Below are 60,948 nucleotides of genomic sequence, written 5' to 3'. Positions count from 1 at the left end.
TCCACAAACCTCCCGTGTTGAGGCCACCAGCAATCTTGTAGACTTTGGAGATACAGCACCGGAACAGGCCCTTTGGCCCATTGAGTCCGCGCCGACTATCCTACATACCGGGGACAATTTTACAAATTACCAAAGCCAATTAACCTCCGAACATGTGCGTCTTTGGAGTGTGGGAGGAAACCGGAGCTCCCGGAGAAAACCCACGCAGGTCACGGGGGGGGAGGTACAAACTCTGTTCAGACAGTGCCCGTGGTCAGGATCGAACCCGGGTCTCTGGCGCTGTAAGGTCACGGTGCCACAGCGGTAGAGTTGCTGCCTTACAGTGAATACAGCGCTGGAGACCCGGGTTCTCCCACATTCTAAAGACGTAAAGGTTTGCAGCTTAATTGGCTTGGTACATGTAAAAATTGTCCCTGGTGGGTGTAGGATGGTGTTAATGTGCGGGGGTCGCTGGTCGGTGCGGACCCGGTGGGCCGAAGGGCCTGTTTCCGCGCTGTATCTCTTACTGCTGCACCACCGTGCCGCTCCTTTGGTTTTTGTTGGTGTGCGTTATTTTGGTCATAGAATAGAAATAGGTGAAGTCACCCGTTCCTTCTCTCCAGAGATGCTGCCTGTCCCGCTGAGTTACTCTAGCGTAATGTGTCTAATCTCCGGTGTAAACCAGCATCTGCAGTTCCTTCATACACAATTTACCTGCCCTCTCTTTTTTGACCCCCGGGTACAAAGGCCAGGGTTCAGGTAACCTGTGTTAACTGTTGTCTTTAAGAAGGAACTGCAGATGCTGGAAAATCAAAGGTACACAAAAATGCTGGAGAAACTCAACGGGTGCAGCAGCATCTATGGAGCGAAAGAAATGGGCAACGTTTCGGGCCGAAACCCAAGGGTCTCCAGCATTTTTGTGTACCTTTGTTGACTGTTTTTGGTACTAGTGCATGATTTGATCTTTCCGACCCGCCAGTTTCTGTATATTTTGCTACCGAGCGTGTAATATGAACGGCAGGTCTGTAGTAAATGACCTTGCATTTGCACAGATGGAGTCCCATTTGCCACAGTTTTACCCGGCTGGAAGTTCTCTGGTCCATATGCTTGCAGTAATCTCACCATGACGACTGATCATTGCTTTCACCAACTGAGCTGCAGGAGCTCACATTATTTAAGGCTAAGTGGACACAGTTTGCTGCTCAGTATTCGGAGAACATATCGTTCTTTTCCAAGTATACCCTCTTATTCAGAACCATAGGGCGTCACGTCGATAGATCTAATGCCGTGCTGGTTTCCTCTGTTTAGTTGCAGATTATATCAAGAAATTTGCGGACGAGGGGGATTCTCTGCTCAATGATTTTCAACGAAATTGTGAATGCAATAACCAAGTAAGTGCCTTGGTGCGTCATCACGTCCTTGTACGTCAGGGAACTTCCGCACCCTTAGATCCGACACAAAAAAGGTCATAAGTGATAGGAGTAGAATGAGGCCATTCGGCCCATCAAGTCTACTCCACCATTCAATCATGGCTGATCTATCTTCCCTCCTAACCCCATTCTCCTGCCATCTCCCAATAACCTCTGACATTCGTATTAATCAAAAATCTATCCCTGCCTTAAAAATATAGACAATAGGTGCAGGAGTAGGCCATTTGGCCCTTCGAGCCAGCACCGCCATTCAATGTGATCATGGCTGATCATCCCCAATCAGTACCCCGTTCCTGCCTTCTCCCCATATCCCCTAACTACGCTATTTTTAAGAGCCCTGCCTAGCTCTCTTGAAAGCATCCAGAAAACCTGCCTCCACCGCCCTCTGAGGCAGAGAATTCCACAGACTCGCCACTCTCTGTGAGAAAAAGTGTTTCCTCGTCTCCGTTCTAAATGGCTTACTCCTTATTCTTAAACTGTGGCCCCTGGTTCTGGACTCCCCCAACATCGGGAACATGTTTCTTGCCTCTAGCGTGCCCAAACCCTTAACAATCTTATATGTTTCAATGAGATATCCTCTCATCCTTCTAAACTCCAGAGTGTACAAGCCCAGCTGCTCCATATGACAGTCCCGCCATCCCGGGAATTAACCTTCTCATATTGAATGGCGGTGATGGCTTGAAGGGCCGAATGGCCTACTCCTGCACCTATTGTCCAACCAGTCAGCAGAAAGACTACATGATTGCAATCGAGCCATCTACAGTGTACAGACACATTATAATGGAACTAACATGAATAACGTTTAGAGCAAGATAAAGTCTGATTAAAGGTCTCCAATGAAGTGGACAGTAGTTCAGTTGTTTTGTAGGATGATTCAGTTACCTGATAACAGTTGGGAAGAAACTGACCCTGAATCTAGAGGTGTGCGTTTTCACACTTCTATACCTTTTGCCTGAGGGGAGAGGGGAGGAGAGGGGGTGGCCTGAGGGTGAAGTCCCATCCTTGGAAAGGCCAGTGTATTGTAGGCTACGAAACCTGGATTGGAGGAGTTAACCTAACGGGGATCTTGTCTGCTTTGTCATTAGAAGATTGAGCACCTCCAGTGGAAAGGCGAGGACTCAGTGAACATCAGTGAGTTTGCAGCGGCTGTCCTCACCTACAGCAAGGCAGTGGAGACCAGGTACCTGCACCGCCGCTGTTAGCAGTGAACGGCTTTGTTTCCTGTCCAACCCGGTAAATTCATACAGCGGACCTCACCTAGAATGCGCGCAAGAGCCGCCATGTTTCTGCTGCCGACAAAGTTACCAAAAGTTCATTGAACGGTTTTACCTTCTGCTCGCAGTCGCGCACCAGGCAGGCAGTCGGTCCTCCGCTGGTTATCTCCCCCCCCCACCCCCTCACTCTCGGTGGCCACCCGGCTGTATCACCCCCCCTCTCATCACCGTGTTACTGGAGACTCAACCTTCTCCGCCCAGCCTCTGGTTCTGGAGGACAACGGATGTGGCCTGGAGATGTTGTCGAGCTGTAAAGGGCTCCGAGAAGGTTTACGAGGATGTTGCCGGGACCAGAGGGTTTGAGCTATCGGGAGAGGTTGAGCAGGCTGGGACTCTTTTCCTACGAGTGCAGAAAGATGAGGGGCGATCTTGTTGAGGTGTATAAAATAATGAGAGGAAAAGATCGGGCAGAATCTCTTGCCCAGGCTGGGTGAATCAAAGACCAGAGGACATTGGATTAAAGTGAAGGGGAAAGATTTAATAGGAATCTGAGGGGTAACAAAGGTGGTGGGTGTATGGAACAAGCTGCCAGAGGAGGTAGTTGAGGCTGGGACTATCCTAACGTCTAAGAAACAGTTGGACAGGTGCATGGATAGGACAGGTTTGGAGGGGATATGGGCCAAACGTGGGCAGGTGGGACGGTGGGACATATTGGCCGGCAGAAGGGCCTGTTTCCACGCTGTATGACTATGTACCAGCAATACCTGGGGTGCCTCATTTCCCTCTCTCTCCTCTTGCAGCCCGTATAATCATCACTTGTATTGTCGACGGGCCTATTGCTACCTGCAGCTGAATGATCACCGGTGAGTCATGGTGTGCAACTCTCTCCGTGTAGTGTGTGGGCGAACTTAATGCTTCCATTTATTAGGACACACTTTGTCAAGGTTATCCCTGTATTGATGGTGCAGACTGATGCATTGTGACACATCATTGAGCATCATTGCCAGCTGTTCGAGTCATGAACTGCCCAGACTCCAATCCAATTTACATCCAATCTCAGAGTCATCTGGCCATACGTTCTAGGAACAGAATTAGGCCATTCAGCCCATCAAATCTACTCCGCCATTCAATCATGGCTGATCTATCATTCCCTCCGAACCCCATTCTCCTGCCTTCTCGTCATAACCCCTGATACCCGTTCTAATCAAGAATCTGGGTGGGAAGGAACTGCAGATGCTGTTTACACCGAAGGTAGACACAAAATGCTGGAGCAACTCGGCGGGACAGGCAGCATCTCTGGATAGAAGGAATGGGTGACGTTTCGTGTCTGAACAAGGGTCTCTATCTGAAATGCTGAGTTCCTCCAGCATTTTGTGTCTCATTAATAATCTGTCAATCTGCGCCCTTAACCTTCACATTCCTCCTCATCTTCTTTCTAAAGGTACCTCCTTTTATTCGGTGGCTGTGGCCTCTGGTCCTAGACTCTCCCACTAGTGGAAACATCCTCTCCACATCCACTCTATCCAGGCTTTGCACTATTCGGCAAGTTTCAATGAGGTCCCCCTCTTCCTTCTAAACTCCAGCGAGTACAGACCCAGTGCCGTCAATCGCTCATCATATGTTAACCCATTCATTCCCGGGATAAATCTCGTAGTGAAGAAACGCTGTGCTGTTAGAGACGTCTTTGTCAGATTTTATGTTAAACTGAGGCTCCATCTGTCTTTCTAGAACGTTCAGATAAAGATCAGGGAGTGGCTGAGTGGGCAGGGAGGGGCAAGCTGGAAGCTTTGGGGGTACAGGAAAATTTAAGTGAATGGGTGAAGACATGGGAGATGAAAGAGATCACATGATGACATAGATACAAAAACGGTTGGCAGACAGGCAACTGGAGAGTAGGGATGAACGGGTTTTGGGTCGAGACTCGGCAGGCAGTGGTTAGGGCTAAGCAAGGCTCAGTGCTGGGACAATGCAGTCTATTATAGAACATATGATTAATGATATGCAGATGAAGGAATGATAAAGTGACATTAGCCAATTTGCTGTTGACAAAATCTGGGTGGCAGTTTTTGAAGATGTGAAGAGTAAAATGGACATGGGAGAGCCAGTAGATGTAGTGTACCTGGACTTTCAGTAAGCCTTTGATATGGTCCACACACAGGAGTTTAGAGCACATGCTATTGGGAGTAGAGGGCTGACATGGATAGAAAATTGGTTGGCAGACAGGAAACTAAGAGTAGGGATTAACGGGTCCCTTTCAGAACGGCAGGCAGTGACTAGTGGGGTGCCGCAAGGCTTGGTGCTGGGACCGCAGCTATTTACAATATACATTAAAGATTTAGATGAAGGAATTAAAAGTGACATTAGCAAATTTGCTGATGACACAATGCTGGGTGGCAGTGTGAACTGTGAAGAGGATGCTATGAGGATGCAGGGTGACTTGGACAGGTTGGGTGAGTGGGCAGATGAAGTTTAATATGGATAAATGTGAGGTTATATCCACTTTGGTGGCAAGAACGGGAAGGCAGATATAATCTGAATGGTGTCGGGTTAGGAAAAGGGGAAGTACAACAAGACCTGGTGTCCTTGTACATCAGTCATTGAAAGTAAGCATGCAGGTACAGAAAGAAAGCGAATTACACATTGGCCTTCATAACAAGAGGAGTTGAGTATAGCAGCAAAGAGGTCCTTCTGCAGTTTTACAGGGCCCTGGTGAGACCTACCTGGAGTATTGTGTGCAGTTTTGGTCTCCTAATTTGAGGAAGGACATTCTTGCTATTGAGGGAGTGCAGCGTAGGTTCACCAGGTTAATTACCGGGATGGCGGCATCCTTGGTTCCAGAGCCTTGCCATATTATCTCCCGAGCTTCGGCCTTGGGGGCAAATTCGTCCCACCGATCAGCCGCGGAGGTCCCGATGAAGTGGAGATTTTCCGCCTCACCCGGCCTAGGCACCACATTTTCCGGGGGGTGGGGTGGGAAGATTTCAAGTGCGCTCTCGTAATTTTGTCCGGATTAAAGGAGGCGCCAGGCCGCAGCTTGCCGGAAAGTCGTGGTGGTCCCGTAGAGCTGTGATTTCCAGAACCTTCTGCCTGGTTGTAAATGTCACGCCCTACAACAACGAACGGTACTGCCAAAGTGCAACTCTTATCTTCGTCAGCAGAAGATAAAGGACATGTACAAATATCTGGCCGTGTACAGAGTGAGGCTGGGTGCGAGTCGGATCTTCCACTCGAGACTTTACAGTTTTCCTTTCAGGAATGAAACATCTCTTCCACCTCCATGACCTTCTTTTTCTCTTCTGCCAGGTTGGCCATCCTCGACAGCATTCGAGCTGCTGTGCTAAAGCCTGATTACTTTAAGGTCAGTGTCTTCCTTACAGTTGATTATTTTTGCTTGGACTCGTAGAGTGACACAGCGTGGAAACGAGCCCTTCGGCCCAACTTGCCCACACCAACCAACATGTCACATCTACACTAGTCCCCACCTGCTTGCATTTGGCCCATAGCCCTCCAAACCTATCCTATCCATGTCCCTGTCTAATTCTTTCTTAAACATTGCGATAGTACCTGCCTCAACCACATCTAATTCCATACACCTACCACCCTTTGTGTAAATAAAGTAATTACCCCTCAGTTTCCTATTTAATCTTTTCCCCATCACCTTAAACCTATGACCCCTGGTTCTCGATCCCCTGCTCTGGGCAAGAGACTCTGTGTGTTTACCCAATCTATTCCTCTCAGGGTTTTATACACTTCGATAAGATCGCCCCTCATCCTCCTGCGCTGCAAGGAATAGAATCCTAGCCTGCTCAACCTCTCCCTACAGCTCAGACCCTCGAGTCCTGGTTACATAAATCTTCCCTGTACCCTTTCCAACTTGACAACATTGTTCCCAAACCGAGCTGTGATGCGACCTGACCGTGCACTTCCTGGGTTGCATCTGTTGACATTTGTAACAGCCACTGGAGACATGCCGAATTGCTTCAGTCACTTCAGGAAGTAGAGGCGCTGGTGTATCTTCTTGGTTGCTGCGTCAGTGTGGCTGGTCCAGGGCACATCGCTGGCAATATTAACTCCAAGGAACCCGATGCTCTCAACCATTTCCACTCTGGCACCATAGATGCTGATTGGGGCTTGTCCTCCACCATGCTTGTCCTCCACCATGCTTCCTGAAGTCAACAACCATCTCTCTCCTTAATAGAAAACGTCAGGTGTTCCCAATGTACCAGCAGTAGTCCATCTAATTAAAACACTGCCCCGTTGCGAAGTGTGAAACTCCCATTAGGATTTTTCCTTCCCCTCCCCCACCCCCCGTGCCCTTCCCCCTCCCATGGCGGCACAGTGGCGCAGCAGTGCCAGAGACCCGGGTTCCATCCCGGCTACAGGTGCTTGCCTGTACTGAGTTTGTACATTCTCCCCGTGACCTGCGTGGCTTTTCTCCGGGATCTCCGGTTTCCTCCCACACTCCAAAGACGTGCAGGTTTATAGGTTAATTAGCTTGGTATAAATGTAATTTGTCCGTGTGCGTGCGTGGTTGTGCGTGACGGTGGTAGTGTGCGGGGATCGCTGGACATCGCAGACTCGGTGGGCCCAAGGGCCTGTTTATGCGCTGTATCTCTGAACTAAACTAAAGTAAACCTTCTCAGCTTGATGTCTTCTTTTACGCTCTCCAGGGCCATTACTTCTGTGCTAAAGGTCTCTTGTCAGCGGGTTACCCGAGCTATGCCTTGATAGCGAACAGGAGAGGCATCGACCTGTGTCTAGCGGGCGGGAGTGATATCACCGTGTTGCAGGAACAGCAAATTGAGATTCAAGAGGAAATGAAGAAAAAAGGTGATTACATTTTCTCCGAAGAGAGACACAAAAAGCTAAACTCAGCGGGTCAGGCAGCATCTCTGGAGAAAAAGAATAGGTTTGACTTTAGAACAAATGCCTGAACTCTTCTCTGAAGAAGGGTCTCAACCCTATTCCTTCTCTCCATAGATGCTGCCTGACCCGCTGAGTTACACCAGCATTTTGTGCCTATCTTTGTTTTAAATTCGCATCTGCAGTTCCTTCCTGCACATTGCATTCTCTCTGTTTGCCCGAGAATCTTGTCTATCAGTTCCGTGCTGACCTTAAAGCACAGGGTGTGTCGGGGTAGATAGCAAGCATCTGTTCCTTGGTCTTTGCATTGCTCTCTCTTGGGGGAGGAGTGAATGCTGTTGGACTGAGTTGCAGGTTCACAGAGTTAAACTGGACTTCTGTGCAGCCTTCAAAATGTTCCAAAGCCCTCGATCATTAATGCATGGAGAGGTAGCCGTGCATGTGAATTGTGGCTCGGCATGCAGGGTGCATGAGGACGTGGCAACGAGCAGGACCCCCACTGACCCAGTGCAGCCGCAAGTCGCATATACGTAGCGCTTTTCATTTGGTAAATCATCCAGGGGCAGCACGGTGGCGCAGCGGTAGAGTTGCCTCCTGACAGCGCCAGAGACCCAGATTCCACCCTGACTACAGGTGCTGTCCGTTCGGAGTTTGTACATTCGCCTCGTGACCTCGTGGGTTTTCTCCTGGAGCTCCGGTTTCCTCCCACATTCCAAAGATGCAGGTTAATTGGCTTCGGTAAAAACAAAATTGTAAATTGCCCCGAGTGTGGAGGATAGTGTTAGTGTACGGGGTGACCGCTGGTCGGCGCAGACTCAGCGGGCCGAAGGGCCTGTTTCGTGTGGGGTATATCTAAAGCCCCTCAAGTCTACCTTGCAAGAGCCCATCATTGACACCAAGGTAAAGGCAGACTTTAGAACAGGTGCCTGAACACCTCCACCTGGGTGTAAGATTTTAAGAGGCATCGCGATGAGGGAGAGATGGTTTAGTTCAATAGTATTGTCACGTGTGCCGAGGTACAGTGAAAAGCTTTTTTTTATTACGTGCTACCCAGTCAGCGTAAAGACTATACATGATAACAATCAAACAGTCCAGAGTGTATAGATAATTTAGAGTGATGTCAAGTCCAATTGAAGACACTTCATTGCTCTCCAATGAGGTGGATGGGAGGTCAGAACCGCTCGCAGCTCGGTGAGAGGATGGTTCAGTTGCCTGATAGCAGCTGGGAAGAAAGTGTCCCTGAATCTGGAGGCGTGTGTTTTCACACTTGTGTATCTCTTGCCCGATGGGAGAGGGGAGAGGTTACAGGAACTCCCAGCTGACTGACGGTGTTCCATTGTTACAGGTGACTGCGAAACGACACACAAGCAACACAGTACCAGGCAAGTGAACCCGAATCATTCTCCCGTGGTGTATCCTGATAGTGTCGTAGATTGTTACAGCATTGGGAACAAACCCTTCAGCACAGCAAGAGCTGGAGGCTAGCTCAACCATGCTAACCTTTGACAATCAGGGGCTTGCACAGCGACAACATCATCTGTCCACTTCCCTGCTTGACCCGCTGAGTTCCTCCAGCACATTGTGTTTTGTTCTAGGTTCCAGCACCTGCAGTTCCTTGTGTCTATGCTCTGAATCATCCCACATTGGAAGAGGCATTGATGCTGGGTTTCTGCCCAAATTGGTCAGTTGTCTGATGCTGACAGACCATAAGACATGGGAGCAGAAGTAGGCCAATGTATCTGGCGCTGAATGCACATTGGTAGGTTCCAGTTGTGCTGGGGTCTGAATCACCCACATTGCACCTGAGATGGTCAGGTTTGTCTGATGCTGACAGACCATAAGACATGGGAGCAGAAGTAGGCCAATCAGTATTGGTGGCACGGTGGCACAGCGGTAGAGTTGCTGCCTTACAGCACCAGAGATCCAGGTTTGATCCTGATTACGGGTGCTGTCTGTATGGAGTTTGTACGTTCTCCCCGTGACCGCGTGGGTTTTCTCCGGGTTCTCCTTTTCTCTTGCACACTCCAAAGATGTGCGTGTTTGAAGGTTAATTGGCTTTGGCAAAAAAAATTGTAAATTGTCCCTAGTGTGTAGGATATTGTTAGCGTACGGGGTGACCGCTGGTCGGCACTGTGTCGATGGGCCGAAGGGCCTGTTTCCACGCTGTATCTCTAAAGTCTAAAGTAAGGGGACATGACTTGAGAATTAAGGGACTGAAGTTTAGGGGTAACATGAGGGGGAACTTCTTTACTCAGAGAGTGGTGGCTGTGTGGAATGAGCTTCCAGTGAAGGTGGTGGAGGCAGGTTCATTTTTATCATTTAAAAATAAATTGGATAGTTATATGGACGGGAAGGGAATGGAAGGTTATGGTCTGAGCGCAGGTATATGGGACTAGGGGAGAATATGTGTTCGGCACAGACTAGAAGGGTCGAGATGGCCTGCTTCCGTGCTGTAATTGTTATATGGTTATATGGTTAAAGTAAAAATCTAAGCTAGCCTCATTTGCCCACGTTTGACACATATCCCTCTCGACCTTTCGTTTCCATGTACCTGTCCAAGTGTCTTGTAAATGTTATTATAGTACCTGCCTCTACTGCTTCCTCTGGCAGCTCGTTCCATACACCCACCACCTTTTGTGTGGTGGGTATATCACCATAAATCTATACCGTATAGTGCTGTGATTTCCTCACACACACCAAAGACGTGCAGGTTTGTAGGATAATTGGCTTTGGTAAAATTGTAAATTGTCCCCAGTGTGTGTCGGGTGGTGCTAGTGTAATGGGGATCGCTGGTCAGCGCTGACCCGATGGGCCGAAGGGCCTGTGTCCGCGTTGAATCTCTAAAGTCTAAAGGGAGTGATTTTCCGTTTTAATCCGTGGTCCTCCCGACTGCTGCGTCCTGCCTTCTGTGTCTCTTGTCGCTGTCTCTCATTTATACATGTCGGTGGAAGAAGCCCAAATCTTTACTTGTGTTTTCCCATCTGGCCCCACGCAGTAAGGCAGCGACAGTGGTCAGTGGAGCCGACAGCCCTGCGCCTGAGGTGGTGTCTGATACCGACATCGAGTCTGTGGAAGGTGAAATGCCGGCAGGAGACGGAGGAGTGGAGAATTTTCATGTAGGTCCTGAACTGCCCAGGTCTGTGTGTGAGGGTTGTTTATGCAGCTCGCTGCCCTTGGCTAACAAAGGGCCACACGGTGGCCCAGCGGTAGAGTTGCTGCCTCACAGCGAATGCAGTGCCGGAGACCCGGGTTCAATCCCCACTACCGGTGCTGTCTGTACGGAGTTTGTACCGGAATTGTAAATTGCCCCGAGTGTGTTGGATAGTGTTGGTGTACAGGGTGAGCGCAGACTCAGCGGGCCGAAGGGCCTGTTTTGTGTGGAACATCTAAAGTGGGTTTTCTCCGAGATCTTCGGTTTCCACACTCCAAAGATGTACAGGTATGTAGGTAAATTGGCTTGGTAAATGTAAAAACTGTCCCTAGTGTGTTTAGGATAGTGTTAATATGCAGGGATCGCTGGCCAGCGTGGACCCTGTGGGCTGAAGGGCCTGTTTCTGTGCTGTATCTCTAAACTAAAGTAAACTAAAATCCCAGACTCAAAATAAAGACACATGCAACGCTGGCATTATTTCGAGAGGAACCAGAATATAAAAACAGGATGTAATGCCGAGGTTTTATAAAACAGTAGCCAGACTGCATTTGGAGTATTGTGGGCAATTTTTGGGCCTCATATCTGAGGAAGGATGTGCTGCTTTTGGAGAGGGTTCAGAGAGGTTTACGAGAATGATCCCAGGAATGATTGGGTTAATGTACGATGAGCGTTTGACGGCACTGGGCACGTACTCGCTGGAGTTTAGGATGGGGGGGGGGGGCGGACATCATTAAAACTTATCGCATAGTGATAGGCCCAGATAGAGTGGAGATGGAGAGGATATTTCCATTAGTGGGAGAGTCTAGGACCAGAGGCCATAGCCAAAGAATAAAAGGGCATACATTTAGAAAGGAGACGGGTGTCAAAGGTTATGGGGAGAAGGCAGGAGAATGGGGTTAGGAGGGTGAGATAGATCAGCCATGATTCAATGGCGGAGTAGACTTGAGGGGCCAAATGGCCTAATTCTACTCCTATCCCTTATGACCTCTGAGATGAAGAGGAGCTTCTTCAATCGGAAGGTGGTGAATCTTAGTCATATCATTAGTCCTTGACGTTTCCATTCTGGAAATAATGCTCTGACTGTCTACCCTATCTATAATCTTCCATCTTAGATTCCAAATCATTTTATTTTCAGTAGCTAAAGCTCTACACGAGGTAATATGCAACTCTTTGACTTCACTAATGCTCGTGTTTCCCAATATCTCCTCCTTTGGGTTGACATCAGCTTTGCTTTGCTCGAATCTCATGAACGTTGAGGGGGTGGAACTGACCTCGGGTCGAGGGAAAGAGAGCAGCCTTTTTTTTTGTTGTCGAAAATTGAAAGCTTAAGAACACACGTTGTTCGCAGCAGAAGCTGTTTGGTTTCCAGAGAATTTTGCTTCTCGGAGAAGCAGTATTGAACGGGTGTCAGGGGTTATGGGGAGAAGGCAGGAGAATGGGGTTAGGGGGGAGATAGATCAGCCTGATTGAATGGCGGAGTAGACTTGATGAGTACAATTCTGCTCCTAGAACTTGAACGTATAACTATTCCTGTTTCTTTTTTTGCAGGCAGTTTGGGAGGACCTGATGGATGACTTAGCCAAAAAAAAAGGCAAGAACTTTGGTGAGTGAGAGCAGAGATATCTGTTTCCTTCACTGGACCTGTTTTTAACCAATTTCTTATCATGGTAGCTGAATTTATCACCTATAAATGCAAAAATACCTGAAAAAATATAGCTGATAGAAACCAGGCCCAGTTAGAGTTGCTGCATCACAGCGCCAAAGATCCATGTTGACCCATGACCACGGGTGCTGTCTGTACGGAGTTTGCACGTTCTCCCTGTGACCACGTGGGTTTTCCCCGGGTGCTCTGGTTTCCTCCCACATTCCAAAGGCGTGCGGGTTTGTAGGTTAATTGGCCTCAGTAAATGCCCCCTAGTGGGGATGCGAAAGTGGCGATAACACGTGTGAACAGGTGATTGATGGCTGCCATGCGGCCTGTTTAAATGATGGATCTCTAAACCTAACGATAGAATACTTTCTATAGCCCTTCGGCCCACCGAGTCCGCGCCGACCAGCGATCACCCCGTACATCCATGAGTGTTACATAGATAGAGTGGATATATCCAAGATTAGAGGGCATAGCTTTAAGGTGAGAGGGTTAAAGTTAAAAGATGTGCAGGATGGATATTTTTACACAGAAAGTGATGGGTGCCTGCAACATGCTGCCCACGGTGGTGGTCAAGTCAAGTCAAGTCAAGTTTATTTGTCATATACACATACGAGATGTGCAGTGAAATGAAAGTGGCAATGCTCGCGGACTTTTGTGCAAAAGACAAACAACAAAACAACCAAACAAATTATAAACACAATCATAACACACATATTCTTTTACATAATAAATAATGGAAGGAAAAACGTTCAGTAGAGTTAGTCCCTGGTGAGATAGGCGTTTACAGTCCGAATTGCCTCTGGGAAGAAACTCCTTCTCAGCCTCTCCATTCTCACCGCATGGCAACGGAGGCGTTTGCCTGACCGTAGCAGCTGGAACAGTCCGTTGCAGGGGTGGAAGGGGTCTCCCATGATTTTATTTGCTCTGGAGTTGCACCTCCTGTTGTATAGTTCCTGCAGGGGGGCGAGTGAAGTTCCCATAGTGCGTTCGGCCAAACGCACTACTCTCTGCAGAGCCTTCTTGTCCTTGGCAGAGCAATTCCCAAACCAGATGGTAATGTTCCCGGACAATGGTGGAGGCAGATATAATTTATGGGGCTTTAGATGGGCTCGCGGATATGCAGGGAATGGAGGGATCTTGTTCATGTTGTCACCATGTTCGGCACAGACTACATGGACCGAAGGGCCTATTCCTGCATTGTTCTGTGTTCTATTCCAGCCATTGTCCGCTCAATGCGACAACTATTGTTGTGTACAGTCGCATAAACATTGTTTTTTTTGTTCCAGGCGATCTCCGGGAAGAATCTGAAACAAGTATTGAAAGCCAGAAGTCGTCTGCCAGAACTGAAAGGACCAACTCGGTAAACTCCTGAACCATATTCTGTGGTGACCTGGCCCTTTCCAAGAGTCTAGAGTGTTTTATCGTCCTGTGTCCCAGATAGAACAATATACGTTTCGGGTCGAGACCCTTCTTTGGTCTGAAAAAAAAATATATATATATATAAACAAACAATAATAATGCAATGAGACAAAACCAGTGCCCCCAAGTCTACGTAGTTCAGAGCTTACTGGAAGTTGGAGTTAATAGCTTGGTGGCTGGAGGGAAGAAGTTCTTCCTGAACCGGGACGTTATAGTTTTCGAGCTCCTGTACCTATTCCCCAATGGCAGTGGTGAAATGAGTGTGTGGCCAGGGTGGGGTGGGTCTCTGATGATGCTGGATGCCTTTTTGAGGCAGTGACTCATGCAGATCCCTTCGATGGTGAGGAAGTCTGAACCCGTAATGGACCAGGAGATGGTGTTTACCGCTTTTTGCAGTCTTCTTCGCTCCTGGGCATTCCCCTTCCACCTTCTCCAGTGTCAGAGTGGGGAGGGTTTGCGGGGATGTGTGTGTGGCATGCCAACATGTTGTCCTGTTAGTGCGGAAAGGTAAGTTACGGAGTCAGCCGGGCACTAGATGGCGTGACTGCGTGAGAGAGCAACATGGTGAGCTTCCAAGGTGAGTGATCCACAGGATCAGTGATGGAAAGACTTCTGCTTCCAATCATCAGATTCCATCATGGCAACTAAGGAATGTCAATTATTAATACCTCCAGTTTCAGGGACTGTTTCTCCCCAGCTTTTATCTGGCAACTGAACCATCCTACCCTCAACTAGAGAACGGTCCTGACCTTCCATCTAACACATTGGAGACCCTCGGACTATCTTTAATCAGACCTGATGGGACTTTGTCTTGCACTAAACATTATTCCCTTTACCCTGTATCTGTACACTGTGGATGGCTCGATTGTAATCAAGCTGTGCGCGGTCTTTCTGCTGATCGGATACCACGCAACAAAAAAGCTTTCCACTGTACCTCGGTACATGTGACAATAAACTTAATCTAATCTAAGGGGTGGCGCAGCGGTAGAGTTGCTGCCTTACAGCGCCAGAGACCCGGGTTTGATCCTGACTACGGGTGCTGTTTGTACGGAGTTTGTACGTTCTCCCTGTGCTTTTTCCGGGTGCTCCAGTTTCCTCCCACGCTCCAAAGACGTAAATGTTTGTAGGTTAATTGGCTTTGGTAAAAATTGTAAATTGCCCCTAGTGCAGGATAGTGTATGGGGATCGCTGGTTGTGGCGGAAACATCTGCTTCCACGTTGTATCTCTAAACTAAACTATACTGAAGATCTACAGCTATGTTGCAATCTCATTTGTAGTTCAATAATAACTGCTCAACATTGTCTTTCTGTTTCATTTTTTTGTAGTTGGAAGAACTGCCTCCAGATCCCAATGAACAGTAAGTAAAAGCGGAGAAAATTCAACGTGTTAATGAATTGCAACTGATTTCTTGATAGTTTTCACTGTACACTGTGGGTGAGTGATCGCTGGTCGGCGTGGGCTGAGGGGCCTCTATTGTGCTGTATCTCTGAAGTCTAAATTAAATCACTTCACGCCCATTACTAACCCTCACACATCTTTATACTTCAGGTGTGAAGCGAAAAACAATTCCACAAAGAAATCTCGAACAGAACCAAAAAGTGTAGGTGAGTGGATTCTCAACCTTTGTCTGTTTATTTCTGATGTTGATTTCTGCTTTTTCCTGCATCTCCAACCAATAAACTGAAAATCAAGGCACATTTTATATAAGATGGTATTTCCTTATGAGTTTCTAATTGATTGATGAATTTAAAGAAACATCATGGAAATAGGCCCTTTAGCCCACTGAGTCCCCGCTAACCATTGACCACCCGTTCACACTAGTTCTCTGTTATCTCACGTTTGCATCCTTTCCCTACATACTTGGGGCAGTTTTACAGGCCATTAAACCTACGGACTTTGGGATGTGCGGGGTGTCACACTGCACATCCCACGCTGTCACAGGGAGAACATGCAAACTCCACACAGACAGCTCCCAAGGTCTGGATCGAATTCAGGTCGCGAGAGCTATGAGGTACCTGCTGTGCCACCCTGCCACCCATGAATTCAATGGTTTGATAGACCCTCTACACTCTCTGTCGAACTAACAGCTGTCGATGTTTGGATGGCACGGTGGTGCAGCGGTATAGTTTCCACCTTACAGCGCCAGAGACCCCCCCCGGTTCGATCCTGACTACAGGTGCTGTCAGTTCCGGGTTTGTACATTCTCCCCGTGACCGCATGGGTTTCCCCCGGGTGCTCCGATTTCCTCCCACACTCCAAAGACGCACATGTTTGTAGGTTAATTGGCTTCGGTACGAATTGTAAATTGTCCCTAGTGTGGGTAGGATAGTGCGAGTGTACGGGGTGATCGCTGGTCGGCCCAGACGAGGTGAGCCGAGGGGCCTGTTTCCGTGCTGTATCTCGAATCTAGAGAGTCCCAACCCAAAACATCATCTGCCCATTAACACCCAGAGATGCTGCCTGACCTGCTGAGTTCCACCAGCAGTTATATATTTTTTTTTTATCGCTCAGTTTGGTTTTATTAATTTGATACATCCTGGGTCAGCGGGAAAAACTGACATTATTTTAAGCTCTGTGACTCCAAGTGTCAAAACTAGCACCATCAAAATAGAGTGAAGTGTTGGTGTGAGCAGATGGAACACATGTGCAGGAAGGAACTGCAGATGCTGGTTTAAACCGAAGATAGACACTATAGTCCTTAGATCGTCAAACGCTATTTCCCTTTTATAGTTTCGTGACTGCACAATTAGTACCTTCTGCATAATCTATGGAGTGAAGGAATAGGAGACGACCCGAAACGTCACCTATTTCCTTTGCTCCATAGATGCTGCCTCACCCGCTGAGTTTCTCCAGCATTTTTGTCTACCTTCGATTTTACCAGCATCTGCAGTTCCTTCTTAAACCTTCCACTTCATCAGTACCTTTAGCTTCCAGTACTTTAACTAGTTGATCTTCAGTTCACTATTCTCTCTTCCTCTGAATAATCAATTTATATTTGCCACCGTACAATCTCAGAAATTAAAATTAATATTGGTATCTTTGTAGATATCACTTCGCGGACACTCCTGGTCCCATTGAGATTCTTTCTTTTCATTTATTCATTAGTTCATGGGGATGTGGATGCCATTGGCAAGACAGATACCTTGTTAACCACAAAAAGCTGGAGTAACTCAGCGGGCGGGACAGGCAGCATCTCTGGAGAGAAGGAATGGGTGACGTTTGGGTCGAGACCCTTCTTCAGCCTGTAGACGGGTCTCGACCTATTCCTTCTCTCCAGAGATATTTGCCTGTCCTGCTGAGTTACTCCAGCACTTCATGTCTATCCTCAGATAGAACCCAATCAGTCTCGTTATTTTCGACACCTGGAGACAGAGGCTGGAGTTGAACATCCGACAACTCCGCAAGAGGCCATTTACCCACTGCTGCTTGTCCCAGCCACTGGCCACTCCCCTGTCCTCCCCCCTGTAGTTCTGTTCTTGTGAGTTTCCACCCAATTCACTTCTGAATGTTACCAGACGAATAAAAATACACTTTCCATCGTCGTCCTTCTAGTTCTGATGATTGGCATCTGAAACCCACATTTATTCTCCCTCTACTGTGAGAATAGTTTCTCTGTATCCGTCAGAGACCTTCAGAAATCTAAACACAAAATTAGTTTCAAAATTAGTTCCAATACCCATTCTCAAGGAAGGCCATTGAAAAAAGGAGATCTAGACAAGATTAAACTAAACAAAAATTGGTGAATTGAGATTGGAATTGTTCTTGAAAAATCCAGTGTGTGTGTGTGTGTGTGTGTTTGTATGCGTGTGTCTCTGAGTCTGTGTGTGCATGTATAAGTGTGTCTGCGTGTGTGTGTCTCTGTGTTTGTGTGTGTCTGTGTCTCTGCTTGTTTGTCTGTTTCTCTGTGCTTGTGTCTCAGTCTCAGTGTGTGTGTGTGTGCATGTGTTGCTGTGCGTCTGCCTGTGTGAGACTTTGTTTCTATGAGTGTATATGTGAGAGTGCGTGCATGAGTATGCCTCTATCTCTGTGGGTGTGTGTGTGTGTGTGTATCTCTCTGCATGTTTCCCTGTGCTGTGTGTGTGTGTGTGTATCTCTCTGCATGTATCCCTGTGCTGTGTGTGTGTGTATCTCTGCATGTTTCCCTGTGCTGTGTGTGTGTGTGTGTGTATCTCTCTGCATGTATCCCTGTGCTGTGTGTGTGTGTATCTCTGCATGTATCCCTGTGCTGTGTCTCTGTGCCTGTGTCCCTGTGCGCGCGCGCGCCTGAGTGTGACAGCCAGGCATCAAACGCTGTTGTCCCTGACGTTTGCCTGTGTTGCCTGCCTCCAGATAAGATTGTCTTTGACCCGTCCAAGTGCCGCCTGTGGCGGGCGGTCCATTCGGAGCAGGAGCTGATCACGCACGGAGTGGAGGACATCTCCTTCTTGCTGTACCGCCTGAAGCTGAAGAGGTTTCTGTCGGAGGGGGACCAGGAGGAGGTGGAGAAGCACAGCACTGGGCCGTCCAAGCTCGACGCACTCCTGCAGATTGTGTTGAAAAAGAATTCCAACCTGGAGATCCGCAAGTTCACGTCCGTGCTGGTTGCCATCGACGGGATCAAGCCAGAGCTTTCTAAGTGGGTCCAGAACCTGGAGGAGATGGGTACGTTCGACCTCAGCCTGCTGACTGTATGCAATAAATCATTTGGTCTTAGAATTATAGAACGCAGAACAGTACGGGCGGTCACGGTGGTGCAGCGGTAGAATTGCTGCCTTACAGCGAATGCAGCGCCGTAGACCCGGGTACGATCCCAACTACGGGCTCTGTCTGTACAGAATTTGTACGTTCTCCCCGTGACCTGCGTGGGTTTTCTCCGAGATCTTCAGTTTCCAAAGACGTACAGGTTTGTAGGTTAATTAGCTTGGTAAATGTAACAAATGTCCCTCGTGGGTGTAGGATAGTGTTGATGTGCGGGGATCGCTGGCCGGCGCGGACCAGGTGGGCCGAAGGGCCTGTTTCTGCTCTGTATCTTTAAATTATGCTAAACTAAAGGCACAAAAAGCTGGAGTAACAGCGGGTTATAAGGTCATAAAGTGATAGGAGCAGGATTAGGCCATTCGGCCCATCAAGTCGACTCCACCATTCAATCATGGCCTGATCTATCTCCCCTTCCTAACCCCATTCTCCTGCCTTCTCCCCATAACCTCTGATGGATGAAGTATGGGGTCACCCATACTTTTTTCACTTATGCCTTCTCTCTTTAAATTTTGTTGTACATGGTTCAGTTACAATGACAATAAAGAAACTATTCTATTCAGAGATGCTGCCTGACCTGCTGAGTTACTCTGGCCTTTTGTGTCTGTCTATCTCCAGCGGAAAGACTATATACGTGATTATAATCCAGCCATCCACAGCATACAGACATTTGATAAAGGGAATAACGTTGAACGCAAGGCATAGTCCGATGAAAGATAGTCTGAGGATCTCCAATAAATGCAAGGTAGACAAAAATGCTGGAGAAACACAGCGGGTGAGGCAGCATCTATGGAGCGAAGGAATAGGTGACGTTTCGGGTCAGACCGATGTGGGGTGGTGGGGGGGGCGCGGGAAGAAGAAAGGAAGAGGCGGAGACAGTGGGAGAGCTGGGGAGGGGAGGGGAAGGAGGGAGAAAGCAGGGACTACCTGAAATTGGAGAAGTCAATGTTCATACCAAAGGTAAACAAAAATGCTGGAGAAACTCAGCGGGTGCAGCAGCATCTATGGAGTGAAGGAAATAGGCGACGTTTTGGGCCGAAACCCTTCATTCATACGGCAGAGGTTTAAACTACCCAAGCGAAATATGAGGCGCTGCTCCTCCAATTTGCAGTGGGACGTCCGTCTACTCCGATAAATGCTAATTGTGTTTTTTTTTTCTTGCTGTGAAGGGAACAGCTGTGCGGACAGTTTCTTGTACCTGTACCTGGAGGTGTTGGCTGAGCCACTGAGTGGCCTCCCATTGAGGGACCTTATTTACAGCCTGCAGACCCGCAACATCCTGACGGACGTGGAGAACGACTTGCTGATGAAGACCTCCCCCCAGCACCGGGGGCAGCGGCTGCTGGAGGTCATCGTCTACATGAAGTCTGCCGCTGAGAAGGCAGAGTTTGTCTTCCTGCTGGAGGAGGAGCGGAGCTCGTTTCCCACGCTGAGGAGATGCCTGGATGAGCTCCAGCAGGAGTTTGAGAAGCTGCGTAAGTTGGGGGGGCGGGGGCTGCCGCAGGGTAACGTCGTTCGTCCTCGCTGCCGGCCCAGCTGCCGCAGACCTGGGTTCGATCCCGGCTACGGGTGCTGTCTGTACGGAGTTTGCACGTTCTCCCCGTGACCCGCGTGGGTTTTCTCCGGGCGCTCCAGTTTCCCCCACCCCACACTCCAAAGACATCCAGGTTTGTAGGTTAATCTTCTAGCGTATGGCGTGCACAGCCTAACGTTGTAGATCAAGGGTGGACATCCAGGTCAGGGCAGCATCAGTTACTGGGTGGATGGCTGGGAGGCAATAGACAAGAGGTGCAGGAGTAGGCCATTCGGCCTTTCGAGCCAGCACCGCCATTCAATGTGATCATGGCTGATCATCCCCAATCAGTACCCCGTTCCTGCCTTCTCCCCATATCCCATGACTCCGCTATTTTTAAGAGCCCTATCTAGCTCTCTCTTGAAAGCTATCTCTATTCCTCCTATGACACACACACACGTCCTCTCATGACTATTCCTCCATCAGACACACACCAACCTTCCTTCCATTGACTCCATTTATACCTCACGCTGCCTCGGCAAGGCCAGCAGCACAATCAAGGACCAGTCTCACCCCCCCGTCACTCCCTCTTCTCCTCTCTCCCATCGGGCAAGAGGAATAGAAGTGTGAAAACGCACACCTCCAGATTCGGGGACAGTTTCTTCCCAGCTGTTACCAGGCAACTGAACCATCCTATCACAACTGGAGAGTACTCCGAGCTCCCATCCACTTCATTGGAGACCCTCAGACTATCTGAAGAACAAAAGAAAGTCCCCTAAACTATCAAAGAAGTGTGGCAGAAAGATATAGCAATAAGAAAAAAGAAAAAGAAAGGTGGAGATATACCTTGCCCCTCGTCCCGGCCCCGCTGCCCACCTCACCCAACCCGGCATCGGATTTAAATTCAAATATGTGTTGCACCATTGTAAGAATTCAGTAAAGGGTGTCCATGTCTTAAGAAATTGACCTGGTTTTTCCGCCAAATCTCTGTTTTCCAAATGTAGTATCTCGGATATGTTTGTGATCCACATCTTCACTGTAGAGACCGTTGTCTGTTTCTAAAATTTAAGTATACGTTTTTTCGCCGTTATCAGGCCATAGTTAAGGAAATGTCCTTGAAATATCGTTAGGCGTCTGACATACCTAGTGTGATCAGTTTTATGTTGGGATCCAATTTAGCTTAGCTTCCTGCATATGATGACTATCTTATTCACGGCGGCTCTCCTTTCACCCGCAGGTTGCGGATATATCCCGCGTTTCAAGAGGTACGTCCCGGTGAAGAGGCTGCGCAAACGCGAGGACCTGCCGGCGGAAGAGCAGAACTCCTACTGCAACTTCTTCCGCCTGATGTACCTCATCATCCTGGAGGGGACGCGGATGGCTCAGAAGGTGTTTGCCGAGCGGGTGTCCCCGGCCGACCTGCGGGTGGAGATCGGCAAGCTGAAGAAGTCGGAGCTGCACCGCAACTTCCGCGAGTTCCAGACCACCTTCGCCTCGCACTCGGACTGGGGGCTGCTGTACCCGCCCAGGGCCGCCCGCCTGGACTTCCAGAAGTACGACGTCACGCTCCTGGTCTTCCTGATGACGCACGTGCGGGCATTCCCGCAGCCCCGGCGCGGCTGGTGCACGGAGCCTCCCCCCGACGACCACTCCAAGTCGGCCAGCATGCTCCGCCTGCTCTACCTGCGCCGGCGGCTGGTGCTCCGGGACGGTTACCTCGGCGTGCCCGAGGACGAGTTCCTGGACATCTGGAACCAGGCCAAGCAGTGCCTCTGCCGCCTCGGCAAGGAACCGGAGGAGATTGAGGACATCATGTTCACGCCTGGCTACCTGCTGTGGAGGGACCACAAGCAGATCGCAGAACTCATGGGGAAGCAATGTGTCGAGTTGACTGGACAGTATATGATGGCCATGAAAGCCCATCTACGTAAGGTCCCATCCCAATCCCTTGGGCCATCCGGCTGCAGATGCGCAGGGCAGGTTTCTTTCACACCAGAGGGTGGTGGGTGACTGCAGGGTGCTGCAAGGGGCGGTGCGGTGGTGGTGGTAGTGCAGGTAGATACAAGAGTGGCAGTTGTACAGAGCCCTAGTGAGACCACACCTGGAGTATTGTGTAGGGGAGTGGGCAGATGCATGGCAGATGAAGTTTAACGTGGATAAATGTGAGGTTATCCACTTTGGTATCAAAAACAGGAAGGCAGATTACTATCTAAATGGCGTCAAGTTGGGAAAAGGGGAAGTACAACGGGAGCTGGGGGTCCTTGTTCATCAGTCTATGAAAGTAAGCATGCAGGCAGTGAAGAATGCAAATGGCATGTTGGCCTTTATAGCACGAGGAATCGAGTATAGGAGCAAAGAGGTCCTTCTGCAGTTGTACAGGGCCCTAGTGAGACCACACCTGAAGTATTGTGTGCAGTTTTGGTCCCCTAATTTGAGTAAGGACATTCTTGCTATTGAGGGAGTGCAGCGTAGGTTTACAAGGTTAATTCCCGGGATGGCGGTACTGTCGTAGGCTGAGAGAATGGGAGCAGCTGGGCTTGTACACTCTGGAGTTTAGAAGGATGAGAGGATATCTCATTGAAACATATAACATTGTTAAGGGTTTGGACACGCTGGAGGCAGGAAACATGTTCCCGATGTTGGGGGAGTCCAGAACCAGGGGCCACACAGTTCAAGAATAAGGAGTAAGCCATTTAGAACGGAGACGAGGAAACACTTTTTCTCACAGAGAGTGGTGAGTCTGTGGAATTCTCTGCCTCAGAGGGCGGTGGAGGCCGGTTCTCTGGATCCTTTCAAGAGAGAGATAGATAGGGCTCTTAAAAATAGCGGAGACAGGGGATATGGGGGAGAAGGTAGGAACGGGGTACTGATTGGGGATGATCAGCCATGATCACATTGAAGGGTCGAATGCTCCAGCCGCTGCTCCCTGTGCCATTTATAGCTGCTTTGATTTGATTGCAGCTTCACTTCTCCTCCTTATAGTTGCAGAGGCCAAGAGCAAGGAGGTGGTGAAGACGGGGGAAACGGAGGCCGCTCCAGCAGGGAAAGTGACTCCGCCACATCCGCTGGGAACGGCCACTGTCGACAGGAGGAAAGGGAAGGAGGCGGCGGAGAGAGAGACGGAAACTGGCAGAGAGAGAGAGAGCGCGCCAGGCCACGGCGCCGCGGAAAAGGTAGAACGGAGACGATAGACTTTGTGTCCCTGTGTTTGTTGTTATCCCAGCTCATCAGATGTTAAATCACAGACCCACACCACCCTGGCCATGCTCTCGCTCCACTCCTATCATGGGGACGAAGGTACAGGAACGTGAAAACTGTGACCTCCAGAGTCAAGATTAGCTTCTTCCCAACATCAACCATCAGGCTCTTGAACTCTGCACAACACTGACCTGAGATCTCTCGACTGTCTGTTGCGTCATTGAGTCATACAGCATGGAAATCGGCCCTTTAGCCCACCTTGACCACACCAACCAACATGCCCCATCTATACTAGCCCCACCTGACCACATTTGGCCCATATCCCTCTAAACCTGTCCTGTCCATGTACCTGTCCAAATGTTTTTTACAGAATGTTGGGTGTGGGATTTATCCCTTGCTCAAAAGGCAAAGTGCGGGAATAACTCAGCGGGTCAGGCAGCATCTGTGGAGGGGATGAACAGACGACGTTTCAAGTCGGGACCCGACCCGCTGAGTTCCTCCAGCACTCGGTGTTTTGCTCAGTATCTCAGCATCTGCAGTTCCTTGTTGCCTGAAGTCCCTCGGCAGCAATGGGCGCATCTCTCCCACGCGGGGTGGCTGGTTGATCTCTGACCCTTCACACTCAACCTCACTCCCGCAGGAACCCTCAGTTGCGTTTCCAGCAGCAGCGAAAGGCGAGGAGGTGTCACGGCCGACTGAGTCGCAGTGTACGGTAAGGTGCTCGGGGGCCGCGGGAAGCTGCTGGGGGGCCGCGGGAAGCTGCTGGGGGGCTGCGGGAAGGTGCTGTTGGGGGTCTGCGGGAAGCTGTTGGGGGACTGTGGGAAGGTGCGGGGGGGGTCCGTGGGAAGCTGCTGGGGGACTGCGGGAAGCTGCTGGGGGTCCGCGGGAAGCTGCTGGGGGTCTGCGGGAAGGTGCGGGGGGGCTGCGGGAAGCTGCTGGGGGGACTGCGGGAAGCTGCTGGGGGTCCTGCGGGAAGCTGCTGGGGGTCTGCGGGAAGCTGCTGGGGGGCTGCGGGAATCTGCGGGAAGCTGCTGGGGGGCTGCGGGAAGCTGCTCAGGGTCTCTCATCTGTGCTGGGAGGGGGCAGATCTTATCCTCACTCTGACAAAACCCATGGAGATATATTTCATTTTAAACTAAAAGATCCACTTTATTGAAGTCCTTTGACTGTACACTTTAGAGATACAGCGGGGAAACAGGCCATTCGGCCCACTGAGTCCGCACTGACCAACGGTCACTTGCACTATAATACACACTAGGGACAATTTACAATTTTCCTTCAGCGAAGAAGGGTCTCGACCCGAATCGCCACCGATTCCTTCTCTCCAGAGATGCTGTCTGACCCAGTTACTCCAGTTTTTTGTGCCTATCTTCTTCCCTCCCCTGGGATAACAAGGGGTTCAGCTCCTGGAGATCGGACAAGGATCTGGGTTTCAGCAAGAAGACATTCCCATTGCTAGAATAACGTCTCGTGCCCTCTAACAGTGTGGAATTGAAGGTATTAGCCCGACAGCGCCAGAGATCCGGGTCTGATACTCTCTATGGGTGCTGTCTGTACATTTCCCCTTCCATCTCTAATCTCTTGCAGAGAATGTACTGGCTAGATGTAGATCGCTCAAAAAATCATTTTAAATTGCAGAACGATCCCCAGAAAAACAGCCGGAAGAAAAAGAAGAAAAAGACCAAAGGAAAAAAGGTAGATTGAATCATTTACTGATACTTCATTGTTGCTTATACCATATGCACAGTTGGTTTTGTATACAGTCTGGTAAAAGCATACTGCGCCCTTCACCAGTACACAAAGTCACAAAGAGTTCATCGAGTGTCGCCCAGTCACTCCCGCCCTCCGAGCGTGTGAACTTTGCCGCTGCTTGTCCTGCAAACTGCTTTCCCCTTTGCATTCTCACAGCGTCATACAGTGCGGAAACAGGCCCTTCAGCCCAACCTGCCCACACACGACCAACATGCCCCATCTACACTAGTCCCTCCTGCCTGCCCGCCCTTGGTCCATATCCCTCCAAACCTGTCCTATCCATGTACCTTCTTAAACGTTGGGATATTCCCTGCCTCAGCTACGTCCTTTGGCTGCTCGTTCCATGCACCCACCACCCTATTCATAAAATAGGTCTCCCTCGGATTCCCAAAGAGAGGGGTCAATAGACAATAGGTGCAGGAGTAGGCCATTCGGCCCTTCGAGCCAACACCGCCATTCAATGTGATCATGGCTGATCATCCAATAGTCAATAGTCAATCAATAGTCAATTTAATTGTCATTTGGACCCCTGGAGGTCCAAACGAAATGCCGTTTCTGCAGCCATACATTACAAACAAATAGACCCCAGACACAACATAATTTACATTTAACATAAACATCCATCACATCGCTGTGATGGAAGGCCAAAAAAAAAAACTATCTCTCCACTGCACTCCCACCCCCCCCCCCCCCCCCCCCCCCCCCCCCCCCCCGATGTCAGAGTCAAAGTCTCAAATCATCCCCAATCAGTACCCCGTTCCTGCCTTCTCCCCAAATCCCCTGACTCCGCTATCTTCAAGAACCTGCATCCACCGCCCTCTAAGGCAGAGATTTCCACAGACTCACCACTCTCTGTGAGAAAAAGTGTTTCCTCGTCTCCGTTCGAAATTACTTGCCCCTTATTCGTCCCTGGTTCTGGACTCTCCCAACATCGGGAACATGTTTCCTGCCTCTAGCGTGTCCAAACCCTTAACAATCTTGTGTTTCTATAAGATCCGAGAGAGAGGGGGGGAGAGAGAGAGAGAGAGAGGGGAGAGAGAGAGAGGGGGGGAGAGAGAGAGAGAGAGAGAGAGAGGGGGGGACATAGAGAGAGAGAGAGAGAGGGGGGGGATGAGGAAGAGGGGGGGAGAGAGAGAGACGCAGACAGACACACACGGCCTTGTAAAATCACAGAGAGAGAGAGAGAGGGGGGGGTCAGAGAGAGAGGGGGGTCAGAGAGAGAGAGAGAGAGAGGGGTCACTGCCTCCAGCGCTCATTACACATGGATTGTTCTCCCTCGCCTTGTGTTGCAGAAGTCGGCAGCTCCGTTGGAGAACGTGAGTGAGAGGGATGTGGAGAGCACGGCGGACGAGGACAGGTACGCACGTGGAGGACAAGCGCCACACCCGGCCGTGTCTGGTGTTGGTGTTAGTTACTTGCACCGACACAGATCGTGACGTATCCAGCCGCGCGCAAGCACAACAGAAATACACCAGAGGGCACAATGTTCTGGTACAACTGCAAGTCTGCCACCGATTTCCCCACGCCTCTTATAAGCCGGACATTACAGGAGTGCACTTGACATCCCACCCCCCCCCCCCCCGAAAAAATGCAACGCCTAGTCCAGGTGCGGCGGCCAATCTCAACCTCATTGGGACGTGCGGCTAATTGGAGGGTCGAATTTGCCCCCCCCCCCTGCAGACTCTCTCCGTCTGTCTGTCGCTTTCCCTCTCTGTCTCTCTGTCTCTCTGTTTCTCTGTCTCTCTGTCCCTCTTTCTCTCTTTCTCTCTGTCTCTCTGTCTCTCTGTGTCTCTCTCTCTGTCTCTGTGTCTCTGTGTCTCTGTGTCTCTGTCTCTCTGTCTCTTGTCTCTGTGTCTCTGTGTCTCTGTCTCTGTCTCTCTGTCTCTCTGTCTCTCTCTCTGTCCCTCTGTCCCTCTGTCCCTCTGTCCCTCTGTCCCTCTGTCCCTCTGTCCCTCTGTCCCTCTGTCCCTCTGTCCCTCTGTGTCTCTCTCTGTGTCTCTGTCTCTCTGCAAACACTGACTGCAGTTTGTTCTGTGACAGGGATGAGGATGTTGTGCAGGCATCGCACTCGGACCAGCGAGGCAAGACCGAGGTAGGTCACCCCCCCCGACTTCTGGAGGTCCCCGTGGCTGAGCTCCCTGTTGTAGATAAACCCAGACCCAGCCACGAATCAGTTGCGATTCCCACCCAACTAGCGTTACGGGATTCTGGCAGGACGGATACGATACGATAGAAAGCTTTATTTATCCCAGGCGGGAAATTGATCTGCCAACAGTCATAAAACAAAATAAAACAAGAAACAGGAAATTAAAGTGACGGGGTGGGACAAGGGGGTTCAGTCCGTCTACCCCATGACATAAGGGGGAGGATTTGTAGTTTGATAGCAACAGGGAAGAAGGTCACGAGGCAGATGACCTTTGCTCAGAGGGTCACGTGGTTGCCTGAGAGATGAGGGGCCAGTGTGTGCGACGCTGGGGATGAGGGGTTACAGTAATGGGGCCAAGAGGCAGAGCTTGGAGGAACAGCCGTTGGAGGGTGGGACGGGTAAGAAGGGCCGAGTGGCCCACTAGGACAGTCATTGAAATACCAGGCGAGATTTGGCCATTTGGCCCGTTGTATCTGTGGTGGTTGCTCGCAGATGGAGTCTTCTTGGGGCAGCACCTGTAGTGGTGGAATCTGGGGTATTGGCAGGAATGCAGAGAGTGAAGGGTGACGAGGAACATGAATGGGAGGGCAGGATGTGACATGCAGGATTGCTGCGAGCCAACATGGGCTCAATGGGCCTAATGGTGTGAAGCAAATTGGGATGAGTGGAGGCGGGTCCTTGATGGTTTGCGGGGCTAAAGGCGTGTATCCGCGGAGCCCATATCCGCGAGGTGTATCCGCACTGTCAGGCACCCGTATCTGACGCATGTCACGCGGTATCCACGCCCGTATCTGTGTGTCCGCACATTCGAACCGCGGTGCCTGTATCATCCACTCACTGTATCCGTGTGATGCCCATATCCATGGTGCCCGCGTCTGCACCCATATCTGCATGCTGTATCCGCGGTGCCCGTATCTGCAGTGCTGTATCTGCGTGCTGTATCTGCGGTGCCCGCGTCTGCACCCGTATCTGCGTGCTGTATCTGCGGTGCCCGTATCCTAGTGATGCCCGTATCGGCGCGGCGCAGTGACTTGTGCCGGAGTCGGCGCTCCCTCACGGTGACGATGTTCGCGGTTAGATTGCAGAGCTGGAGGCGGCCGTGCAGAAGTGGCAGCTGCTGTGCGAGGAGAAGAGCGGCCAGAACGAGCAGCTGGTGAAGCGGCAGACCAAGGCTGTGGAGAGCGGCAAGGTGAGTAGCAGAGAGGGTGGGGGCAGCACCGGGCCCAGCAGGCCGGTCATTATACGGTGAAAAACCACGTTCTGTTTCCATGCTGTATCTCTAATCTAAACTCAACTAGCCAGCAAGGAACTGCAGGTGCTGGTTTTTACCGAAGAGAAACACAAAGTGCCGGAGTACCTCGGCTGGACAGGACTGGCAGCACCTCTGGAGAAAAGGAATAGGTGATGTTTCGGGTTTGGATCAGAACATTTTGGCTCTGAGGAGGGGTTCCCGATCCAAAACATCACCTCTTCCCTTTTCTCCGGAATTGCTGCCTGACCCACTGAGTTACTCCAGCAGTTTGTGTCTGTCTAGCTGTGGTGTATTCAACATTTCCCTGATCATCATCTGCTTTGATCTGTTCGTTTCACACCTTGCCCTTCCATATCTCTAGATTCCCTCTCCCCTGGCCCTCAGTCTGAAGAAGGGTCTCGACCCGAAACGTCACCCATTCCCTCCCTCCAGAGATGCTGCCTGTCCCGCTGAGTTACTCCAGCATTTTGTGTCTATCTTTAGTGTAAACCAGCATCTGCAGTTCCTTCCTGCACATCACATGACTGCCACCCGGTGGTGGATTGAAGATCAGCAGTGTTGAATGGGCTTGGACATGATCTTGTTGGGCCTTGATGGGCCCTCTTCAGCCTGTTGTTGAGTATGGCTGGTGGGGTCCAACATGGGGGTCGAGGTGGGGACTGCATCAACTTTATTCCCCAGAACGCAGGAGGCTGAGGGGAATCAAGAACCATAGGTTTAAGGGGAGGGGGGAAATATTTAATGGGAATCTGAGGGGCAACCTTTCCACTCACAAGGTGTAAGGAACGAGCTGCCGGAAGAGGTAGTTGAGGCAGGGACTATCACAGCATTTGGACAGGTACAGGAATAGGAACGTATTGGAGGGATATGGGCCAAACATGGGCAAATGGGATCATTCAAGGGCGGCACGGTGGCGCAGCAGTAGAGTTACTGCCTGACAACAGCCGAGACCCTGGTTCGATCCTGACAACAGGAGCTGTCTGTACAGAGTCCGTAAGTTCTCCCCCTGACTGCGTGGGTTTTCTCCGGGATCTCCGGTTTCCTCCCACGCTCTAAAGACGTACAGGTTTGTCGGTTAATTGGCTTGGTATAAATCTAAATTGTCCCTAGTGTGTGTGTGTGTGTGTGTGTAGGACAGTGTTAGTGTGCGGGGGGGTCGCTGGTCGATGCGGTCTCGGTGGGCCGAAGGGCCTGTTTCGGCATTGTATCTCTCAACTAAACTAAAACTAAGATGGAGCATCACGGTCGGCATGGGTGAGAGGGGCCGAAGGGCCTGTTTCTGTGACGTTTGCCTGTGATACATACATCGATCTGAGGTGTTGTAGTCTTAGAGTGGTACAGTGTGGAAACAGGCCCTTCGGCCCAACTTGCCCACACCGGCCAACATGTCCCAGCTACACTGGACACACCTGCCTGCGCTTGGTCCATATCCCTCCAAACCTGCCCTATCCATGTACCTGTCTAACTGCTTCTTAAACATTGGGATAGTCCCGGCCTCGACTACCTCCTCCGGCAGCTCGTTCCATACCTCCACCACCCTCTGTGTTTCTGCTCCCTTCTGCAGCAACAAGCAGCGGAGTTACAGAAGCTGAAGCAGGAGACGGAGAGCGAGCGGAAAGTGCAGCAAGGCGACAAGCAGCTTCTTCAGAACCAGATCAAGAGCCTGCAGGAGACCCTACTGGGCACAGAGGAGCTGCTGAAAACGTGAGCTGAGGCTTTAGCCCGAGTCCATTGACATTTAGACATACATACAGCACGGAAACACCGGGTCCGCGCCGACCAGCGGTCCCCATACATTAACACTATCCTGTACGTCTTTGGAGTGTGGGAGGAAATCGAAGATCTCGGAGAAAACCCACGTAGGTCGCGGGAGGGAACGTGCAAACTCCGTACAGACAGCACCCGTGGTCACGATCGAACCGGTTCTCCAGCGATGCACTCGCTGTAAAGCAGCAACTCTACCGCTGCGCCACCGTGACCGCACGGAGATCAAACGTGACCTTTCTTTATGAGAAGAAACTTCTTTAGTCAGAGGGTGGTGAATCTGTGGAATTCGTTGCCACAGAGGGCTGTGGAGGCCAAGTCACTGGATATTTTTAAGGCAGAGATAAATAGATTCTTGATCAGTACTGGTGTCGGGGGTTATGCGGAGAAGGCAGGAGAATGGGGTTTAGAGGGAAAGATAGATCAGTCATGATTGAATGGCGGAGTAGACTTGATGGGCCGAATGGCCTAATTTTACTCCTGCCACTTATGGCATGTAGATCCTGCTTACCGTCAAGAGGCTGATATCTCCCTCCTAATCCCATTTTCCTGCCTTCTCCCCATAACCCTTGACACCTGTTCTAATCAAGAATTTGTCTATTTCTGCCTTAAAAACATCCACTGACTTGGCCTCCACAACCCTCTGTGGCAATGAGTTCCACAGAATAACTAGTCTCTAACTAAAGATGTTCCTCCTCACCGCCCTTTAATTCTGAGGCTGTGCCCTCTGGTCCTAGACTCTTCCACCAGGGGAAACATCCTCTCCATATCCACTCTATCGATGTAAGTTTCAATGAGGTCCCCCCTCGAGCTTCTAGACGTGGCCTCCACAGCTGCCTGTGGCAATGAGTTCCACGGTTGGTTGGTGTGATGATCTTGGTGTTTGGGTGACGGAGCTCGGGGGAGGGGGGAGTTGGACAGACTGTAACTGCGATCGCTCTGTGCAGGTCGGAGAAGCAGATCAAGGCACAAGTGCAAGAACTGGAGGAGCAGAAGAGTCGCTCTCAGCAGGACCAGTGAGTAGCAGATACAAAGCTGTCTCAATGAAACATAGTTACCTAGCCTGGTAACAGGCCCTTCAGCCCAACTTGTCCATGCCGACCAACATGCCCCATCTACACTAGTCCCACCTACCTGCGTTTGGCCCATATCCCTCTAAACCCGTCCTATCCATGTATCTGTTTAAACGTTGTGATTGTCCCTGCCTCAACTACCTCCTCTGGCAGCTCGTTGCACACACCCACCGCCCTCTGTGTAAGGGACTGGACATGCAGCGTGACAAAGTGGGGATCCTTCTTAAGGCTGAGTGTTTCACAGGGAACAGTGGGCGCAGGAGAAGATCCGACTGGAGCGGCAATCGGCAAAGAGCAAGGACGAGTTCATCGAGGCCATGAGGCGGGCCATGTCCGCAGAGGTACCGCGCTAACTCACCCACCGCACGGCTCGCAGTGTTTATTCACGCACACACACGCACGTGCACACACACGTGCGCACACACACACATGCACATGCACGCACGTACACACACACACACACACACACACACACACATATACACACACCCCCCCCGCTGGAGACTCTCCATGGGTCAGGCAGCAGCACACCCCCCCGGGGGGGGAGAGAGACAGTGAGGGAGGGGGGGAGAGGGGGGGGGGAGAAAGGGAGGGGGGGAGAGAGTGGGGGGATGAGAGAGAGTGGGGGGAGGGGGAAGGAGAGTGGGGGATAGGGAGAGAGAGTGGGATGGGAAGAGGGGAGGGAGTGATCGGGAGGGAGAGGGGGAGATCAACCTCAACCTTAAAAATACCCATTGACATTTGTCCTCCACAGCCGTCTGTGGCAATGACTTCCAGCTCTTCACCCCAGTTTGTGCCCTCAGGTGCAGGTGCTGGAATGCAGGCGGGACAAAGGCACAGCGTTCCTGGAGCAGGCGGCCAAGGAAGGCGAGGTCAAGCTGTCTGGGCTGAGGCAGAGCCTAGTGAGGTGAGCAGGGCAGGCAGGCGCTGGTCCAGCCGGAGGTGACACCTTGGACTTTATACATATACAGCGCAGGATCCTTGTGCAAAAACCGTTGCCGATCCCGTTGATGAGACCTATTTTAATCTATCCAAGACCAAAAGATACCGTTTATTGAAGACTTTGAATTTACACTTTTAGAGACACGTAGCAGAAACAGACCCTTCGGCCCATCGAGTCCGCGCCGACCAGCGATCACACCGCACACTAGCACTATCCCACACACACTAGGGCTATTTACAATTTTTACTGAAGCCTATTAACCTACAAACCTGTACGTCCTTGTGGGAGAAAACCGGAGCACTCGGAGAAATCCCACGTGGTCACGGGGAGAACGTACAAACTCCGTACGTGTGGTCAGGATCAAACCCGGGTCTCTGGTGCTGTCACAGCACCTGCCTTAACTGTGTGTTTTTGTGTGTGGGTGTCCATGTATATGTGCATGTGTGTACAGTATGTGTGTGTGTGAGCGTGTATGTGCATGTTTGTGGTGTGTGTGTGCACGTGCGCGCATGTGCTGGTTTGTGGTGTGTGTGGGCGTGTATATGTGTGTGCGAGTGTCTGGGTCCGTGCATATGTGCGTGTGTGTACAGTGTGTATGCGTGTGTATATGTGTGTGCCTGTGTGCGCATGTCTGTGTACGTGTATATGTATATATGTGTGTGTCTGTGCACGTGTGTGTTTGTGTACGTGCGCGTGTATGTGTGCATGTGTTTATGCGTGTGTATATGTGTGTGCGCGTGTCTGTTTACGTGTATATGTGTGCGTGTGTATATGTGTGTGTGTTTGTCCGCGTGTGTGTTTGTGTATGTGTGTGCACGCGTGTATGTGTGCGTGTGCGTGTTCTTTAGTACGGGCTCCACTGTGGTGAAGGTGAGGGAGTGAGTGAGTTGCCACAAACCCGTGTGTTTGCCTGTCCCACAGCGGGCCTGCGCCGCAGATAGATGTGAAAGCTGCCGTGCTGGCGTATGAAATGGTGGTCACCGACATCCGCTCAAAAATACACCAAACTGTGGTGAGCGTTTCACTAACATTGATTCCCTTCTTAAATCATTGTCTTTTGTAGCTGTCTCCTTCCAGATACTTGCTTGGTTACTGTTTAATCCTTCTGGTTCTATCAGCTTGGGGAAATGGAATTCAATTCATATTTGAAATCAAAGTGTATTTTTGCTGCTTAATGGATATCGCATCAAGCGCAGAGTTTGTGGGCTTGATACTTTATATTTATTATTGTCACGTGTAGCGAGGTACAGTGAAAAGCTTTGGTTTACTTTCGAATCAAATCAGGTAATACTCTGATTAACACAGTCAAGTCGAGCACTGGTACAAAGGGTAGAATGAAGGGAAAGATATCACAGTGAAGATTAAAGCTTCTCAGCCTGGTAATATTTTCTCAGCTAGAAATAACGACTTAATCGATAATGTTTTATGTGTCATTCTTAACTGTCACCGTATGCCATGTTGTCACTTGCGGGCGGAGCACCAAGGCAAATTCCTTGTATGTGACTATACTTGGCCAATAAACTCATTCATTCATTCATTCAAAAAAAAAGACGCAAAGTGCTGGAGTAACTCAGCGGGTCAGGCAGCATCTCTGGAGAACGTGAATCGATGATGTTTCAGGTCAAGACACACCTTCAGTCATTTCGAGTAATTTCAGAAGTTATAGGAGCAGAATTAGACCTTTGATATTCGGACTTTTCCTAATCTTTTGTCAATTAAACTCTCATTCCAAACTTCTCCCATTCTGTCAATCCAGAATCCATCATCTAATCCTTTATATTTTTAGGCAGAGATCTATAAAGAATTTATTTGAAGGCAAGATCAAGTCCTTACGATCGCTTGCCAATTGAAGTCTATGCTAGTAATCATTTGTGTCGGGCAGCATCTCTGGAGGAAAGGAATAGCTGATGTTTCCGGTTGAAACCCTTCTTCAGACTGAGTTACTCCAGCATTTTTTGTCTATCTTCGGTGTAAAACCGCATCTGCAGTTCCTTCTTACCATCTCTGTGTCTGCAAGGATTGTGCATCCCAGTGCTGGGACCTCATGGTTCTGGAAACATAGCGATTTCCTGAGTGGAACTCAAAGTGCTGGAGTAACTCAGCGGGACAGGTAGCAACTGTGGAGGGAAGGGCCGGGCGATGTTTCAGATCTCGACTCTTCTTCACACTGACGACCGGTTTCTTTCCTGCTCTCTGTTTTATAGAGTGCCTTCAATGAACAGATGGAGCTGATACGGAGCGGAGCGAAGCTTAGTAACATGCCGCAGGTTCCTGTCCTGCTTCCTCCGTCACAGTCCGACTTCATGGTAAGGTAGCCAGCGCCAAACATGGATGCACTTCTGTAAACGCCAAACGTGTGAAACGTATCTTCACCAGCGAGGAAACGGATGTTTGAAATGCTAATGCTGTTTGTATTTACACACACGTGTACACACACACACACGTGCACACACACGTGTACATACACACACACGTGCGCACACACACGTACACACACATGTACACACACACACGCGCACACACACACATGTACACACACACGTGTACACACACACACACCCATGTACGCACACACACACGTGTACACACACATGCGCGCGCGCACACACACGTGCACACACACACACGCAGACACACACACCCGTGCAGATGCACACACACACACATACATTATTATATTACCATATATATTAGACATACTATAAAAACTAAACTAAATATTGTGTATAGGGTGTATCTATACATATATATAATATATCTATATTATGCTATATATACTAGACATATAAACATAATAAACTAAATGAAATATTGTGTACCATGTGTGTATATACATATAATATACAATATATATATTATTACTGATTATACTAGATGTAGTGTAATAGTGTAAATATTGTGCATAATGTGTGTGTGCGCTAAAATTGTTTATTTGCAGTGTATAGTTCACACACTATTTAGTTTGGTTTATTGTCACGTGTACCGAGGTACAGTGAAAGGCTTTTGTCGTGAGCTATCCAGACAGCAGAGAGACAATACATGATTACAATCAAACGCTCCGCAGTGTACAGTTACAGGATAAAGGGAATAACAAGGTAAAGTCATATTAAAGATAGTCTAAGGGTCTCCAAGGAGGTAGATGGCAAGTCAGGACCGCTCTTTAGTTGCTGGTAGGATGGTTCAGTTGCCTGATAACAGCTGGGAAGAAACTGTCTCTGAATCTGAAGGTGTGCGTTTTCACACTTCTGTACCCCTTGCCCGATGGGAGAGGGGAGAAGAGGGAGTGAATGGGGTGAGACTGGTCCTTGATTGTGGTGGGGGCCTTGCCGAGGCTGCGGGAAGTGTAGATGGGGTCGATGGAAGGGAGGTTGGTTTGTGAGTTGGTCTGGGCTGCGTCCACAACTCTCTGCAGTTTCTTGTCGTCTTGAACGGAGCCGTTCCCAAATCATACCATGATGCTTATCGCTAAAATGCTGTCTGCGGTGCATCTGTAGAAGTTGGTGAGAGTTGTTGGGGACAGGCTGGACTACCTAAGCGGCAGGTGCATTGTACCTTTGCCAGACGAATGAGGTTTTTTTTTCTCAGGAACATCGTTAACAGCTTATTTCTTCTTCAGCTTATTTACATGTCCAAACAAAAGGAGCTTCTGGCATCGAATGGATTCCCAGCGAATAACAACAGCCAGGCAACACCGTCCACTGTGCCGACATTTACCCTGGGAATGGTCCCATTGAACAATCAAATTGGAATCACGCAGGTAGGCTACACCACGGATCGAAGCATTTTGATCTTTTATAGACCATAGACAATAGGTGCAGGCGTAGGCCATTCGGCCCTTGGAGCCAGCACCGCCATTCAATGTGATCATGGCTGATCTTTTAAGGCAGAGATAGATAGATTCTTGTGTTTAAGAAGGAACTGCAGATGCTGGAAAATCGAAGGTAGACAAAAGTGCTGGAGAAACTCAGCGGGTGCAGCAGCATCTATGGAGCGAAGGAAATAGGCAACGTTTCGGGCCAAAACCCTTCTTTATAGATTCTTGATCAGTGTGGGTGTCGGGTTATGGGGAGAAGGCAGGAGAATGGGGTTTGAGAGAGAAAGATAGATCAGCCATGATTGAATGGCAGAGTAGACTTGATGGGCCGAGTGGTCTAATTCTGCTCCAATGACTAATGAAAGGGTGTTGGCGCCCTCCTGCCACTGGCTTGACTGGGACATGTTGGAGGGTCAGACTAACATGGGGTGTGTCCATGTTGCCCAGACCTGCCTCTCCATTCACCACTGCTCTATGTGAACTGTTGCAGAGATCGATGTCACCCCAGCCATCGTCACTTGGTCTGGTAAACCCCGGCCCAGGAGGGGCCTCCAATCAAAACCACCTCGAACGCCTTCTGGAGAAACTGACTGAGTTGTTCCCACAGCACAACAGGTAAAGTCCAGGACGTACGCTCTTGTCACGAGGGCCACCATCACACTCGTACTAAATGATGAACAAACCCGATTGTGAGAACCCGTAATCTTGAAATGACAGATCCAGCTTTGTAAAACCCCGAGTTAGTTGAGGGGAGGGCCAGTTCCTGCGCTGCCCCCAATGTGAGACAATTTTGTGGGCATCACGGTGGCCCAGCGGTAGAGTTGCTGCCTTACAGCGCTTGCAGCACCGGAGACCCAGGTTCGATCCCCACTACGGGCGCTGTCTGTACGGGATTTGTACGTTCACCCCGTGACCTGCGTTTGCTTTTCTCCCAGATCTTCGGTTTCCTCCCACACTCCAAAGACGTACAGGTTTGTAGGTTAACTGGCTTGGTGTAAATGTAAATTGTCCCTCGTGTGTGTGTGTGTAGGAGAGTGTTAATATGCGGGGATCGCTGGTCGGCACAGACCCGGTGGGCCGAAGGGCCTGTTTCCGCGCTGTATCTCCAAACTATGGGTGCAGAGGCCATTTGGCATTTAAATATTCAATCGGGTTTCCCCTCAACCTCCGACTCTCCAGGATAAAGGATCCGATTTTGTCCAACCTATCCTCTAGCTAATCCCCTCTAATCCAGTTAGCCTTCTGGCAAACTTGGTCTGCAATCACCAAAGCCTCCACATCCTTCCTGTGGTCTGATCAAAGTCCTATAAAGCTGCAACATGCCTTTAGTTGACTATTTCGATTAGTTTAATTTAAAGATACAGTGCGGAAACAGGCCCTTCGGCCCACCAAGTCCGTGCCAACCAGCGATCCCCGCACACTACACACACTGGGGACAATTTACAATTACACCAGGCCAACTAAACTACAAACCTGTACATCTTTGGGGAGTGTGGGGGAAAACCGAAGGTCTCAGATAAAACCCACGCAGGTCACGGGGAGAACGTACAAACTCCGTACAGACAGCGCCCGTGGTCGGGATCGAACCGGGATCTCTGGCGCTGTGAGGCAGCAACTCTACTGCTGTGCCACCCTAACATTTGTCCTGACTGCCTGACATTTATACCCGGTATCCTGACCTGTGAAAGCAGGCATGTACCGTAACCGTCAATGGCCGTTCTACCTGCTGGTGTTGCTTCTGTTGGCGTTGGACTTTGCTGGGTTGAACACACACGAGTTGTCAGCCTGTGTTGTCTAACCTCCCGCGCTGCCCCTGCAGGGACATGATGATCGTCTTTCTCCGGCATGTCCGCATGATGAACAACAACTCGCTGTCGGGACTGTCCTTTGAACAAATCATCAGCCAGGTCTCAGTCCTCATCAAGACCCAACAGCCGCACCTTGTGGTAAGTGTAAGGTCAATATCATTATCAATCAATATCAGTTTTATTCGTCGCCTGCACATACAATGCAAGTGAAATGAATTTGCCAGCAGTGATACAATGAAAAAAAACCACACAAACACAATAAACATTTAACACAAACATCCACCACAGCATTCATCACTGTGGTGGAAGGCACAACATTTTCCCGCTCCTCCTCCATTTTCCCACTCCTCCTCCATGGTCCAACTCCCTTTCTCAGTCTTGTGACTGGAGAGAATTAAGAGGGAGGTTGCCATGGTGACTTTCGTTTTTAGAGATACAGCACGGAAACAGGCCCTTCGGCCCACCGGGTCCGCGCCGACCAGCGATTTCCCCCGCACACTAACACCATCCTACACACACACACACACACACACACACACACACACACACACACACACACACACACACACACACACACACACACACACACACACACACACACACACACACACACACACACACACACACACACACACACACACACACACTAGGGACAATTTAAATATTTTTACCAAGCCAATTAACCTACAAGCCTGTGCGTCTTTGGAGAGTGGGAGGAAACCGGAGATCCCGGAGAAAACCCACGCGGTCCCATGGAGAACATACAAACCCCATGCCTGACACATCTCCTTTTTACATTCCCCCTCTCGCCTTAACTATGGCTGCTCGATCTCAATCCTCCCCAATAACTTCCCCGATATTGATGACTGGCCTATAATTTCCTGGGCAATCTTTCTTTCCTTTAATCAAAGGAACAACATTGGCCACTGTCCAGTCCTCTAGGACCTTGCCTGTCTAGAGAGGATACGGGGAGAGGCACGGTGGCCCAGCGGTAGAGTTGCTGCCTTACAGCGCCGGAGACCCGGGTTTGATCCCGACTGAGGGTGCTGTCTGCGCGGAGTTTGTACGTTCTCCCCGTGACCTGCGTTGGTTTACCCCGGGAGCTCCTGTTTCCACCCACGCTCCAAAGACGTACAGGCTTACAGCACCCGTAGCCGGGATCAAACCTGTGTCTTCGGCGCTGTAGGCAGCAGCCCTGCCACGGCGCCACCGGGTTTTAACGCAGAGTTTTGACTCTCAAAATTCCTCCCTCTCGCCCTGCCGATGCTCCGCCCACTGCCGTACCTCCATGTCCCACACGGTTAAAAATTGTGTGTTTCTTGTTTTGCCCACAGAATGTAAATCTGGACTTTGCCAACCTGCCGACCAACCCAGCCACGTCAATGGGCACCTGGAGGTCCATCCCACGAGATCCACACGTGAGTCTCCCGGGATCAATGGCCGGTTTAATGCGTCGGGGTGGAGTGGGCACTGAACCGGGAGGTCGGGCATCCTTGCTTGGCCTGTGGGCTCCTGCAACTGAGCAGAAGAGAGAGGACGTGTTGCAGGCCAGCAAGACAAATCCACCCAATGCCTTGGACCAGTGACGGCAAGCGCTGACTCCATCAAATGAGGACCAGTTTCAGTTTAGTTTTTGTCACCTGAGGTGTAAAGTGTTACTTGAGGAGGTTTCACATTGGTGCAGACAAGAGGTGTAGGAAGGAACTGCAGGTGCTGGCTTACACTGAAGAAAGACACAAAATGCCGGAGTAACTCAGTGGGTCTAGAATGGGAAGTTATATTCTTTATTTTTTTTTTTTTTTTTTTTGTATTTTTTTTTGTTTTTATTTTATTAAGACACAAAATGCTGGAGTAACTCAGTGGGTCTATCACTGAGGAATTATCCATGGGAAGTTATTCTAACCTCGTAATCCTTGCTGTCCCACTTTCTCCATCCCTGAAGAAGGGTTTCGGCCCGAAACGTTGCCTATTTCCTTCGCTCCATAGATGCTGCTGCACCCGCTGAGTTACTCCAGCACTTTTGTCTACCTTCCCCATCCCTCCCCCATCTTAGTTCTCCAACCAGTCTGACTGCCCTACTGATTAAATGTTACCTTTATATGCCTCGTTGTCACCTTCCCCCCCAGCTAACAATGATCTATTCTACATTTTCCCTGAACTTTGTCTCCTTTGATCTCTCGTTTTCACACCTTCCCCTTCCATATCGATGCCTCCCTCTCCCGACTCTCAGTCTGAAGGGTCTCGACACGAAACGTCACCCATTCCTTCTATCCAGAGATGCTGCCTGTCCCGCTGAGTTACTCCAGCATTTTGTGTCTATCAGCATGATCCAGCCTGGTGTTTGATGTTGTACGTTGGTCTCTGGGTGCCTGGTTAACGCTATCTTTGCTTCCCAGAAGGAGGAGGAAGATCCTTGTGTCATTTGCCAGGAAGAATTGACCAGCAGTCGCCTTTTTGTGATGAAATGCGGGCACAAATATCACCGAGAGGTAAGCTATTACGTTGCACTTCCCATTGAGCATAGCGCAGTGGCGCAGCGCCAGATAACCGGGTTCGATCCTGACCACGGGCGCTGTCTGTACGGAGTTTATACGTTCCCCCCGTGACCACGTTGGTTTCCTCCGGTTTCCTCCCACACTCCAAAGACACACAAGTCTGTAGGCTAATTGGCTTCAGTAAAAATTGTCACTAGTGTGTAGGATAGTGTAGTGTGCGGGGTGATTGCTGGTCGGTGTGAACAGGCCCTTCGGCCCACCGAGTCCGAGCCGACCAGCGATCAATGCACACTAATACTATCCCACACGGACTTGGGCAAACAGAACTTTATTGTCATGTGTCTGATAGGAAATTGAAATTCTTGCTTTGCTTCAGCACAACAGAACATAGTCGGCATGAATACAGAACAGATCAGCGTGTCCATATAGCATTGTATAAATATATGTACACATGAATAAATAAACTGATAAAGTGCAAATAAACAGATAATGGGCTATTAATGTTCAGAGTTTTGTCCGAGCCGAGTTTAATAGCCTGATGCTGTGGGTTCAAGTGACAATTGTACAAAGAATAAGAATGTAAGATGATAGACCACGCTGAGTCAGTGGACAAGAGTCGCCACGTTTGTAGCACCTTCCTGTGGTGGCCTCTGGGCTGGTGCTCACCTCTTGGCCAACCCGTTGGGGCGGAAGTCCGCACAGCGTTCCACGCCTGTCCTCACCCTCGTTCTCACTGCTGCTCTCCGCCTTTCTTTGTGATTGCAGTGCATCTCCTTGTGGCTCAAGGATCAGAAGACGTGCCCCAGTTGCACCCTCAGCTTCGCCACCTCCTTCGCACAGTCCTAACGGCGCAGGAGGAACTCACCCACCCACCCACACTTGCCCGCGGACTGACCGACCGACCGACCCACCCGGGGGCTCCAATTCACGGGGCCTTTGTTCACTGTGAATGCGACGGGACGCCGCGGTGTCGTGAAGGTGCAGGGCGCGATGGGCGTGAAGCTCCCGCCTTCTGTTGGATTCAACGGGACCTCTGACTCGTCCCGATCAAAGGAGATTCTACTTACTGAGAGATTTATTTTGTGAAGGGCATGCTGATTCTTTGACCATCCAAAACTGAAGCATATTTTAATATGGAGGATGGGAGGTAATCATTTTCAGTTTAATAATTAAAGGTTGTCGAAGGTTGCTGTTGGTTGTGTGTTATATTCTACCGATCGTGGGTCTGGAGCTGCTTTGTTTAAGATTCAAGAGAGTTTATTGTCATGTGTCCCTGATAGGACAATTAAATTCTTGCTTTGCTTCAGCACAACAGAACATAGTAGGCATTGACTATTAATAACTTCAAGAAGATGAGGCGGCAATTTTTATATGTTCAGAGCAGAGGTAGGCCATCAAGTCTACTCTGTCATTCAATCATGGCTGATCTATCTTTCCCTCTCAAGCCCATTCTCCTGCCTTCTCCCCATAACCCCTGTACTAATCAAGAATCTGTCAATCTCTGCCTTAAAAATACCCAATGACATGGCCTCCACAGCCGCCTGTGGCAATGAATTCCAGATTCACCATCCTCTGCTTTGGAAGTACCAGATTCCCATTCTCCTGCCTTAACCCCAGACACCAAAATGCCCCTGTCCCACTTAGGAAACCTGAACGGAAACCTTTGGAGACTTTGCGCCCCACCCAAAAGGTTTCCGTGCGGTTCCTGGAGGTTGCAGGTGGTTGCCGGAGGTTGCAGGTAGTGGAAGCAGGTAGGGAGACTGACAAAAACCTCCGGGAACCGCACGGAAACCTTGGGTGGGGCGCAAAGTCTCCGTTTCCGTTCAGGTTTCCTAAGTGGGACATATACTAATCAACTTACTTGAGTAACAATTGTAACAACTTTACAATTTACTTAACAAACCTGCTTCCAGTTTCCCCGAATGTTTCCTTGCTCAGACTGTGAGCGGGGACGAGAGTTTGACACTTTTCTCCTCTCTCCCAGTTCAATCTCGCAAGTTCACAAGTCGTGGGAGTGATATCAGGCCATTCGGCCCATCGAGTCCACTCCACCATTCAATCACGACTAACCATTTTTGCTTAAGAAGGAACTGCAGTTGCTGGAAAGGTGGACAAAAGTGCTGGAGAAACTCAGTGGGGGCCGAGCACCCGCTGAGTTTCTCCAGCACTTTTGTCAATCATGACTAATCTCTGCTTCCTTATCCCATTTTGTTTCCAAAATGTTCTTTTTGTTTTTCTCCTTCTTTCTTTGGAACCCTATTGTTGTTCACTAACAAGTGAAGTCACTATATTTCCATTAATTCAACTCATTTATAAGAGACAGAAATGAATTCACACAGGAGTAATTTGGCATATTTACATATTTTATTACAAAGGCTGCTTAATTCATTTCACACCTGGTTACACTGCCACATTGATATTTAATCCTGCTCAGTTGATGGATGTAAAAGGTACTTTGGTTATTATCCTTGCTTGCTGGATCTAGAATATTAATACTAGCACACAATAAATTACTTGGCTTGTCAAACGGACAATCCCAGAGTGGACAACGTTGCTACAAGTTGGCATCCATTAGTACAAACTGGACAGAGAATCAATTTTTAAAGAGGAGAGGATTGATCTGTGATTGATAACTTTACACATTTAAGAGCCCTGTTTGTGGATGACCCTGCCAACTCCACAAAAACAGCAAAAGTTTAGGTATATATTACTTAAGGAAAGTGGGAGGTCAACCACGTTTAGAAGCCGTGCACTTAATACCTCAGCACATTGAAGTCAGTGCATTATTTTCATGTGTAAATCAACATTGATAGTTAATTAAAACATTGATGTGTGTGCTAATCAAACATCTGCTCTATTGGGACTTTGTGGGCAGGGGTTTGTACTTGAGCAAGTATTCAGGTGGGCACGGCCTCCACGGTTAGTGTTCAGGTGGGACTAGTGTAGCTGGGACATGTTGGTCGTTGTGGGCAAGTTGGGCTGAACGGGCCTGTTTCCAAACTGTATCACTCTATGACTATAAATCCAACTCAATACTCCAAGGGCAGTGGGATAGGATTTAATAAAAGGTTGATGGTGGATTCATTAGGGGGGGATACAGTATAAAGTCGTCATCATCAAGACTGTTGAACAGAAAAATAACGGGTCACCTGGAACAATCTATGAAAGTCGTGGGACATTGATCATGAGAGATGGGAGATCATTATAAAGACTTAATCTAAACTTGCATTACAGCCATTAACAAAAAAAATGAATCAACAGATATGAAAGAGTTGGAGTTATGGAATTCCATGAAAGTGAAAGATGAAGCAGGCAGTGCTACATTTACCAGAACCTTTGACTTTTATTGAAAAAGAGGAATATTAAGAAGGAAGGTGTGGAAGAAATTAGAAGCCATGATAATATGAAGTATAGTATAGGGGGGAAAGACAGCAAAGGAGAGTATGAGACAATAAAATAAATGTAGAGGATATAACAGCACCTGCAGAACCGGTATATACCAGCATCCGCAGTTCCTTTCAACACTCAATGTAGAACCAGTTTCACTGCCAAGAAACAAGGTGGGATAGAATACAGGTGGGTGTAGTCTGAGGTGGTTATCTATCAATGTGCATGTAGTCAGTGTGTGTGTGTGAGTGTGTGCGTGTGCGTGTGTGTAGAGAGAGAATACATTGACAGTTTCAACAAGAGTATGTCAGCTAACTAGGGAGCAAGAAAATTAAAAAAAAACAGCTGCTGTACATGGGATTTTAATAAGTTGTAATGAAAGAGCACGTGAGGATCGTAACCTGGTGAATATTACTAAGCAGGGTCTTGTATCTGAACAAAGCAATCTACATAGAAGTAAGAACCAAGTGGGCAAGAGAGACAGTGAATGCAAGGCTCTGGGGAGTGTTACAGAGCAGAGAGACCCGGGGTAGAGGTGGAGAGTTCCCCCAGAAGTGACGACACAAGTCGGTCGTGGTGAAGGTGTATGGTATGCTTGCCTTCATCAGTATAGGAGTTGGGACGTCATATTACAGTTGTACAAATTGTTGGTTAGGTTTGGAGTACTGAGTTACTCCAGCTTTTTGTGGTTAATAAAGTATGCCTTGCCAGTGGTGTCCACATCCCACAAACTAATGAATAAATGAAAAGAAAGAATGTCCATATCAATGGCACCAAAATCCAACACCAGGAGTTCGAAAAGTGATATCCACAATGATACCAATATAAATTTTAATTTCTGAGATTGTAAGGGAACAAATAGAAACCTATTATTCAGAGGAAGAGAGAATAGTGAACTAAAGATCAGCTAGTTAAGTACTAGAAGTGAAAGGTACTGATTACGCAGAAGGTGTTGTTGTGCAGTGTCAAAAAACTATAAAAGGGAAATAGTGTTTGACAATCTAAGACCTTTTCAGTTAACATTTTAATTCACAGGTTTGATAAAGGGGAGATAGAGGATGTCGTTTAGATATTCAAAGGGTATTTTGGCAAGATGCGACACAAGGTTCCTTTAGAGATTAAGACTGATACAGTTGGGAGTAACACAACAGGAATGAAGGGTCAAGTCTCATGCTGGGAATCTGCCAGAGAGAGGATGAGCATTCACGCACATTAGAACCACAATCCCAATCCAATTAAAATCTTAATGTAAACATAACTAATTTAGTAAGCTTCCTCCCATTATTCACCTGGATGATCACACACGTCACCTCCGGCTGTAGGACATAAATAGAAGCCATGGACAATGTTTACCTCTTGTTCTTGAACAGTAGGAAGAAGCAGGCAATCAGGTTAGTGTAAACACCTGGGGTATCGGAGCAATGATATCAATGCTGGAGAAACTCAGCGGGCGAGGCAGCATCTATGGAGCGAAGGAATAGGTGACGTTTCGGGTCGAGACCCGGAAGGGTCTCGACACGAAACGTCGCCTATTCCTTCGAGAAGAAGGGTCTCGACCCGAAACGTCGCCTATTCCTTCGCTCCATAGACGCTGCCTCACCAGCCGAGTTTCTCCAGCATTATTGTCTACCTTTGATTTTTATTCCCAGCATCTGAAGTTCTTCCTTAAACAATGATATCAATGGCGTCTGCTTGGGAAGATCATAGAGACATTGGGATGGGGACAGAGAGAATAGAAGTGCAGAGAAATCCAAGAGTTTCTACGAGGAAAAACAAAAAAACAGAATACTTTAAAGTAGCGAGGAACTGGACAATGTCCATGGGCAGATGACGCTGGGATCCTCGCAGATAAATTATTTTGTCGAAACTGCAAGTGAACTTGGTGAAGCTATGGGTAAGTTATAATGGAGTATGCCAATCACAACTGGACCACCATCTACAGTTGCCTTCATCAGTATAGGAGTTGGGACGTCATATTACAGTTGTAAAAATTGTTGGCTAGGTTTGGAGTAGTGAGTTACTCCAGATTTTTGTGGTTAATAAGGTATGTCTTTCCAGTGGTGTCCACATCCCATGAACTAATGAATAAATGAAAATAAAGAATGTCCATATCAATGGAGTATGCCAATCACAACTGGACCACCATCTACAGTTCCGATCTCCTTTATCCATGGAATGATGAACACATCCAACAGCAAACGTACCGAAGGTTCAGTCCATCGATTCCCAGGATGAAGGGGGATTGTCCTGGGACGTCCAGTTCTCTGGAGTTTACATGAACAACACAACTGAAAGCTAATACTAGATCTGGAGAGGATAGAGTGAGAGGATGACTAGGGGCAAGAGAGGTTACAAACTCAGCATACAAGAGGATGCCGATTTCGGGAGAGGGTGGTGAATCTTTAGAATTCATCACCTGTAAGGGCAGTCTTTCTTCAGTCACCAGGGATAGTGGAATTCTCTGCCTCAGAGGGCGGTGGAGGCAGGTTCTCTGGATGCTTTCAAGGGAGAGCCAGATAGGGCTCTTAAAAATAGCGGAGTCAGGGGATATGGGGAGAAGGCAGGAACGGGGTACTGATCGGGGATGATCAGCCATGATCACATTGAATGGCAGTGCTGGCTCGAAGGGCCGAATGGCCTACTCCTGCATCTATGGTTTGTTGGCAAGAGAACAACATATTTTGGACACAGGGAGAAAAGGGGGGAAGAGTGGGAAAGATTGGAGCAGAGGTAGATTATATCCATCCTGATCATTTTGAATGGTGGAGCAGGCAACAAGGACCATGGGATCACCATTGTTGTTCATTGTACCCTGACTGGGAGAGAAAGCACGAGTGATCACACAGACAAATCTAAAGCACCATTTATATCAAACTCCAGTCCCAATCCAATTGTGATCACAGTGTAAACAGTCTTCATTTTCAGGCAGTGTCCTTCCATTATTCACTTGGGTCACCCACGTGACGCATCTTGCTGGAGGACATCAGTAGAAGCCACGGATAACGTCTAGGTTTTTTGTTGAGCGCGAGGAGGAACCAGGTGCGATTGACGAGAGTTATTCCAATTCATGACGAATGTTGACGGGGGAACAGAAGAGCTGAAGACACAAACCCCAGCAGTAGAGAACATCTGTGGTATCACATGGATAATAGCTCACCAGCTGACGCCAAATAGATTCTGTGCAACACACAACTGATAGTCACTAGGCCGTATCATTTCAGGTGTAGAAAAGAACTGCAGATGGTGATTTCAATCCCAGGATGGCGGGACTGTCATATGCATGGAGAATGGAGCGGCTGGGCTTGTACACTCTGCAGTTTAGAAGGATGAGAGGGATTCTTAGTCAAACATATAAGATTGTTAAGGGTTTGGACACACTAGAGGCAGGAAACATGTTCCCGATGTTGGGGGAGTCCAGAACCAGGGGCCACAGTTTAAGAATAAGGAGTAAGCCATTTAGAAGTGAGACGAGGAAACACTTTTTCTCACAGAGAGTGGTGAGTCGGTGGAATTCTCTGCCTCAGAGGGCGGTGGAGGCAGGTTCTCTGGATACTTTCAAGAGAGAGCTAGATAGGGCTCTTAAAGATAGCGGAGTAGGGGGACATGGGGAGAAGGCAGGAACGAGATAGTGATTGGGGATGATCAGCCATGATCACATTGAATGGTAGTGCTGGATCGAAGGGCTGAATGGCCTACTCATGCACCAATTGCCCAGTGTCTATTGGGACAATTTTACAACTGATCACCCATTCACACTAGTTCTGTGTTTAGCATGCATTCCCTGCACACGGGAGGCAGAGGCCAATTAGCCTACAAATCCGTACATCTTTGTCTTTTAGTTATGTAAAGAAGCAGGGCCAAGGTCTACACTGATTCTTATGGGAGAATCCTATAGGAATGCTGGCTCGAAGGGCCAAATGGCCTGCTCCTGCACCTATTGTCTATTGAGATGGAACTTGGGGAAAGTGGGAATTTAGTGGTGGGACCTGCAGCCTACAGACTGAGAGTAACAGTGTGCGCAGAAGTACACTCACTACTGAGCTTTTACCAACATGATCAAAGCAGAAGGCTCTCCACTGCAGGAACGCGCCTCAGTCAGTCCTCCTTCTTGGGCACGGGGCCCATCTTGGTGCGGATGTTCCTCAGCAGGAAGAAGGCCACGGTGGTGACAGCGCACGTCACCTCAGCGATCCAGAAGGCCATGTCCCAGCTGTATTTCTTCGCGATGGTGCTGAACGGGAGTCCAGCCAGAAACCCCCCCACTGTGGGACACAGAGAGAGGAGTGGGTCATCAGCGTCGGAAACGTAACGAAGTGAGGTTTCAGCTCAAGTGTAAAGTCACTTTGACTTGCTGGTCCTACCCTGTTGAATGGACATGCCCAAAGGTAGACACAAAAAAACCAGAGTAACTCAGCGGGTCAGACAGCATCTCTGGGGAAAAGGAATGGGTGACATTTCGGGTCAAGACCCTTCTTCTGAAAAATCACCCATTCCTTCTCTCCAGAGATTCACACTGGTTGTTGTCTGGAAGAAGCTGCCAGAGGAGGTAGTTGAGGCTGGGACTATCCCAACGTTTAAGAAACAGTTGGACAGGCACATGGGTAGGACAGGTTTGGAGGGATATGGACCAAGCGCAGGCAGGTGGGACTAGGGTAGCTGGGACAATGTTGGCGAGTTGGGCTGAAGGGCCTGTTTCCACACTGTATTCCTCTATGACTATGAGAAGATACTGCCTGAATTACTCCAGCTTTTTGTGTCTAATTTCAGTTTCCACCAGCATCTGCAGTTCCTCCCTACACGAAAGGACACGGCAACTGAGCGGAACAAATAACAAGAACCGTCCACTGGTGTCATTAGAGATTATTAAAGTGAACTCCACAGGACAAACCTCTTGCACCTTACACCCATTAATATGTTTTATCAACAGCCTGACTACTGACAAACCACTAAATGAGCTTCAATTAGCATGCTAAATGCCAGCTTGCAAATTCCTTTTGGTGATAAACTGGTGGACATTGTGTGCTTTGGTCTCCTGCCCATTGGTAGCTTTGATCAGCCAAGCCAAGCCCAGCCGCGAGCCAGCAGAGGGAGGGCGAGATCACAGGTATTCTCAGTCAGGACTCGAACACTGCGGGCTTGTACACTGGCGGGCAAAGACCCTCTAGCGAGCAAGATGGGCCACTCGACGAAAAAGACGTAGTACGGTCATGGGCAGATTCATGGGTAATTTTCGGCCCCATTTCCGTAACCGGCTTCCGTCTCCGCACCAAAGATCCCGTAGCGGAGCAAAGATACTAGTGCGGAGATGGAAGCCGGTTACGGAAACATCCTCGTAAAAATAAAGTTATTTGGTAAAGATCTTCTCATTTTCAGAATTTAAATCTATTAACACAAACTGTTCCCCCGCAACGTTGATTACACTGCGGGTCGGGTCGGGTCGGGTCGGGTCGGGTCGGGTTACGGAAATGGATGAAAAAAAGGCCCACGTTCCGCTCCGTTGCGTACTACACGTCAGCCCATTGCATTTAGCAGGAGTGGTCTATCTTACTCCGCTATAGGATCTTTGGTGGTGGGCGGACACGTGTTGGCAATGTTCTTGTCCAGAGTGTTGTGAGTCAGCCGAGTAGCTTTCACCCCAACTGACTGACCATTAAATGGGCGGCAGGAGCAATAAATAAATGTATTCTAGAAAGCTCCCAATTGAGTGGGGATTTCCCCACAGCTTTGCGTAATCCTTGAATCTGGACCTGGTGGGGTTGGGTGGGGGTGGGGGGGGGCTGCCGAGAACAAAGACACAGAGGGGGATCCAGTGGGGGGGGGCACTGTATACCTCAGGATTCCTCCAACCATTTTGTTAGTCACAATTGGAATTTCCCTCCCTCTGGATGCCCCCCCCCCCCCCCCCCCCCCCCCCCCCCCCCCCCCCCGCAAGACCTCTAGACTGCTCCATCAGGACAGCATAAAACTCCAAACTCTACACCCAGGCAGTAATATGATTACGGGGCAGCATTGGCTGCATTAAAAACTCCTCAAAATAGCCACAGTTTCAATCGGTCTTCCCTCTGTCCTCACCGTTTGCCATGAGAGCCACAATGGCGTGAGACGTGCCGGACAGGTTGGAAGGCGCAGACTCATTCGCTATCACTCCAAACAGTGCAATGGGCCCATAGGAACAGAACCCAAACATGGCTCCCAAGGAGAGAATCCATAACTAGGGGGGAAAAAAAACAACAAAGGGTGGGAAAGAAAAGCTGACTTTATGAACAACACCCACATATATAGAATTTGACATTAAGATTTAGCTGTTACCAGACAGCTCAGCGTTTAGTTCCTTCCTATAAATGCCCTGGAGGGACTGGTGAGGAACTACTGTGGTCCAAGTCTTGTAAGTGTTAAGGGCATTTCCCACTTTCCCGGGTTATTTACGAATTCCCCCGAGTTTTCAAACCCGCAGAATGTTCGTTGCGAGTCCGTAGGAGTCCGTGGATATATCGTAGCGGCTCGTAATGTCAGCCGTAGGTACTCGGGGCATCAGGTAAGTTAGGACGTTTATACCAGCCCGATGAAAAATGTCCACGAGTAAAAAAACAGCCCCGAGTACCTACGGCTGGCATTACGAACCGCTACGATATATCCACGGACTCCTACGAACATTCTGCGAGTTTGAAAACTCGGGAGAATTCGTGAATAACTCGGGAAAGTGGGACCGGCCCTTTACAATGGCATTTGGCTGGTTGTATCAAGACTTTGTACCAATGACCATGGTGGAACAGATGACAATCCAAGTCACAAGGAGGTGATGGTGATATCTTTGTTCTAGACTTGGCAGTAACTGGACTATTGGTTTAGTTTTTCGGTTTTTTTTGGTGTTAGAGGTACAGCACGGAAACAGGCCCTTTGGAACTCTGCCGAACAGCGATCCTCACACACTAACACTATCCTGCACTCACTAAGGGACTGTTTACAATTTTACCAAGTCAATTAACTTACAAACCTGTACGTCTTTCTAGTGTGGGAGGAAACCAGAGCTCCCGGAGAAAACCCACGTCAGTCACGGGGAGAAGGTACAACCTCCATACAGACAGCACCCGTAGTCAGGATTGAACCCATGTCTCTGGTGCTGTAAGGCAGCAACTCTACAGCTGCACCACCCGTGATGCCCACTGTAACATCCAAGAGTAAACAGCAGCACCGCCTACCAGCTGCAACCATGCAGTCTGTATTGCAATATGCCCCTTCTAGAAGAGATGGCTGATAGGTCAACAGCTAATCTTGTATAATCTTGCAACAGGTGAAAGAATGCAGCTCATTAACATGGCCACTGCACTGGAAACACAACAGGACTGTTTCGGGAACCTCACAATGTAACCTTGTGTTCTTTATGGTACTTTAGCAACTAGCAGTCGGATGACTCAGAGTTTTAGTGGCATTAAGAAGGTTATAAAAAAGTATCAGGTCAGAGTCTCATTTCCTTTGATAAGCCTTAAACATATTGAGGGGGAAAGCTAATGATCATAGAGACATTTTCACACCAGTAATTGGACCAGATCCTGCAAATTATGTATTTAAAACACACTTTATCCGTGCGAGTTATTTGGGGCGAGTGCTGTACATTATTTTAAGCTCACAGCTTCTCAAAAGTTAAACTTTGCATGTTTTTAAAGGAATTTTTCTTTGTGAGAGGTTTGCACAAATATTAAAATAAGACGTTTGCAAGGGTTCAGAAGAAGGAAGCATAGAACAATAAAGGGAAGGCAAGGTGGGGGAAAGGGGGAAAGAAGGGAAGATAGAGAGAGACCTCGTCTTCAGTAAGATTAGTGACATAAGTCAGAGGCAGGAAGATTAATGTCCAGAGTTCAGTCTCCTGATGAAACAAAAGAGGGAGAAAGTCAGAACCATGCATTGAAAGAATAGATAGTAACTTTCATTCAGGAGAAACCCTGCGCTCCTCAAGGGGCTGTCCCACTTATGCAAGTTTTTTCAGCAACTTGTCAGCACCCTTCATAGTTGCAGCAGATTGCCAAAATTTTTTCAAAAATGTTGAAAACCCAGCGGCGACTAGAAAAAGGTACGACTCTTTGGACACCCAGTCCACTCCCTCTTCTCCCATCAAGCGAAAGGTATAGAAGTGTGAAAATGCACAGCTCCTGATTCAGGGACAGTTTCTCCCCAGCTGTTATTAGGCAACTGAGCCATCTTAGCACGACTAGAAAGCAGTCCTGAACTACTATCTATCTCATTGGTGACCCTCGGACTATCTGATCTTGCTTTATCTTGCACTAAACATTATTCCCTTATCGTGCATCTGTGAATGGCTCGATTGTAATCAAGCATAGTCTTTCCGCTGACTGGTTAGCACGCAACAAAAGCTTTTCACTGTACCTCGGTACATATGACACACTAAAACTGAAATGACATCTCCACACTGCTGTGCATCAGGGAGTCTACAAAACCCTTTGACACTAGGGGAGAAACAAGACACTCACAGCCACTAGTACTTGGTAGAGGTGGGAGCATTAGCAACAGAGTTTAGTTTAGAGATGCAGCATGGAAACAGGCCCACTCGGCCCATCGAGTCCGTGCCGACCAGCATTCCCCATATATTAACACAGACCAAATAACTACACACCAGGGACAAAGCCAAATAACCTACAAACCTGTACCTAGAGAGAGATGGAGGAAGTGGGGGAAACAAAAACAGTGGCATAGTTACCTTGGCAGACTCTGTTGTTACCGTGACTCTAAAGAGGTACATCGATACGGCCATTCCTCCCATCATGGATAGTAACAGTTGATGTCGAGGGTTGCCGTGACTGCGAAGTCCATGCTGCAAGAAATAGACAGGTAACTTTAATGCATGCTTTGTACAAAATGAGCAATGACACTCTTAAAAACTCTCTGCCCCAGAGGGCGGTGGAGGCAGGTTATCTGGATGCTTTCAAGAGAGAGCTAGATAGGGCTCTTAAAAATAGCGGAGTCAGGGGATGTGGGGAGAAGGCAGGAACGGGGTACCGATTGGGGATGATCAGCCATGATCACATTGAATGGCGGTGCTGGCGCGAAGGGCCGAATGGCCTACTCCTGCACCTATTGTCTATTGTCTATTTCAGGAAGTCTTGAAGCATTTAAGTGTTCGACAGCTAATTTGAATGCACCAAGTTCCCAGAGCAATGTGATACAAACCAAATAATTTAATGTTGAATGAAAGATAAATGGTGGCATGGAGACCAGGGAGAAAGACTCTACCACTCTTTGTGTTATGCCAAGGATTCCCATGATGAAGTGGTAGATTATATTATACAGCTGCTGTGTAATGTGAACAATCTAACCTGTCCAACAGTGCTTTTTTGCATTGCTGGGATTTCTAGTTTCCAGCTCTCCAAAGGCAATCTCTCCACCCCCCATTCTGTACCTCTCTCCCCCAGGCTAAACGGTCCAGAAACTCAGACTTGAATTTCTTCAGTCAGAGGGTGGTGAATCTGTGGAATTCATTGCCACATAAGGCTGTGGAGACCAAGTGAATGGATAATCTTAAGGCAAAGATAGATAGATAGATAGATTCTTGTTTAAGAAAGAACCGCAGATGCTGGGGAAAAAAAGAAAGGTAGACAAAAATGCTGGTGAAACGCAGCGGGTGAGGCAGCATCTATGGAGCGAAGGAATAGGTGACGTTTCGGGTTGAGACCCTTTTTCAGACTGAGAGTCAGGGGAGAGGGATACTAGAGTTTCGAAAAGGTACAAAGAATAAAGGAATGTAAAGAACAAATCAAAGCCAGCAACGATGATCAAGGAAACGTAGAGCCCACAATGGTCCATTGTTGATTTGGGGGGAAAAAAAGTGGATACAAACAGTGAAACTAAGCAGGGCGGAAGTGAAACTAGTGGGATGACTCGGAGCGGCACGGTGGTGCAGCAGTAAAGTTGTTGCCTTATAGCACGTGCAGCGTCAGAGATCTGGGTTCGATCCCGACTACGGGTGCTGTCTGTGTGGAGTTTCTACATTCTCCCCATGAATGCGTGGGTTTTCCGGTTTGCTCCCACACTCCAAAGACATCCAGGTATGTAGGTAAATTGGCTTGGTGTAAAGTGTAAAATTGTCCCTAGTGTGCGTAGGATAGTGTTGGTGTGCGGGGATCGCTGGTCGGTGCAGGCGCGGTGGGCCGAAGGGCCTGTTTCTGCAAAATATCTCTAGGCTAAACATACCCGAGCGACAGCTCTGTCAGACAGGTATCCAGCAGTAATACTGCCCAGCAGACCACCAACTTCCAGTGCACTCATGAACGAGCTCCCTGCAAGAACAAAGGGGATACAAGGTTTGCCCAAAGATCAGGAAGTTCCAGCGTTTATTCCTATGTCGTCAGAATGTCCTCGTTGAACCTGAAGGACAAGTGGGGCCGCACAATTGGCACAAGACTTGGATAGAATGCGAGATGGTCAAGTTTGAACCCTCGCTTTCCCCGGATGTCAAATACCAACTCTAGGTCTAGGTTTGCCACTTCCTCAGGGTGGAGCCAACAATAGCTGCCTCACCAGCAGATCCCTGCACACTGAAGGACCTGTCCCACTTTCACAACTTAATTCACGACTTCTGCCGAGTTTGCCCTTGACTCATACTCGCAGCATGGTCGTCACGAGGTCGTAGGAGGTCGTAGGTAGGTCGTGATGCTAGTCGTAGGTACTCGTGGCATCAAGTATGTCAGGGCGTCTTTTCAACAAGATGAAAAATGTCCACGAGTAAAAAAAGGTTGTGAATTAGGTGGTGAAAGTGTGACAGGCCCTTTACACACTTGGGACAATTTACATCTACACCAAGCCAATTAACCTACAAACCTGTACGTCTTTGGAGTGTGGGAGGAAACAGAAGATCTCAGAGAGAAAACCCACGCAGGTCACGGGGAGAACGTCCAAACTCTGTACAGACGGCACCCGTAGTCGGGATCGAACCTGGGTCCCTGGTGCTGTAAGGCAGCAACTCTACGCCAGACGTGTTGGAAGGATCTGAGCCACTATTTGAACAGCACTCTCCTGGCCAATATTCCACCCACAAACCAGGAAGAGGTGGTGGCTTGATCACATATTATGGGATGAACTTTTGCAAAATATTTACTTGCATAATTAACAAACGCTCTTCAATATCCATCACTGATTTGAAAACAATCTGCGGTGTGAAATCGACAGCTTTCTGCGTACAAATGGAGATTTTTGGGGGTTTTTTTCCGCTGTGTTTCCCACAACACAACAGTATTCACACTGCCTGAACATTTCACCAGTCCAGGCTACCCTACAAGGGAGGTGAACGATACGAATAAGAACACAATTACCATGTTTCGGAGACAATATTGTCAGATAATTTAAACCTCTTTACCTATAATTGCAGTTTGTCCCTTCTCTTGGATGAGGAAGAGCTGACCCCAATCTGTACAGCAGGTTTTTGCACCAAACACCACCAGGTAGCCAATGTTCAGCACCCATAGATATGGGGTCAGTAACAGCTCCTTCAAGGTGCTCTCATGTCCAGTTGACCCTGTGCACAGGTTATGGATATGGAAGAGGAAATGTTAATTCGACACCAAAACACCAACAAGCCATGGCTATGCTTTCAATATGTTATAGTTCGTAACATTTGCTTTTCAGAGAAAACATAGAAACATAGAAAATAGGTGCAGGAGTAGGCCATTCGGCCCTTCGAGCCAGCACCGCCATTCAATATGATCATGGCTGATCATCCAAAATCAGTACCCCCTTCCTGCTTTTTCCCCCATATCCCTTGAATCTGTTAGCCCTAAGAGCAAAATCTAGCTCTCTCTTGAAGACATCCAGTGAACTGGCCTCCACTGTCATCTGTGGCGGAGAATTCCACAAAGATACTTCTCGATCTCACAGATATTTATGCGTAGGAAGGGACTGGAGATGGTGGTTTAAACTGTAGAAAGAAACAAAAAGCTGGAGTAACAACAGGTCTGTGGGACAGGCAGCATCTCCTGTCTACCTGTCCTGACTGCCTGTCCCGCTGAGTTACTCCAGCTTTTTGTGTCTATCTTCACATATATTTATGTGTAGGAAAGAACTGCAGATGCTGGTTTAAATCGAAGCTAGACACAAAATGCTGGAGTAACTCAGCGGTAGAGTTGCTGCCTGACAGCGAATACAGCGCCGGAGACCCGGGTTCAATACCGACTATGGGTGCTGTCTGTACGGAGTTTGTACATACTCCCCGTGACCTGCGTAGGTTTTCTCCGAGATCTTATTTGTGTAAATTGTCCCCAGTGTGTAGGATAGTGTTAATTTGCGGTGTGGTTTCAGTGGGCCGAAGGGCCAGTTTCTGCACTGTATCTCTAAACTAAACTAAAGTCTACTCCGCCATTCAATCACGGCTGATCTATCTCTCCCTCCTAATCCCATTCTCCTGTAAGTTGAATAGAACCAGAGGCATGGAAGAACTACCTTTCCTGTCTCCTTTCTTCGCGCCCGGTTCGATGTTGGGTAGTCCCACATCCATCGGCTCGTTGACGATGAAGAACAGGCAGAGGAAGGCAACCCCAATGGCGATGGAGCCGGACAGGGAGAGGGTAACCCGCCAACTGTAGCTCAGAGCCATGGTGGTGGCGATCAGTGGGCCCAGGCTGCCCGCCAAGTTCATACTGGTGGACAACACAGCCCACCATGTTCCAAACTGCGCTGGTTCAAACCACTGTGGGGAAACAAGCAGAGAGGGCAACATGTACATTGAACAGCAGCTGTTAAACTGAGCACAGGTCACGGTGGCGCAGCGGTAGAGTTGCTGCCTTACAGCGAATGCAGCACCGGAGACCCAGGTTCGATCCTGACTACGGGTGCTGTTTGTACGGAGTTTGTACGTTCTCCCCGTGATCTGCGTGGGTTTTCTCCGAGATCTTTGATTTCCTTCCACACTCCAAAGACGTACAGGTTTGTAGGTTAATTGGCCTGGTGTATGTAAAAATTGTCCCTAGTGGGTGTAGGATAGTGTTAATGTGCGGGGATCGCTGGTCGGCGCGGGCTTAGTAGGCTGAAGGGCCTGTTTCCGCGCTGTATCTCTAAACTAAAAGGTATCACAACCCTAATCATTTTGGTCAGACGAAGTTTCACCTTATTTCCATCCTTCCCATTCCAAGGCTTCCGTCAGCTTATTCTGATTGAGATGTGCGTGTGATCAGCCGAGACTAAGCAGAAGTCTCCTGCCCAAAATCTAAGCTCCATCAAGCAATTGACTCAAGAAATAATTCTGAATGTTAACAAATCCAATTAGAGTCATAGAGTGTTGAAGCGTGGAAACAGGCTCTTCAGCCAACATATCCCAGCTACACTAGTCCCACCTGCCTGCGTTTGGCCCATATCCTTCCAAACCTGTCCTATCCATGCACCTGACTAATTGCTTCTAAAACATTGCAATAGTCCCTGCCTCAACTGCCTCCTCTGGCAGCTCGTTCCATACACCCACCACCCTTCCAATTAATAATTTAAAATTTACAATTTAATAGTATTTTACCTGTAAAATTTAATGTGCAAGTTACTTACAGAGTAACTTCAGATACAATGTGTTAAAGAAGGAACTGTAGATGCTGGAAAATCGAAGGTACACAAAAATGCTGGAGAAACTCAGCGGGTGCAGCAGCATCTATGGAGCGAAGGAGATAGGCAACGTTTCGGGCCGAAACGTTGCCTATCTCCTTCGCTCCATAGATGCTGCTGCACCCGCTGAGTTTCTCCAGCATTTTTGCGTAACTTCAGATACAATAATGGCATTTAAAAGTTTGCTGGGTGGGCACCTAGATCTCAGGGAATGTTTGACACAGATATTGTGGGCCAAATGTACTGTTCTATGTTATTAAATATGACATAAAGTTTACATAATTCACAAATAAATTACTGATCTATCGTCTGAACACACCCAATTCCCTTGGACTTTGGACAAGAACCTCTCTGGCAACAGCAAAGATGAGTAAGTATCAAAACAAAATTATCCTTCAAAATCAACATAAGCTGGATCATTAAATATGAGGGGACAATTAAGAGTTGTTCTGTAGCCAGATTCAGTCGATGATGTACTATTTGATGAAACGGAATAGGTGATGTTTCGGGTGGAGACCCTTCTTCAGACTGAAGAAAGATCTCGATCCGAAACGTCACCTCTTCCTTTTCTCCAGAGATGCTGCCTGACCCGCAGAGTTGCTCCAGAATTTTGTGTCTGTGTTCGGCTTAAACCAGCACCTGCAGTTCCTCCCTACATATGTACTATTTGATGTTGCTAACGTCAGCCGTGCCTCAATGGAAAGTAGACACCATGACACACAAGGTGGCACCTGTGCTTAGACTTTAGAACATAACCTATGCGGATTCTCCCAGAACAGTGTCGAGGGACTCCTGCACAATGGAGATGTCATCCCTCAGAGGAATCCTTAATCAACGGCCCCCATTTGGTCTCATATGTTCCAAAGATCTTGTGTTGTTTCGAATAAAACCTCATAGAATATTTCACAAGGGGAAATGGTGAAGTGTCGCCAACATCCTGGCCAATATTATTCTTCAAATATTATTTCTACAACAAAGTCACAAGCAACATTTGCAACGCAGCATATCTACAGTTCCTTGTGGCCACAATCATGCTGGTTATAGAAGGAAATTTTATCTTGAACAAATGTGCCGTCTGTACCTTCTGCCTGCATCAAGTGGTGTGGAAGTACGTAAGTGTTTAAGAAGGAACTGCAGATGCTGGAAAATCAAAGGTACACAAAGAAATGCTGGAGAAACTCAGCGAGTGCAGCAGCATCTATGGAGCGAAGGAAATACGCAACGTTTCGGGCCAAAACCCTTCTTCAGACTGATGGGGGGGGTGGGGCGGGGAGAAGAAAGGAAAAAGGAGGAGGAGGAGCCCGAGGGCTGAGGGAGAGATAGGAAGGGGAGGAGACAACAAGGGCTAACAAAATTGGGAGAATTCAATGTTCATGCCCTTCATTGGTGAAACATCGTGAAAGGGTTGTGGGGATACAAGACATCAACTATTCTTTCTCCCTTCACGCGGAAGTTTGGTTTAGTTTAGGATGCAGAGCAGGAACAGACCCTTTGGCTCACCGAGTGAGCGCTGATCAGCGATCACTAGCACTATCCTACACACAAGGGGCAATTTACACTCTTTCATTTTAACCAAAGCCAATTAGCCTACAAACCCGTACGTCTTTGGAACGTGGGAGGAAGGCGGGGAGCACCCAGAGAAAAAGCCTACGTGGTCACGGGGAGAACGTACAAACTCAGTCCAGACAGCGCCCTGGTCAGGATCAAGCCCGGGTCTCTGGCGCTGTAAGGCAGCAACTCTACCGCTGCACCATACCATTTATGTTGTAATAATGATGGAAGCATTTTGTTTTAAAATATATCATTGCAAATGGCATTAAATTCAGGCGGAGTTTTGGCATAACTGCAGCAATTCATGCTGGAGAGGCAGTTCCATACACCACAAGTCGACTCGCAAGTAATGCCTTCAGTTGAAACTTTCCAGTCAGGCGCAGCCTTATGTAACTGGGACGGTCGCATGAGTTATACCAATCCGTAAATAAGTCGGACATTCGCAGCGTGCGGTGTAAAGGGCACATAATGTCTCTCCGAGGGCTGCAGAATGTGCAACTCACAGCCCCTCTCCAGAAATAGCCCTGCATCAAATGTCACACTCTGCACTGTAACCCCGAACTGTGAAGGTCACCTTGTAGAATGTAACATTGGTGCCAACATTAAATAAGGAGACTTGACTCAGCTTAATATTCGTGGTGAATCTAGTCGCCACTAAATAAGCTTTGCAAGGTGACAATAATTCAAATTATTTCTTCCCACATCCTAAAGACGTTTTAATTCAAAATTGCCTTGAGTGAGTGGGTGGGTGACTGGTTGAATTGACGGTGGTGAAGGTTCTGAAATATGCTTCGAGTGTGTAGGATAGTGCTAGTGTATGGGAATCGCTGGTCAGCGTGGACTCGGTGTTTCTGCACTATCTGTCTGTATCTATCTGTAAACTAAACTAAACTGGGGGACAGGTAGCATCTCATAGAAACATAGAAACATAGAAATTAGGTGCAGGAGTAGGCCATTCGGCCCTTCGAGCCTGCACCGCCATTCAATATGATCATGGCTGATCATCCAACTCAGTATCCCGTACCTTCCTTCAGAGAGTTCCAGAGATTCACCACTCTCTGGGCCAGAGATGCTGCTTCTCCCGCTGAGTTACTTCAGCACTTTGTGTCTACTTTCGATTTAAACCAGCGTCTGCAGTTCTTTCCTACACAACTAAACCTGACTGTCCATGTTCTCCAGGGAAGCTGCCCGACCCGCTGAGCTTCTCCAGCGAGGTGTACATTTGGAGCTTTGGTGTTTAATGGGATTTGGGTACCTTGCGTAGGATCTTCCCACAGGGCGGCCACCCAAAGCCTTGGGCCAGTCCATTAAAGAACCAGAGTGCGGTAAAAGCAGTGACGGTGGAACTCCAGGAGAAGACGATGTTGATCACTCCAACCAGGAAGAGTCCGGTGCAGAAGAGCAGCCGGGCACTGATCTGATCGGAGAGCACGCCGCTGATAAACTTGCTGATGGCGTACGCTAGCGACTGACTGCTGGTTATCATACCTGAGGGAATAATTCATATCGAGGTTAGTTTGCAGCCTTGAACCCCCTAGTTAATGTCCGATTCTCCAATCTTAAAGCACAGTTCCGACAGCTGATATTGTGCCCATGTGCCGTGTCCAGGATAAACAGCCACTGCCAACTCCACCTCCCATTTTCTACTTCAAAGGTTACAGGAGCAGAATTAGGCCATGCAGCCCTTCAATACACCACCATTCAATCATGGTTGATCTATCTTTTCCTCTCAACCCCATTCTCCTGCCTTTTCCCCATAGCCCAGGACACCGTAACTCATCTAGAATCTGTCAATCTCCACCTTGAAATATCTATAGAAAAGAGATGAGGAGGAATTTCTTTAGTCAGAGGGTGATGAATCGAAGGAATTAATTGCCCCAGATGGCAGTGGAGGCCATGTCAATGGATATTTTTAAGGCAGAGATTGGTAGAATCTTGATTAGTATGGGTGCCAGGGGTTATGGGGAAAAGGCAGGAGAATGGGGTTGTGAGGGAAAGATAGATCAGCCATGATTGAATGACGGAGTAGACTTGATGGGCTGAATGGCCTGATTCTGCTCCCAGGACCTATGAATTTATGACCAGTGGTCAATAACTAGGAGATTAGTATTGCATCTCAGACTAATTCCTCCCCCCCCCCAAACCGGGGTCTCTTGGCATTGCTCCACCCACTGGGACCATGCTTCCTCAGACACAGCTGAGCTGAGACTACAACAGAGT

General features: G+C 48.7%; 2 protein-coding genes across 6 annotated transcripts in view; one reads left to right on the top strand and one right to left on the bottom strand.

The window, feature by feature from the left end:
- Positions 1-1,000: 1,000 nt before the first annotated feature.
- LOC129712303 (E3 ubiquitin-protein ligase DZIP3-like) lies at positions 1,001-41,388 on the top strand. Of its 2 annotated transcripts, none has more exons than XM_055660613.1 (32): positions 1,001-1,370; positions 2,495-2,589; positions 3,424-3,486; positions 5,927-5,981; positions 7,294-7,453; positions 8,832-8,868; positions 10,482-10,602; positions 12,186-12,240; positions 13,575-13,648; positions 15,034-15,065; positions 15,257-15,312; positions 18,038-18,349; positions 19,612-19,917; positions 21,193-21,882; positions 22,938-23,128; positions 23,794-23,865; positions 24,792-24,848; positions 26,198-26,262; positions 26,946-26,997; positions 28,130-28,240; positions 29,868-30,007; positions 31,015-31,083; positions 31,385-31,481; positions 31,944-32,047; positions 33,005-33,095; positions 34,288-34,389; positions 35,700-35,840; positions 36,388-36,512; positions 37,717-37,843; positions 39,040-39,123; positions 40,105-40,194; positions 40,966-41,388. In XM_055660613.1, the coding sequence occupies exons 5-32, from the start codon at positions 7,441-7,443 to the stop codon at positions 41,044-41,046; spliced, it is 3,495 nt and encodes a 1,164-aa protein (XP_055516588.1). In that variant the 5' UTR covers positions 1,001-1,370; positions 2,495-2,589; positions 3,424-3,486; positions 5,927-5,981; positions 7,294-7,440; the 3' UTR covers positions 41,047-41,388. The 2 variants fall into 2 exon arrangements, with proteins under 2 accessions (XP_055516588.1, XP_055516587.1); XM_055660612.1 differs by having other exon boundaries at positions 1,005-1,370; positions 40,102-40,194.
- A 1,154-nt stretch (positions 41,389-42,542) lies between these two features.
- Positions 42,543-60,948, bottom strand: part of slc37a4a (solute carrier family 37 member 4a) — a 33,100-nt gene continuing 14,694 nt past the window's right edge. For 3 of the 4 annotated variants that reach the window (XM_055660611.1, XM_055660609.1, XM_055660610.1), the window contains exons 3-9: positions 59,984-60,216; positions 56,032-56,278; positions 54,953-55,111; positions 53,791-53,876; positions 52,301-52,414; positions 49,660-49,798; positions 42,543-47,849 (exon numbers count right to left, since the gene is read on the bottom strand). In XM_055660611.1, coding sequence (XP_055516586.1) covers positions 47,683-47,849; positions 49,660-49,798; positions 52,301-52,414; positions 53,791-53,876; positions 54,953-55,111; positions 56,032-56,278; positions 59,984-60,216 — 1,145 coding nt within the window. In that variant the 3' untranslated portion in view covers positions 42,543-47,682. The remainder of the gene's footprint in view (positions 47,850-49,659; positions 49,799-52,300; positions 52,415-53,790; positions 53,877-54,952; positions 55,112-56,031; positions 56,279-59,983; positions 60,217-60,948) is intronic. The other variant, XR_008726036.1, reaches the window with a different exon arrangement.

The sequence above is a fragment of the Leucoraja erinacea genome, chromosome 32, assembly GCF_028641065.1.
Source record: "Leucoraja erinacea ecotype New England chromosome 32, Leri_hhj_1, whole genome shotgun sequence".
Taxonomy (NCBI): domain Eukaryota; kingdom Metazoa; phylum Chordata; class Chondrichthyes; order Rajiformes; family Rajidae; genus Leucoraja; species Leucoraja erinaceus.
The sequence above is the reverse complement of the archived record's forward strand: the minus strand, read 5'-3'. Positions and strand labels throughout refer to the sequence as shown.

What these genes read in the sequence shown, in the direction of transcription:
- LOC129712303 (XM_055660612.1), top strand. An exon ending in GAGGAGTGGAGAATTTTCAT is followed by an intron (nt 10,603 to 12,185) that starts GTAGGTCCTGAA and finishes CTTTTTTTGCAG; the next exon opens with GCAGTTTGGGAGGACCTGAT. An exon ending in CCTCCAGATCCCAATGAACA is followed by an intron (nt 15,066 to 15,256) that starts GTAAGTAAAAGC and finishes TTTATACTTCAG; the next exon opens with GTGTGAAGCGAAAAACAATT.